General features: G+C 36.7%; 1 long non-coding RNA gene across 1 annotated transcript; it reads left to right on the plus strand.

Annotated features, from left to right (window-relative positions):
- Positions 1 to 20,718: 20,718 nt before the first annotated feature.
- LOC125689361 (uncharacterized) lies at positions 20,719 to 28,959 on the plus strand. The gene is made up of 3 exons (XR_007375218.1): positions 20,719 to 20,824; positions 22,940 to 23,019; positions 28,641 to 28,959. It is a non-coding gene; the product is annotated as an uncharacterized LOC125689361 (long non-coding RNA).
- The last annotated feature ends 43,130 nt before the right edge of the window (positions 28,960 to 72,089 follow it).

Genomic DNA, 72,089 nt, shown 5'->3' on the forward strand with positions numbered 1-72,089 from the left:
AGACCCCTCACCAGTTTCGTTGCCCTTCTCTGGACACGTTCCAGGGCCTCAATGTCTTTCTTGTTATGAGGGGCCCAAAACTGAACACAGTACTCAAGGTGTGGCCTCGATGTCATGCTAAAGCCTTTGGAAAGCAGTCTTTGGGCAGTTGGATGGAGCTCCATGACTCTGCAGCTCTTCCAGAGCCTGAGGTCCAATGCTGTGTAACAGGCAATCATATAGCTTTAACTATCTGAAAATCCTTAGATCCAGATGTCAATATTGCTAAAAAAAAAAAAAAAAAAAAAAAAAAAAAAAAAGGCATTAATTCTGACTTAGTAGCAGAATGAAAATACCTGATGTTTGCTTGAATGATCACAAATGTCAGAGAGTCAAATCAAATACTTAATTCTAATTTGTCTTATTTGTTGTTGTTATTTGTTCGTTTTAAATTTATTTGATCAAGTACTGAAACCAGATCTCAGTAATACATATTGTGTACTTCTATGCTTGTCAATTAAGAACAGTTAAGGAAAATTCTTGGGCCCAGGAACTTAACTAATCAGATTAATTGAAATGTTATAAATGTTGCTGACTTTTTTTTTTCCTAGAACTCTGAAACAAGTAGCAGACACGGTTTGAGACTAAGCAGCAAACAATTCAATAGGAAAGTTGAATGCTTGTCTGTTTTGAAGCCTGTGAAAGTTTAATAGCAATGATATAGGAACTTGGCAGATAATGTCCCCAGTGAAATCAATGCTGTACAGCAATTATGTAGTACAGAAATTGCAAACACTATTTAAAAGTACAGTTAATTTCTTCCATGTTACTGATTTGTATTTATTTTTTTGAGCAGTTTTAGAGTCACTGACTTTTAAAATTGATCTTACAGCATGACAAGAAGAGTGACTATAATGAAAACTTCATTTGTTTGCTTGTCTCTGCTTACAATCGCTTTTCATACTTTCTTCACAACCTCTTCTATTTGACTTCAAAGCAGCTGACCAAAACTAACCATAAAAGCCAAAATAGAGACACATCACTTCCCCAGATAATAACATAACAACATTTATAAAATTGATTTACATGCATTTTGTTATGTTAGAAAATATTTACTTTTATTAATCCCTATTTCTGTCAGGTTTGGGTTTTCATGTAATAGCATTCTGATTAAATATTATAGTTTTCTCCAATGCTACCTGCTTCTCCTGGTAGCATCTTTGGGCCAAAGATTTTCTGTGGAATCTTTCAGAAGCCTAAATAAGTTACATTTAATAATTCTTTATCTGTTATTGTCTCTATATCTTTTAAACCATTTAATCCCAAATGAACCTCATTCTTAGCTCAAAATCACCTAGAGAAATTCCATGACGCAGACAAATTGACCGCTTTAGCTATGAGACTTAAGAAACACACACACAAAAAAATCTGCCTAGGTTTGTGCCTTACAATCAATGAAATATCAGATGATAAAATTTGACATAATATAATCATTATTCATGGTCAATATCAATAAATCACATAGAAAAATGTAACTTCTAGATCTTGACCTAAATAGAAAGAACTAAAATTGGAAAGAATACTTTTTGTTTTGCTTGGTTATGTGTCCTTTAAGCAATTAGTTCTTAGACACAAATTTTAAATGCCATAACTAGAGGATAAGAAAAACTGATTTTAATATTGTAGCTACTATGTGGTACAATAAGCAGTGTTCAAAACACAATCTGATATTCTTCTGAAATAGCGTATAACATTGTTAGTTACAAAACAAAAAATATGGAAATGAAATATGGAAATATGGAAAATATGGAAATTTGTAATTGAATTTTTGCTTCTTATATTCCAGTAATCTTATATTCAAGCAGTTACTAGTTATGGAAATTATTATTATCATGCATCAGGATACAATAATGTATTTTTATCTCTAATTTAAACCTAGTTTGATGGGGTGGGAGAAAGGAGAAAACAGACTTCTTGATTTTTAATCAGAAATAAAGAAGTCATTCTGAACAATAAGAAGATCACTAGTTTTCTGTTACCATTATTCTCAGCACGAACTGTCTGGTTAACAAAATTAAAGTAATAAGAACAACTGCCCAGCTGAAGTGGCTCTTGTATAGGAATTGTTGAATCACAGCTGAACCTCTGATTGATCACCTGAGGCAAGCAACAAGTAAGCTGCAGGAGGACTGATGAAGGCAATTCACCTGTATGACTGGAAGGGCTGGAGCCTGGTTACACCTCTTCCCATTTAAGGGCTGACTGCCACTGGGGAGGGATCTTCTTCTGGAGATTGCTCCTCTTAGGGGTTTTCCTGTGAGCCTAGGATATGGGTGATCGTATAATAATATTATTATTTCATTTTTTTCAATTATCTCTTTCCAACATGATAATCTTTCTAGCTATGTGATCTGTGGATACCGACCTAACCACGCTACTTTTTTTTAAGTCATATTTCACAATCTGTTGAAAGTATCCTGTAACTAGTTTACTGGTTTCAGTAGAAAAGGAAAAAATGTCAATGAATAATATTATAACATCACTTGAAGGATCTGCAAATACTGTTGCAATAGTGTTTAGTTGCTCACTGAAGTGGAATTGCCAGGTCACTGCCTGAATCAGTTGCTGAGAAGGTATGACTTCTTCCATGCTCTACCCCTCCTCACTCATGCAAGGGTTAGCAACTAAAGGAGCAGCCTATCCCTTGAGCTGTCACTGGTCATTGGAAGGGGTGAGAAATTTTTCCTTCTGCTTTTTCCTCCTATTTCTCTTTCAGGTTTGTATCCTCCTTGAAGACACTGGCATCACCTTCTTTTGCTATACATCCACGTTTATCAATATTAAATGTTAGAAAACCAAAATTGATGGTATGAGAAGAGGGATCTTCAGTGCTTTGTTCGTTTGTTTTGCTTTCCATTGTATTTAACAAAAAGATAATTAGGTTCTTGTTAAGGCAATAAACATGTAAGAGAGGAAATAGGTTTTCTTCAGAATGAGGGGAATTGTGTAGATAGGTTAGTTTTTAAATTTGTTCATTTATATGATTGAACTACCTCTGCATATGCTAAAGTTGGATATGAATTCTCAAAAGATTTTAGTTGTCAATTTGAAGTCATTTGAGAGTAAATCTATAAAGTATTTCTCCATGCTAATTTATTTTATGCATCTTGTAAAAGAACTGAGTTAATTTATTACCATTATGTACAAATTCCAAGTTCCTTGTGATTTGTGACATCTGAAGATCTAACTTCTACAGGATGACTTTATTAAAGCAAACTACTTCTAATTACGTTTATGGATCTGAAGATGTGAGATGCAAAATTACTCTTCCTCTCTTACTTATTTAATTTTGTATGGCAACTGCTGAGTCACGGCCTGAACCTCTGATTGATCACCTGAGGTGAGCCATGAGTCAGCCAGAGGAGCACAGGTGAAGGCAATTCACCTGTGCTGCTGGAAGGGGTGGAGCCAGGCTCCACCCCTCCTGGACCTATTTAAGAGCTGGCTACCAGAGGGGAAGGATCTCTTCTGGAGATCCTCCTCTTTGATATCTTCTAGTGAGCTCAACCCAAGGGTAAGCTCTTCTACTTATTCTCTTTTGTGATCCCTGTTTGCTTTGCCATACTCTTTTGATTATATTGCAATTATAACATCTTGGTTATACATTTGGCGAGCCAGGCAGGCTGAATATACTAAAATTAACATGTCTTTCCTGTGGAATTTCTATAAATGGGTCAAGGGGGAGAACAATACTCCCCTAGAGAAAATGATTCCAGGGCAGATCCCAGGGTTTGAGGGATCGCCTTATTACGAGTTAGCTGCCATCATTGAAAAATGGGGTCCCTTACGTGTTATGGGCAATCTCTCCCCATATCGCATGGCAGACTATTTTCAAGGACTTGGTAAGGACATTCTCATTACCAAAGAAAGACAATTGGCTGCCTCCATGGTGGCATGGCCACTATTAACCGCTTTAAATCATGCGGACTCAAGAAATAATACTTTAGAAACCGAAAATCAGCTTTTGAAAGATCGCATTGAAAAGTTAGAGCACGAACTTGGCGTTTTAACGGGGAAGAAGCCAATTCTACATCTTCCTGTAAGCCAAATTCGTAATATTTCAATAAATGATGACCAGGCTCCTGAATCAACAGACTTCGTTGATCAGGACAACAAGAAATCCAAATCAGACCTTGAATGTCCAATTCAAACTGATCCATTGGAGGTCCGTCCTGTGATAACCCAAAAAACAAAAAAAGTACAGGACAGACCGGCAGGGGTGCCGCCTGATCAATGGCCCCCTGCCCAGACTCATTTACATGTGACAGCTCGGCCATACACAGCAACAGAATTAATGGACTTAGTACAACGATTTCGGCAGAAGCCCAGAGAAAGTGTGCCGGCTTGGTTATTGAGACTGTGGGATTCTGGGGCAGAAAGTGTCGTGGTGAATGGCCCAGAAATATCTAAGTTGGCCACCATGACTGTCCATCCTGCTCTTAGGCAAAGGTTATACGTGGGCAATCAATATCGTGATGAAAACCATTCCATACTGGAATGGTTAATGGCGGCCTGCCGTATGGTATGGCCGAATAAATCAGACATACCGTTACATACAGGTATGTGGTCCTCCATGGAGGACCTTCAGAACTATATCCGTGAACTGGGTGTAAGAGAGGCCATTTATGAAGATACATTTGATGGCCCTGATATGGTTAAATTTTCGGCAGGGATGAGAGATTTAATTCTACAACAAGCTCCCTCCCATCTGTACGGCACCCTAGTTTCGATATTAAATCCCCTTGTAGCATCAGAAGCCGTAGTCCAGCAGGCTGCCCAATTAGTTGCCGATTTGGGAGAAACAGAACGCCTGCGGACTAGGCGCAATATTCGGTTTTTGGAGGAAGCAGAGGTCCTGCCGGTAAATAAAACCAGAATGCCGGCTACTCGAGCTCCTCGATCGGGACCCATAAGGGTATCCCGAAAACAAATGTTTAATGATTTAATTCGGGCTGGGGTCCAATTTGCTAAGATCGACCGCCAGCCCAACCACGTCCTTCTCCAGCTCTGGAGACAACTAAAGGACAATCAAAAATTCCAGAGCTACCCTAAGAAATCAAGGGTAAGAGCTATAGAGAGGGTTCCAACAACAACATGGAACCTAGAAGATTTTATTATTCCTAACAGGAAAAAGAAGCCACCTCAGGTGTCTCGGGCCACAATGCCTGAGCCATCAGAAACAAAAGAACTGGCCCTAGCACAATTCATGCAGTGACGAGGGGTGTTAGTCCCCGTAGGGCCTCCAGACGGGACCGGAGGCCATATGTAGAATTAACAATTTATTGGTCCCGAAAAAATATTCAGAGAGTTATGGCATTAGTGGATACTGGAGCAGAAACATCAATTATCTATGGAGATCCAGGAAAATTTCATGGTGACAGAGTGATGATTGGTGGTTTTGGGGGACAGACTATTCCTGTCACCCAAACATGGTTAAAATTGGGGGTTGGGCGTCTCCCACCCCGGGAGTACAAGGTGTCTATTGCCCCAGTCCAAGAATACATCCTGGGCATAGACATTCTATGGGGTCTGGCTCTCCAAACAACTGTGGGAGAGTTCAGACTTCGACAAAGATGTATCAGTATCCGGGCGGTGCAGGCAATATTAAGAGGCCATGCGAAACATGAGCCTGTTTGCCTGCCGAAACCGCGCCGGATTACTAATGTTAGACAGTATAGACTCCCGGGTGGGCAAGATGAAATATCGAGAACAGTGCAGGAATTAGAAAAAGTGGGCATTATAAGACCTGCACACAGCCCGTATAACTCCCCCATATGGCCGGTGCGAAAGTCGGATGGCACATGGAGGATGACAGTAGATTACAGAGAATTAAATAAGGTCACGCCGCCTATTCATGCGGCCGTACCCAATATTGCTTCCCTAATGGACACATTGAGTAGGGAGATAAAAACCTATCATTGTGTCCTAGATCTAGCAAATGCATTCTTCAGTATCCCAATTGCTGAGGAATCGCAAGATCAGTTTGCGTTTACGTGGGGAGGCAGGCAGTGGACCTTTCAGGTCCTGCCACAGGGGTACGTGCATTCACCAACGTATTGTCATAATCTAGTGGCGCGTGACCTGGCTGACTGGAGAAAACCTGATGATGTTAACCTATATCATTATATTGATGATCTCCTGTTGACATCCGACTCACTGGAGGTAGTAGGACAGGCAGCTGATTCATTAACTGCCTATTTGCAACAAAGGGGATGGGCTATAAATCCCCAAAAGGTGCAAGGTCCAGGCCTGTCCGTAAAATTCCTGGGGGTGGTTTGGTCAGGAAAGACCAAAGTGCTACCCAGTGCTGTTATAGATAAGGTTCAGGCATTTCCAGTCCCTACAACATCAAAGCAGCTGCAAGAGTTTCTAGGTATATTGGGTTATTGGCGTTCCTTTATACCTCACCTAGCGCAGCTGCTAAGGCCACTATACAGACTCACAAAAAAGGGGCAGCTATGGGACTGGGGGAAAACCGAACAGGATGCTTTCCAACAAGCAAAACTGGCAGTTAAACAAGCTCAGGCATTGGGTATATTCGATCCTACCCTCCCAGCCGAGTTGGACGTTCATGTTACTCAAGACGGCTTCGGTTGGGGCCTGTGGCAGCGCCAGAGTTCTGTTCGGACCCCCATTGGTTTCTGGTCTCAGGTTTGGCACGGAGCAGAAGAAAGATACAGTATGATTGAAAAACAGTTATTGGCTGCCTATTCGGCATTACAGGCAGTAGAGCCAATAACTCAGACAGCTGCAGTTATAGTCAAGACCACTCTGCCAATTCAGGGGTGGGTGAAGGATCTGACCCACCTTCCTAAGACAGGGGTGGCCCAAGCACAAACAGTGGCACGATGGGTTGCCTATCTCAGCCAAAGGAGCAGTCTGTCTTCATCCCCCTTGAAAGAAGAACTTCAGAAGATCCTAGGCCCAGTTACATATCACAGTGATGCACCAAAAGAAATACTGGTCGCTCCACCAGAGAAGAGTCCCGTTCACGAGGGAAAATATCCTATCCCTGAAGATGCCTGGTACACAGATGGGTCCAGCAAGGGCAACCCGAGCAAGTGGAGAGCAATAGCATACCATCCTTCCACCGAGACAATCTGGTTCGATGAGGGGGATGGTCAGAGCAGCCAATGGGCAGAACTGCGAGCTGTGTGGATGGTTATAACCAAGGAACCCGGTGATGGTATCCTGAACATCTGCACAGATAGTTGGGCTGTGTACCGGGGGCTCACTCTCTGGATTGCACAGTGGGCCACCCAGGAATGGACTATCCACGCCCGACCGATCTGGGGCAAAGACATGTGGTTAGATATATGGAATACGGTCAAACACAGGACTGTACGTGTCTACCATGTTTCTGGTCATCAGCCCCTACAGTCACCAGGAAACGATGAAGCCGACACATTGGCCCGAGTTCGATGGATTGAGAATTCACCATCTGAGAACATCGCCTGCTGGCTACATCAGAAGCTACGGCATGCTGGACAAAAGACAATGTGGGCAGCTGCTAAAGCATGGGGACTGCCCATACAACTATCTGATATCGTCCAGGCATGCCAGGATTGCGACGCTTGCTCCAAGATGAGACCGAGATCGTTGCCCGAAACAACAGCCCATCTTGCTAGGGGACACAATCCTCTCCAGCGATGGCAGGTCGATTACATCGGGCCCCTTCCTCGTTCCGAAGGGGCAAGATATGCCCTGACCTGTGTCGACACTGCAAGTGGGCTACTGCAGGCCTATCCAGTACCGAAAGCAAACCAGGCATATACCATCAAGGCACTCACTAAACTGATGTCTGCCTACGGGACACCTCAAGTCATCGAGAGCGACCAAGGGACTCATTTTACTGGTGCAACGATACAGCGCTGGGCAGAAGAAAATAACATCGAATGGCGATTCCACCTGCCATATAATCCAACAGGGGCAGGCCTCATTGAACGTTATAATGGTATTCTTAAGGCTGCCCTGAAGACAGACTCCCAGTCCTTGCAGGGGTGGACAAAAAGACTGTATGAAACCCTGCGGGACCTGAATGAAAGACCTCGAGATGGCAGACCCAGTGCCCTGAGAATGTTGCAGACGACATGGGCCACCCCGCTTAGGATCCAAATTACGGGCACTGATCATCAGGTAAGACCCCAAATTGGTAATGAAAATAATCTTCTGCTCCCTGCCCCTGAAAACTTAGAGCCAGGTACCCATAAAATAAAATGGCCCTGGAAGGTGCAGGTAGGACCCAAGTGGTGTGGCCTACTTGCACCTTGGGGGAGACTATTGGAGGTGGGAGGCTCAGTAGTCCCTCCAGTAATAGGTACATGGCCTACTGATATTATGGTCAACACTCCGATCTTTATTGCTAAAGGGACCCCCATCATGTCCCTATGGCAGATCAGGACACCTCCTTTGGTGCCTGATATCGTTATGCAGCCGCAGATATCCGGCAAAAAGGTGTGGTACAGGCGGCCAGGACGTGCCCCAGTACAAGCGGAAGTGTTGACCCAAGACAGAAATACGGCCTGTATCTTGCCCTGGAGAGCAGACCTTCCCCTCCTGGTACCTGTAAAACATCTGTATTACTCCCCGTGAGTCTGTGAGCCTTCAGGATCACCGGAAGGAACAAAATGCCATCAAGCGTTCCAGTGTTGCTGTTAGATCACGTACAACACCCGGTGATGGTCTGCATGGGACTGATGGAACATAGAATGGACTTGCACCTCAGGACCTCATGCCTCCAGGCACATCATCGAGCACTGGCCCATAGAAGAGTATGGACATCCATTAATCATCACTTGTCTTGAACTGTACCAACATACGTCGCGATAAAATTGTATAAGCGTCGCGATATACCGGATCTCTGTATTAGGGAAAGCTTACCCTTTTGTTAACCTGATCATTGGTTCACGCCGTGAAGGGGTGGAGTGTATGGCAACTGCTGAGTCACGGCCTGAACCTCTGATTGATCACCTGAGGTGAGCCGTGAGTCAGCCAGAGGAGCACAGGTGAAGGCAATTCACCTGTGCTACCGGAAGGGGTGGAGCCAGGCTCCACCCCTCCTGGACCTATTTAAGAGCTGGCTACCAGAGGGGAAGGATCTCTTCTGGAGATCCTCCTCTTTGATATCTTCTAGTGAGCTCAACCCAAGGGTAAGCTCTTCTACTTATTCTCTTTTGTGATCCCTGTTTGCTTTGCCATACTCTTTTGATTATATTGCAATTATAACATCTTGGTTATACAAATTTATATTTGTTTTTCTTCTGTAGGAGCATAGAAACACTTGAAAAAATAAAATCATATGCATTTATTATTGCAGAAATTTAGGCCTAAGTAGGGACAAAGACAGTAGAATGCGTTATAACGTTATTTCTCTGTATCTACTTCCAAGTTTCTACTTTAAATATTGCTGCAGAAGACAAAGCAAATATACACCTGTTTTGCATTTCAAGAGAGTATTTAACCTGCTTTGCTTGAAGAGAATGCAAATTACTGTGATATCTAGATGCTGTACAATAGTTTAGAATATTGAAAATCTGTGTTTTAATGATTAGTCTACAGTTGGGCAGCTTCAAACTTGATCACTGCAGCCTGAAGGAGGACAGTAAAGCACCCTACCCAATCCTGCTTTGACAGTATGTAGTTTTGTTTTCCATAGTAAATATGGAGTATTCCTACAGAATTTGTCTTCAATGGGAACTTGATGTCTTTAAAGTTGTTTGCATGAATGAAGAACTACTTGGGAGATGGGGGAAATGTCAAGTATAGATGAGAGGAAAAGCCAAAAGGATGGCTGTCTGTCTTTCCACTTCACGTAATCTTTTGGTGGGAGCCACTACCTCGGTAGCTGGGTGTTCTCAATGATAAGATCCAGCCCTCTTTGATTAAGAATCCTGATTAGCAGTTTTCATTATTGAAGTGTAGGGAACCTGCTTTGGCAGGGGGGTTGGATTCGATGATCTCTGGAGGCCCCTTCCAACCCCTACAACTCTGTGATTCTGTGAAGTCACCATCATGGATCTACTGCTTGGGAGCAGACACTTGGTGAGTATCAGGTGCCAGTTAAAAACTGCATTTTTTTTTTTTTTGTCTTCATCAGTCTTAATCCAGAGATCTGGATATTAGACTCATCCAGCAATTTGGGTTCTCCTTTCTTGTCCATTCTTTTAGAATGCATATTGTTCTCTTTGCTTCTCTCATAAACACAAAGAAATAAAAACCTTCCAGGATTTTTGCTACGGGATTTACCGCTTCAGAAGAGTTTCTGGGTGCAACTGCCCTTCCTTCTTTATCCTTTGCCTGTTGCACAGCTGCTCCAAATCACTTTTTCCTCCCTGTGATTCTTTAAAACTTTCTATTGGAAAGGCTAACAGTTCCAGTGACAGAAGATTACTACCAACTACTCAATGAATTATCCAGTATAATAAACATGAATAATAATAAACATTCAGGTGAGAAGAGGAGACAGAGTATAGACCTTCTTAACTCTTTACAGGCATTTAACCTTTCAGTAGAGGTATCTTTTGCCTATGGAGATAAATCTGAAATCTTAAATTAAGAAGAAATACTGGTAATTTCCTTGACCCCAGGTGGCCAAGAAGGCCAATGGCATTCTGGCCTCCATTAGAAATTGTGTGGCCAGCAGGAGCAGGACGGTAGTCATCCATCTGTACTCAGCACTGGTGAGGCCGCACCTTGAGCACTGTGATCAGTTTTGGGCCCCTCAATACCGAAAAGACATGGAGGCCCTGGAACGTGTGCAAAGAAGAGTAACAAAACTGGTGAGGGGTCTGGACCACAAGTCTTATCAGGAGCTGCTGAGAGAGCTGGAATTGTTTAGTCTGGAGAAGAAGAGGCTCACAGCAGGCCTTTTTGCACTCTGCAACTTCTTGAAGGGAGGTTGTGATGAGGAGGGGTTTGGCCTCCTCTCCCAAGCAACAAACAGGACTTGAAGAAATGGCGGCAAGTTGTACCAGAGGACGTTTAGGTTAGATGTAAGGAAGACATTTTTCTCTCAGAGAATGGCTAGGCACTGGAATGACTGCCCAGGGAGGTGATAGAGTCGCTGTTCCTGGCAGTGTTCAAGAGGCATCTGGATGAGGAGCCACGAGATGTGGTTTAGAGGCTTAGAGTAGCAGTGGTAATGGGAGGGCAGTTGAACTAAATGATCTTGCAGGTCGTTTCCAGCCTTGCGATTCTATGGTTTTATGAATGACTGATATTACTATTAAAAGTAAGTTGTTAGCTGTTTCTTATCCATAAGTCCTGTAAGCGAGCTACCTCCTAAATCAATATGAATCAAATGATTTTAGTATACACTGATTATTGTAAAAACAGTGTTTTAAGTCTTTTCATTTTACTTTTGCCTTACCTTTGCAAACAGTATATTATAATTCTTTTGTTAATTTACATATTCAATTGTTATTCTTTTCTTGATGAAAGGTAACAGCTATTTACTGTGTAACATCTATTTAGCAAGAGACCTAATTCGGAAGATGAGAATCTTGGTCAAATCTTTGTGTAAACTACTCTTTAACATAGCTCAGTTCAGGTGCTCTACAAATAAAAATGATTCTCTAACCATTATAGGTAAGACATAGCTCCTGTCTTGCTTGCTGGCTGGAGGTGACAGGGCAGGGCCTGCCAACATAGATCCATCCCCAGCACTGTTGGTTTTCTTTCCCAAAGTTACTTTGCATTTGTTTCTTATGGTACAGTTTTGAATACTAATAGCAGTGGAATAGATCCTACCTACCACTGCTGTGACTTGCTGTCCTCCAAGCAGCTGCCTCCATTATATCCTCAGATAAAGCCAAAGTAAATTTTGTGAAGAAAACTTTACATATTCTAAGTAAGAAATATATTCACAGTCTATATGTAAACTTATTTTCTAAAGAAAACATCCGTAGATTGCACTGTATATTTGTCTAACTTTGAAATTATTTTATGAGACACCATGTGCATTTTTCAATTAGCAGCTTTGTTTCAATGAGGTCAAAGCTGACATCTCCATTCTTTTTCCTCTTTCATTGTTTTCACCTTACGTCACAATAACATAGACTTCAGCAGCAATTTTAGACGTCTAGAAAGGCAGTCACATGAAGAAAATTCTGTTTCTCATGGCAGCGATTATTTGCAAAATCTCAAGTGTTGTTTAAATGAACTACTATATTCTTTTAATCATGCTGAAGGAGATTATAATAAACTTTCTCAGATCTAATGTTTACTTCGTGTAAAAATCTTAAGATCTACATAGAAAATAGTGCGTTGAAATAATGACAATATTAGTCCATATTTACAGCAATTAAAGCATTGCATATGTTTAGTGTTACTCAGATTAAAAATATAAATGCATAAATTGGTTTATGATGTTCAAATTACAACTTTAAGTATCATGAAATATATATTTAATTAACATTTCTAATGCTCCTAAAAATTTTGTTATTTTAGTGTTTGGGACCATCCTTCACTCCGTAAGTGAAAGTAATAAATCTTGCACTGAATTTTAAATCCTTAGTACTAATGTCTGCTAAGTCTTCATTATTTGAGAAATTATCTGGCAGTTTCAAAGCATATTAAGAAGAAAGAAACAAATGAGTCTTATTCTCAACTCCTCAACATCTGTTCAGACTAACATTTTAGTACTGGATTATTTGTACAGGACCTCAAATCCTTCCTCTCTTAGTGTGTTCCATCAAAAATTATCCAATGTTGTACTCTGATATGAAAAGGGCTCTCAGTGAATGCAGTCAATGTTAAATACTTATACATTAACTGTTATTATACAAAGTCATAAGAGACAAGGGCAAGTAGAAGAAGCATCTTCACTGACTCTAAAACATAAGGCATCAGCTGTTGAGGATATTTAAATTATAGGTTTGGCGTGAAAGTCAAGTAACAGATTCTAAGTATACAACCACCTCATACTAAAATTAGTTTTGGAAAAACTAAAAAGGGAATAAGTGAAGAGTGAAATCATAGTGAATTCTGTAGATGAAATCTGTAATTGAATATTCTTGAACACAGGCAAATTGGGGGGTGAGGGGTGGGGAATGACAACAGTGTTTGAGCTTACAAACACCATTTTGTGAAGCTTAAATATCTTCTGGTGAAACAAAACCCACTAAATTAATAAACTATTTATAAATGATTATTTTATGAAGATCAGATTGTGTGAATGCAGCAGGTGTTTTCCTTATGTATTGAGAGCTTTATTTTAATTTTTTTCCAGTCTCTCTATAGTGAAGGGCTGATATTCCATGGTTGTTTTTTTTTGGGGGGGGGATTTTTTTTTTTCATTATAACCATTCAACATCTGACGGAGAAGCCTTCTGCATTAAGTGAATAAACAATCTCCAGCAAACAGTGCTGACTCGGAAAGGTCTGATGTACATGACTGATGGTGAAAAGCAAATTTCAAGTTAAGTCCTTTGTAGATACAGAAAAAATACTCAGCTTTTGTGGTTTGTGAGACTGCAGGAGGTACCGTGAGTATCGTTTGTGCTGGTACTAACATTCTCATTTACCCTGATGACTTCGATGGTTTCTGAGTAGCCAGCTGCCTTCTGTTACATACGAGTAATTAAACTTAAAGGTACTATTTAAAACCAGTATTTTAAAGAGTCTTTCAGGAAAATATCTTTTGCTTCTTGCTATAATTTCCAGAATTCTAACCAAATTTCATGTAGCAGATAAAGATAAAAATATATAATTATTCAAGATGTTTCTGCAACAATATTCTAAGGTAAATATATTTTTTTATTTTTTAATATGAGATTTCATATGAAAAATTTTTAAAATGAATGAACAATTAAAAAAAAAAAAGTAGTACTCTTGGAAAATACTGTACTTTCTTACTTTGTGTGAAGTATAATATTTGTCAAAAGAAATAACTTCCTGCAAAATAACCATCAAATAAGTAAATGTATTTTGGAAAAATCATGCGTTAACATAATGGCTAAGGTGGCAGGTCAAAGGAGTTGAATCTAGCTCTCTGCTCAGGTATAGTGAGATATAAGATACTGAATTCAGTTTTGGGATTCTCATTATCAGAAAAGCATGGAGATACCAGAGTAAATCCACTGAAGGGCCACAAAAATTATTAAGAGCTAGTTGCATCTGTCCTACTAGAAGAGCCTGAGAGAGCTGAGATTGTTCAGCGTGGAGTACAAGAAGCTCAGAGGGGTCTTACATCAGTGTATATAAATACCTGATTGGAAACTTCAACCTCAGAGACTGTGGGGATTCTGTGTTCTGATCACTGTTTCACACATCAGTGTTGGAACATTCTGCTAATGTAAGTAATTAAATTTTAAAAACTCGTAAGATGGAATACAAAGCTCTTCTGATAAAGTATTCAATTTTAAAAATTCCTCTTCCTTCTTTTTGTATATAGCCATACATATAGTCTTCCATAACCAAAAACAATACCAAATGTATTTGTTTCTTTCCCTCAAAGCATACTACAACTTACAGAAGTACTCTTTGTTTAACATCAGTATTTACTGGCCAGCTGGATTTCTTTTTTTCCAAGATTCCAGGAAGAGTTTGACAAGCTCATACTCTGGAGTACTGATCTGATGAGGAACCTTATTTCTGTGCCGAGAGAAGTTCAAATTATTTTCACTTATCTGGTCCTGCTATCTTTATTCTATTTTTCCTGGGTGATATCAGGAGTACTTTAAAATAGGTTTTTAAATTCTTATCTTGGATCAATAACCATACTCATTTTCCTGAGAAGGCGTAAAGGTTATTAAAATCATTAATTACTTCATTATTAACTAGTGTTGCAGTATTTCTCTCTGATCTACGTGTCATCTTAACCACTCTCCTAGAAATGAAAGCATAACACAGAATCACATAGATTGGAAAAGATCAACCTAATAAAAACCAGGTCCTATCACTGAACTGTGTCCTCCAGTGCCACAATCACACATCATTTAAATACCCCTAGGGATGAGGATTCCACCTCTTCCCCGGGCAGCCCATTCCAATGCTTAACCAGAATCTCCATGAAGAACCTGTCTTGGCTTGACACTGTTGCCTCATGTTCTGTCACATTGTCAGAAAAGAGGCTGATCCCCTCCTCACTGCAATCCCCTTTCAGGTAGTTGTGGAGAAAAATGAGGTCTCCTCTCAGACTCTAGTTTTTGATACAAAACTCCCACTTGTGTCCAGGATTTATAAGATTTGCCACAATATATAGTTACGGCATCACTGTAAGGTAACAATAACTCTCTTCATCTACAGGCCCCACTCATGTAATTCTACATAGAAGATGTAGAAGAGATCTCCCACAAATGTAGCATTAGTTCTTATCTAGGACTGAATAATTGAGAGAGAGAGGAGCAAAATATCTCTAGACAGTAATTTCTTCCACCTGAGAATTATTACTTTGGGATAGGATAGAACACTCTTTGGTGGATTTCTGTCTTTCCACCAGCAATTGAGACTATATTTACTGATTATATCAGGTTACAAAGATATCTAATTTTATTAGATAAACTCTGTGAAGTGACATGCGCTCAATCTTACACTGAAGTGTCAATAAACTGCCAAGGATGTTGAGTATTTGGTACACAGAAGCCATAGGGCTTACTGTACTTTTATAGTTAGCTTTTAATCTGTCCTGAATCTGTTTAACAGGGCTTCTGAATTAGCAGTTAATTCACTTTGGTAACAGTCCAGTGCAGTTGTAGTTTGAATATATTATGCAGAATTTACAGGTAATTCTTATTTTCCAAAAAAAATCATGGCCCTGTAGGATCATCTTTTCTCCCCACCTGTTACTTGTTTCTAGGTCAGGATCATTTGCACAGAGTTCTTCAGTGACTTTTCATAGTCTTCATTTTTACATTACAATGCAGTGTACTCTTGAATGTGTTCAGAGGTAGAAATCTGTATTTCAAACCTCACTTCAAAATTTGGATTCAATGTCTTCTGTCATACTGACATATTACATAAAATTATTTATTTTATGTTGACCACGTTATTATACTATGAAATGTCACTGGAACCTGCATTTATTAGAGTACACTGAACTGTTCAAGCACTAAGTAAATCGGTGAATTGGTGAATGACTCCTGAGATAACCCTTATTTTCTTCCTAACAACATTAAAACTGCTGAACAGGAATTCAGTTTGTAATCTTTTCTTATTCATTTACTACTAGTCAGCAAAGATGCATTATACAATTTCCACTAATTCTATGACTGTAATATTTTAAAGAGAAGATTAAAGAACAAATCCATTATATCTTCATGGTAAATAGATCGGCCTCAGAATGAGTTCATATGGCACTAGGGAAGCTTTTTGCACTATGAATGTTTTCAGCAGTTCTCAGAGAGCATTCAATTGATCTTACAAATCTCACAGTGTATTGGACTGGGAGCTATTATTTGGAGAAAGAATCACAAATAAAGACAGTACTGAAGCAATTGACATTTCCTCTCAAGATTAGAAGTTATCATTGGTACTTCCCAATGTGGGAACTCTTTCTCTTAAAATGCTCAGTCTCTTGATTCGTTTGTTAAATATAAATTGAGCATAGGGACTAGGTAATTTGGACATATATCTGTGATATCTGTGTCTTCTGAAAGGTGATTTTTTGGTTCAGACTCAAGACAAAATCTACTTTCCCACTACTATCCCTGTGAAGAAGTCACATATGGCTGGACACGATCTATAAGCAAGGTGATCTTTCACACATTCACTTGCCATTAGGAATAACTCTTTCTTCATCACTATATCATAGTGGGCTATGCTAACTAGACATGGCTGGTCACATACTTGTAAATATCTTGCAACCATACAAGCCCTCTTTTTTTTTTTTTTTTTTTTTTTTTTTTTTTTTGGTAACAGTACTTAAAGCTTTCTTAAGCATCTACACAGGATAACAGGAAAAAAAAAAAAAAAAAAAAAAGATTACATAAAAGATTACATGGTAGCAATGATTTTTAACTAGACAAAGAATATACTGAAAACCCCAGAGATGATGAAAGACGTGGGGAGAGCTGCATACTAGATTTTGTCCTTACTGTCAATACCACTGTATTAATAGAAGCTATAATTCAATGAGGAAAAAATAAGAGGCTTGCACCTGACAGTGACTTCCTGGCAGGTTTGAAAGTATATACTTGAATTGTCTTTTGTTTCTCATAAAAATACTGCAGACTAACATCACAGTGTTCCTATTGATTTTTTTTTTCTTTTTTTTTTTTTTTCTGTTTGACAGAACTGCTGAGTTTCAGTGGCTTTTAGCATATATCTTCAATTAATCATCCAGGTAGATGGTGTCCAGCTGAACATAACCTTACACTGCTCCATTTGTTCACTGTTTCCTACCATAGGACAACATTTATCTGATTAGCAGTAAGAACTGATATAGACCTTAGTGACAATAAAGACTGCCCTAAAGAAGATTAACTTTGTTAGCATTTCTGTCACCAGCTGGGTATAAACATGCTAATCTATCTCAACAATGTAAATTAAATTGACAAGTAAGGAACCAGTTTGAAATTACATGAAAAAAATGCAGACATACACACATAAGGAGGAAGGCCACAGAATGGCCTATGGTGGAAGCAGAAATCGTGTCCTCTTCAGTGTAAATAGTCAATCATTCAGTAGTTACAAAGCTTCAAACCTTACCTGTGTGCTTTGTCAACTTGGTGATGGCAAGAATTTGGGTCAAAAGCATAGCATTTTAAAATGTCAATGTATCCAAAAAGAACAAACTAAGTTTCTCAACGGGTGTCTTGACCTTCTGAACCCTGAGATACTATTTTAAATTCCTTTTCAAATACCATAAGCCTTTCAGGTTTTTTTTTTTTTTTTTTTTTTTTTTTTTTTTTTAAACCAACTCTTGCAAAGCATATGAGGATATATAAATTATTTGTTGGTTGACATGCTTATTTACATAGCTAAATTAGCTAACAGCTGAGATTAATGTAGTGTTAAACTAATCATTAGAAGGCATGTGCTTGATGAGTCTTTCAGGTGAAGGAGAAGACAGCCCCCAACAAGGCTTTTGTTTTTGTTCTCTGTGATTTTTTTCTCAGCATTATATATTGTTTCACGCTGTGTATTTTCTCTTTATTCCCTGAGCTAGTATCTGGTTTTCTCTCAACAATTTCCTTCATATCTTTGTTTTTCTTATCATGCCCATCTTTCAGGTTAGGAACACTCCCACACAGCACAGCAGAAATTTTTACAGTAAAACCAAGCCAAGGTCATGTATTTGTGTTTTACAGAGCTAGGCGTTGGTCTGCAGTTAGTTGAACTCTTGAATTGTGGGATACAGCAGGCAGACGTTTCTAACTGTGGGCCTTTTGAAACTGATTGTAGAGAGATACCTTCTAGTTTCTATGCCAGTAATTCATTGAATCTTTTCAGAGCTTTTGCTTTCCACAGAAGCACTGAATGTTTCAAGAGTAAGGTAACATAAATTTACTTGTGTAATCTCCCTTCTATCAAAAGAGATCCATTCTGACACTGCAATTTTCAAAGCAGGTAAGGTTGAAATTAGAGGTCTAATTAGTTTTTCTGCACATGGCTCCTTCAGCCTGCTTTTGAAAAGGGTTTTTTAGCTGAAAATCAAAGTAAATAAAAACATTACAATATCCCAAGAGTGCAGAAAGTTTTTGAAATATTTTTGGATAGATTTTCATTTTTCAGATGACCTGTTAATTAATTCTCCCTGTCTCCAAAACTAATAAGTTTTTTTGTTTGTTTGGTTGGTTAGTTTTGGTGCTCTCATTTCTTACTGCAAGGCTCTGTTCCAGAAACTGACTGCTCTAAGAACTAGAGCATTTCTTCTAATTTCTGCTAAATTTATTTCCAACTGTTCACCAGCACTTGTTCTTGTGACAACACTGGTTTGTCACTTAAATGGCCCTTTTCTTTTCTGGTGTTTACCCTGCTGATGTAGACTAACATTTATTCCTCCTCAACCTTTGTTTCTCTAGACTAAGCAAACAGTTTTTCTAATCTCCTCTTATGTAGGCACCCAAGTTTCCACATCATCTCACTAATGCTTCCTCGCTTAAGTCTTTAGCTTCTTGATCAAAAAAATATTCAATCTAGAGGCAACTTTCCCAGAACAGAGATGTAATTCAGCTCAACCTTTTTTCAGAAGTAGTACACTAAGAAGATAAACAATAGTTTCAAATAGAAAGTCACTGTCAGCAGTCTATGGGCTGGTTCCGCCCGGTTCTGTAACAAGAGGGGCAGAGGGATTTTGCAAAATTTGCACCTCCGGAAAAGGGAAACAGGGGACCCCAAAATAATTAAAAACAAAGGCAATTTATCTGAGGAGAAACAAGCTAATGTACTGAATATGATATACAAGATAGCACACTATATTACAATATAATTAGAATTGAAGCTATTAAATCAAATATAATGAGAGAGAGTGTCCAAAAGCTAGATAGGCCTCACCACAACACTGAGGTGAGATGTGCAGTCCAGTTGAGCAGCAGGGAGGAGAGCAGATGAAGAAGAGCACATCAGGTGACCTTGCCAGGTGTTATATCTCCTCTTTGACTACAAAGCCCCCTGGGGAATGTAGTTCTTCTTCTCTTCTGGACAGGTACCGGGAACTGAAGCATTAACAGTTAAACTCCCAGTGCACTACATGATCACAGAATCACAGAACTGTAGGGGTTGGAAGGGACCTCTAGAGATCATTGAGACCAAACCCCCTGCCAAAGCAGGTTCCCTACAGCAGGTCGCACAGGTAGGCGTCCAGGCGAGACTTGAACATCTCCAGAGAAGGAGACTCCACAACCCCCCTGGGCAGCCTGTTCCAGTGCTCCATCACCCTCACCATAAAGACGTTCTTGCGCACATTTGTGCAGAACTTCCTGTTCTGCAGCTTATGTCCATTTCCCCTTGTCCTGTCTCCATGTACCACTGAAAAGAGACTGGCCTCACCACTATGGCGCCCAAACTTTAGATATTTATAAACCTGGATCAGATCCCCTCTCAGTTGTCTTTTCACAAGGCTAAATAGACCCATTTTACTTAGCCTTTCTTCATAGGGAAGATGCTCCAGGTCCTTCACCATCTTTGTGGCCCTCCACTGGACTCTTTCCAAGAGATCCTTGTCTTTTTTGTACTGGGGAGCCCAGAACTGGACGCAGTACTCCAGATGAGGCCTCACCAGGGCAGAGTAGAGGGGGAGAATCACCTCCCTCAACCTGCTGACCATGCTCTTTTTAATGCACCCCAGAATGCCATTGGCCTTTTTGGCCACAAGGGCACACTGCTGGCTCATGGCCAACCTGTCATCCACCAGGACACCCAGTACCGAAAACCAAAAATCATAAAACCATGACAGTCATATTTCAAGTGAGAGTTAAAATAAAGAAACATGGTGGTGGTACAATGTGGGGTCTAATATTAAAACTGAACCATGTTCATCAGTGTTTGTGTTTGTTTGTTTTTTTAATGCAGAGGAAATAGAGTGGGGACAAAAGATAATTTCTAATGACAGTGCCTAAGGTGTATTTGGAATGCCAGCTTCTGCCATTTAAATTGCTGGTCAGTTTGGTGGCTACTGCTAGAAAGGGTTAACACTTCTCAGCAGTTAAAAGGACTCTCTTAGCCAACATGTGGTAGAAATGTAGTTAATTTGGTGGTTATATAACCTGTGGAGGTGTTTATGGGTAGTAGTGAAAGCATGGGAAAGTAAAATGCATAGAAGATAATTGGTATTTCCAGGCCTTGTGCTGACAAATCCTATTTGTTTTTTTGAAAGAAACAATACAGAATGTTTTATATCAAGCTGGTAAGTGTTTGTGAAAGCATATTCTGTATAGTCAAAACTAATTTCTGTTGATGGAAATGCATTTTGCTAACAAGAATCCACTCCACTTTTAAGAGTATAACTTCTGAGTGTCAGTAAAAAAAAAAAAAAGGAAAAAAAGAAAAATGAATTTGGTTTTAATATTCTATTTCTGTCTAAACATTGTTCTGTGTTCAGGGGACAGAACAACCTTTATGACCTAGGAATGCCTTGCTACAAGTGTGGGAAATTACTTTGAGTTTTCTCAATGAGAGAAGTGAGCTGACTCCCAGGATTTAAGACAGAACAAAGACTCTGATTGTACTGATAGAAAGAGGTGCATGTAGCCAGAGGTTTTCACTGGGAATAATATCTTACTTTGTTTTGTGGGACTTCCCTCATATTCTCTCAGCACTGTCATATAATCACCAGACAGCTGAACGGGATAAGCATGCCATTTTGCTCTTGGATTTGACCAATTACTTGCTTTCCAAAGAAGAGTGCAGATAGACAGCTGATACATAAGTGGAGTCTCAGCCACACAATAAACAGAACGTATTCTCAGTTTGGGGAACAGAGGCACTTGTTAAATGAAGAAAGCTAGTGGTGAATGGTGAGGCTCAGAAGAAAAAATTCTAAATGAACCGCCATGTTTGCCTCTTCAGAGTTTTCTGCAGCCTCCATTGTATCCTGCTCTTTCTGTAGCCAAGTGACCTCTAAACCTTGCAAACAGAACACAGGGCTTTTTTCTTTTTCTCTGTTGACTATTATGCTTTCATCTTGAAAGGTCATTGGGTATCAGCTGAAGAAATATACCACTTAACTTTGAGTGTTCTTCCCGTTTGAAGTGATTTGTCTGTTTGTACTATAAATGGTGATCTGTCCACAAACAAACTGAAAATTAGTTAATCATTTTTTACAGTCAACGTACTGTAGGTTTTGTGCCTTAAGAAGAACAGTTAGTCCTAAAGCAGATTGAAATACTTTGTCAGCCATTATAAAGAGCTCAGTGACCTGCTGTGGTGATAAGCCAGTCACTGACTGTTCCTGCAGAACTGGGGAGAATAAGCTCTCTGGGAAAATCTGATATTTAAAGGCCAGAAATACTTGCTAAAATCATGTGTGTATGTTTAAATTTGGTTTTTGGTTTTGCTCCTTTTTTTTTTTTTTTTTTCTTTTATTTACCTGAAAGATCATGTGCAGATTGTATGCATGTAATATTTCAAGTGTCATACCTGTAAATCTAGGCAAGCTTGAAAAAAGTACTACTTTTATCACTCATACAGGATGAGACATTACTGGGGAATCTAAAATATTACTTGTCATGTTTAAGTCCTGATGTGGAATCTTTTTCAAGTATTTTTTTTACCAATATATGAAAGCTGTTTTAACTTATTTATGAGCAGAGAATAAAGGCAAAATGAAGCTGTACAAAAAAAAAAAAAAACAAACAAAAAAAACAAAAAAACAAAAAAACAACAAAGTGAAAAAGCCCAAAGAGTTTCTCGTCAGCCTGGTTTTGTTACATCTAAGAATTCTTAAACAAAGGCCTGGATTTCATTAAATTTGCAGGGAGTAGTGCTGGTGAGGTCCTGACAACCATTTGTAAGACAATCATATTCCCCATCTTTAATGAACTGTTTATTTAAGTGAATTCAAATAGCAGAAAAATGAGGAAGCAGAATGAAAAAGTCAGAAAGCAAGAAAAGCTAGAGGGCTGGTCAAGTCTTTGCAAAATTTTAAAGACTGAAGGCTTACATATCACTTCAGTAAGTGGCTTATGACTGCTGTTGTTGTGCATGTGTCTAAAAAAGGAAGTAAAAGGCAAAAGAAACAACTTACTCTCCTCTGGGGTGAGTCAGAATAGTCATCTTAATTCTTTTCTTGTGTTATTTACATGAAAATTTTCAGGGTTGTTGGTATTTTTTCATTTGATATGGAAGAAGTGAAAACCCACAGTGAAATTACAATAGACACTTTGAAGCTATGAAATGCCAGAAGAGAACTGTGAAAAGGAAGCAACTGTGAAAAAGATGTCAATATGCTGATTCTGGAGACATAGTTTTTAAGTAAACAATTTCTAGCCCATTCATTGGACTTTTTTTTTTTTTTTTCCAGACTGCTGACATCATCATGGACATTAGTTATCAGAGTTTCCTGTGATCAGGGATAATAAGTGCTTGTCTAATGAAACAAAGGTACCCCTGAAGTTTAGAAGTGGTAATTGACGTTTAGGGGAGAGGTGATTTGATGGATATGAGTCATGCTTGAGTTTTTCTCTCCATGGTCTCTGTGTTTTATGGCTAAGTACAGTTTTTCAGTCCCCTGAGATGTCAGGCTTGGCACCTGTCAGAGCTCTAGGATCATCATGTTTTATGAAGAATTGAAACACATACATACTTGTGTTCAAGTTTACTGTGAAGCAATTAATCCTTGCTTTGATGACAAGCATTTAAGTGATTTTGAAGACATATTGATGTCTCAGCTTGCTATTCCACACATTACAGAAAGCTAAAATATGCCACTTACTGGAAAATTGGTCCGTTTTTCAGTTATGTTCCAGAGATTGTGCAAGGGAAAAAAAAAAAGCAATGGCATGGCTACTGCTCCTTACTTAATATTCCGCTTTTTAAGGCACAGAAATTAACCATATCTAAGTGTAAATATAGTGTCATTGACTATTTCATACAAGTAAAAATCATGTAAAACTGAGAAAGGTGATCTGTGTACCTGCTTTTAGGTTACATTTCTCAAAGAGCGAGTGAATGAAGGATTTTGGATCAATTGAAGTATCACTTGTCTCAAGGCTGCTGAGCAAAATGATAAATTTCCACACAGACAGTGTTATCCACTAGCATTTTAGACAAATTTGCAGTTTGCTGTGGAAGCCTGTTATAGCCAGGAAAGTTAATGCCATCTGCACAAAGGAAGAAAATTTCCTTATTCTAAACTTTTTTAAAATGAATAAGGATAGTGAAAATGGAGTTGAACTGCTGTAATTAAGTATTTTGTTGAAGCTTTACTTTAGATTTCTTCTCCTGCTTTTCAAATAGCTGTGTTTTAACTTTTTTTTCTGGTTTTCTTTCCTTGAAATAATACAATACTTGTTTAGTAGCAACTAAGGCCAGCCTTCTATCTTATTACGAAGTACAAACGTACGATAAGTGGCAAGTATGACCCAAGAGAACCACCTGCCAAGGTACATAGGGAAAAACAAAATTAAGAAACTGTAACTTGTCCACTTCAACCAGGAAAGTACTGAGATATGAATAATAACATACACTGATTAGCATAGCCAAGACCATGATATGAATCATAGAATCCTTAGAGTTGGAAGAGACATTTAAAGGTCATTTAATCTTACTCCCCTGTAATGAACAGGGACATCTACTCCTACATCACACTGCCCAGAGCCTTATCCAGCCTCACTTTGAAAATCTCCAGGAATGCCAGGGCATCTCTGGCTACCTGTTCCAATACCTCACCATCTTTACTGAAAAAGATTTTTTCCTTTAATGCAAAATAAATCTACCCTCTTTAAATTTTAAGCCAATACCCCTTGTAGCTCCCCTTTAAATACAGAAAGGCTGCTATCAGGTCACCTCAGAGACTTCTCCAGGCTGAACAGCCCCAGCTCTTTCAGCCTGTCCTGGTAGGAGAGATGTTTCATCCCTTGGATCATTTTTGTGATCCTCCTCTGGACATCTTCCAACAGGTCCATGTCTCTTCTCTACTGAGGACTTCACATCTGGACACAGTACTCCAGGTGAGGTCTCATGAGCAGAGGGGCAGGATCGCCTCCCTCAGCCTGCTGGACACAGTTCTTTTGATACAGCCCAGGATATGGCTGGCTTTCTTGGTTGTAGTATTGCTGGCTCATATCCACCTTACCATCCACCAGTTCCCTTGGGTCTTTTTCGGCTGGGATGCACTCAAACCTTTACATCCCACAGTTTTCACTGATAGTGGAGGTTGCCTCTACCCAGGTGTAAGATCTTGCACATGGATTTATTGTGCCTCCTCAAGTTCTCCTGGGCCCACTGCTTAAGCCTGTCTAGGTCCCTCTGGATGGCATCCCATCTCTCAGGCATATTGACTGCACCCCACAGCTTAGTGTCATCAGCGAACTTGCTGAGGGTGCACTTAACACCATTATTGATGTCATTAATGAAGATATCATAGATTATTGGTTCTGTGGGACACCACTCACCACTGGTCTCCATCCTATATCCTTTCTGCCTTTCTTAAAATTGGATGTGATGGTGCTTTTTTCTAGTCACCATGGACTTCATCTGATTTCCATGACGTTTCAAATATCATTGAGAATGACTTGACAGCTACAGGAGCTGATTCCTCAGAACTCTGGGATGTATCTTATCAGCACCCATAGTCTTATAAATGTTCAGGTGATCATGAACCTGACTTTGGCTTACAGTAGGAGGGACAATGTTACCCCAATCCAATCCTACCAAACCAAAAATTTGAGGGCTGTGTGATGAGCAGTTATCAGAGAAGACTGAGGCAAAAAGAGTTATCAAGTACATCTGCCTACTCCTTGTCTGTTGTTACCAGCTTGCCTATGCCCCTTTCTAGAGGGGATTATGGCCTGCTGGACTTTCCTTTTCTTGTTGAGACACTTGTAGAATGACATGAATGAATATGATTTGAAAGAAGACATTGAAAAGATACATATGACATCATTTTCCAAGGACTGTTCATTACTATGACTTATCAGGGATCACAGAAATAAGGAATGATAATTACCTTCCAAATATCACAATAACATTGAGAATGCCAATGGGTTTATAGCAGTATATACACTCTTATATTAGGAAAGTGTTATTTTGTTGAAATTGAGTCTGTAAATGTGAAAAGGTAATTTCTGATACATGTAAATTTCACAGTGAAATCTTTTTTTTTTTTCCTAAGAATTACTGAGGTAACCATCTGTAATCTTACAAAAACATAAGATCTCATTTGTGGTTGTATTGTTTGAATGATTTAATGATTTTGTGCTTTAGAATCAAATTAATTTACGACAAAACTTTTTAAAGATTGAAATACAGATAAACAAAACATTTATAGGCTTTGGAATAAAACTACATTTCAGTAATAATGTTAATAACATTCAGCTTTAGGTTTTCAAGACTGCGAGTTTTCAGACTCCATTTGGACAGGAAAAAGCACAGGTTGATTTCCTTTCCACTGTAAATTCAACATTAAAAAAAATCTCAAATCTGGCACTGTTACAGGTTAATAAATTAACAAAAAATCTATTTGTCTGAATAAAATTTACAGTATCTGAGCTAACCTTTTTGTCTTTAAAAATAAATTTTGTTTTTATTTTAGAAAAAATAAGAAATGTTTTCATTAATAGCAATACAGCATGGGTTATGAGTTCTGGCAGGCATCAAAATGGAGAAACTAAAATATGATGACAGGTTTTTTCCTCAGAGTATTTTTAGTGCACATGGAAGCAGGAAGAATTACCCTGAAAGAGGTTCTTTTCCTAAAATTTTTGATTTGGATGGCAGACTTAATCATTTGTCATACTACGGACCTTTGGTGTTATTTCTGAATAAAAAATAAGAGAAAAATATCGAACTAAACTCAAAGAGCCACAGTTAATGTTGCCAATCCTGATTTTATTTTAAAAATTTGCACTGCATATTAGGGAGGAAAAAGATGTAGCAAATGCACTCTTGACTTAAGAGGAAATGTGGATTTGACTTCAGTGGAAATGTATAGTTAGAAAATCATCACTTGCTGTTAAAGAGTTCTTTTAGATATGTAGGGATTTAAAGATTTCAGTAGTCATCTACTGGAAACTAAATATGTACATGTACAAATGCAAAAGAGAGATTGGCACAACGATTCTCTTGGCATCCTTAGACAACCAGTGTGTCTCTTGATTACTGTGCAAGACAGACTGAGAAGTGAAGAGCTGTAGATCTTTTGTAACCACAGATAGAGCATATATATATTTTTGTGTGTGTGTGTGTGGAAAAATCTGATTTTGAGGAAAAAGCATTTTCCATCAGAGAGCAATTTTGATGACAACTTCCTAACACAGTTCTAATTCCAAGTTATAGTAAGTGATAACTTTCTAACAACGACTGAAGACTTCTGGTTTTGAATAATTTCTAAACATTGATACTGGGAAGTTCTGAGGTTCCTCCACTGCACTGTTTACTACAGTGATTTTAACATCACACCCTGTACAATAAGCAAAATGCATGACTCTCTTGAGAACCTCTGTAAGATATATTTTCCAGACAAAATACCACGACAGGTGCAATCAGGAAATGGGATACTTCTGAATGAGTTTGGAAGAGATAACAAGTGCAAATGACAGAACGCTAGAGAAGATGTACAAAGTCATTACTCCACAAGAACATAGGGAATGCAGATTGTTAATGGATATGTTTAAATTAAATAATAGAGGCTTTTGGAGAACTGGGGTTTTTGATCAATATTCCTACAGGATCTTTGAAAGAAATCTATTTATATTTAGATACTGAAGACTTGTGAACAGGCTTCTTTACCATAAAAGGTAATGGGCACTGTCTAGAAATTTTCCTGCCTGCTCTTCAGTGCATTTTTTCAGTGGAAACGTTAGGGTCAAAAACAAAATGTGTGGGAATGTAACTGTAATTTATGTTTAAAAAAAAAAAAAAAAAAAAAGTGTGTATATATATATATATAAGAGTGATGCTCTTTGTCTAAATACACTAAATACAATACCTTTTGTGATGAAGATATTCAGGAACAATAAAATTAGAGGAAAATGAGGAAAATGGAAAAAAATGACAGACCAGTATAGTAGAAGACAGATTTACCTCTCCTACAAAGAAAGGCTGAGACAGTCGGGCTTCTGTAGGAGAGAAGACTCTGTGAAGACCTTGCTGTAGCCTTCCAATACTTGAAAGGAGTTTATGTACAGGAGGGAAAATGACTTTTTACACAGGTAAATAGCAATAGGATAAGCCGGAATAGATTTAAACTAAAACAAGAGAGATTTAGACGCTAGGAGGAAATCTCTTATTTCAAGTGTGGTGAGGCATGACTGCACAGTGTAGCTTGGGCTGCCTCATTCCTGGAGATCATAGAATCATAGAATCACTAAGGTTGGAAAAGACCTAAAAGATCACCCAGTCCAACCGTTCACCTATTCCCAATAGCTCCTACTAAACCATGTCCCTCAACACAACATCCAGTCTTTCCTTGAACACCCCCAGGATGTTCAAGATCAAGCTGGATGGGGCCCTGGGAAGCTTGACCTTGTTCCTGATTAAATGGTTGGCAATCCTGTACATGGCATGGAGGCTAAACTAGATCTTCTTTACCCAAATAGATTATCTTTAAGATCCTTTCCAACCTAAGTCACTCTGTGATTTTACAATTCTGCGATTCACTGTAGCTAAAGTGTAGACAAAGCCAATACCAGTGAACTCATAATGGCTTCCACATACTAAGGAAAACATAATATTTCTTGCTTTCAATCCAAGCAAAGCACACTGAAGTAGTATGACTGGCAAAATATCTAAGCATTTCATAACTTTGTAGAATAACTAATAAAATTCTGTAATAGCTAAGCTTAAATATTTGAATAACAGATCCAAAGGGGGAAACAGATCTTGGATATAGTTGAAAAAACAGGGTAGAGGACAACTTGCAAGAAGTAGAATTCACCAAAGAACTAAGAAAGTAAAACAGTGTCTGTTAAAATGAGAATTCTGCAAAATAAGATAAATGTCCCTAAGTCTTGATCCTAAAAATAAGGTGTTAAAAGCAAGTTAAACCACTTCTTATCTTTCAGGGAAGTGAACAGAGAAGTGTAAATGAGTAGCAATGAGGAAAGGAAGAAAGAAGACATTTCACCCTGAATCCATCTCTTCTAAGGAATGGCCTTTGCTTACCTTGACCTTATTGATGAGCTACAGCTCTCAGTGCCTACTGAAGGTCCATTCCTCATGGTGATTGTTTAGTGATGGCTGCTTTAGGTTGAGCTTGTTCAGCACTAGTTACTTTCTATATTTAGTGTTAATCAATTGATTTATGGCAATTAAGAAGCAGTTTTTTATGTATATTTTGTATATTTTTAACAAGTAACTATCGAGTAAATAGTTGTTTTTAAATATGAGGCTAGTCTGATTTGTCAGTCTTTTAAATACCTCTACTTTATTTCCACAGTAAACTAGTTTCCTAGCTAGTAAACAGTTATCTTTATATTCATTTGCAACACAGAAAGAGGGCTTTTCGCTTCCAACATTTATGTTGGATTCTGTATTCAAAATTTTTACAGTTGTTACTAGTTTAATAAAGTATATTTCCAAATAAAATTGGGAAAAAAAATCAGGGCAAACGGAATTGTCAAAGTTCAAATATGCAAAAAATCTTCAGTCTCATTTTTTTTATATCTTTCCTCAGTGTTTTCTCTTCCTGTTAATTTTTATTTATGATGTTTACTTTCGAATCTGTGATGATGAAAGATAGTTGTAGGAGTGTTATAAAATACTTATTTTCTCGAGAAATATGAAAAACACTTAGCAAACTTACTCAGAATTTTTTTTATGATCCTGATCCTCTTTACAGGTACTCAGTTAACTCAGCTAATTAGGAAGCTAGATCAGCGAGCCACATAATCTGTAATACTGACTCAAAAAGCTTACGAATCCATTTTAATTTCAAGTAGCAAAAGATTACTATCTTAGAGAAGTGATTAACCAAAGTTAGTGTGTCAGATTCATATTTCAGGATGCATTTTGGGCTTTAATCCAATTTCTCAATAAAAATGATAAGTACATGTACAGAACTTGTAACATGAAATAACACAGGCAGAATATTCCTGAAATATTTGGTGTGTTACATATTTATAAACAGATTATGTTAAGTAAAAAGAAAATCTAGACATTGGTCTTCAAGACATCTGCTAAAAGTGGAATGTATTAAACAGACTGGAAAGTAGAAAAATGCACAACAGTATTCTCAATTCTCACTCTTTTTCTTCTCTTAGTTCTCAGATGCCAGGAAATCAATGAAGCCACAGTTGAACAAAGCTGCTTGCATTGTAAGATTCCAACATGAAAATAGAGGCCAGCTATGTTACTACTTGTTTTTTATATCTATTTTATGGTATCAAAAGGCTCAGATAAAGATTAACATTTATTGTGCCAAGTTGAATACAGAAATGAAAAGTTACATTTTTTCTCCTACCAAGCTAGTTAAAAAACTGGTAGCATACACAAAATAAATAAATTATAAAAAGTAGAATAAGACATCAATGAATAAAAATTCTTTTTTTGTTGTTGTTGTTGTCTACATTTAGAATGGCAGTTGAGACAGGAAGCAAGGGAAAAGGAAAATAGGATATTCCCTCAGGATGAAATTTGGAGAGCTAGATAAGGGTAATTATCAACACCAGACTCTGACAAGTGTGAAACAGCATTGGTAACTGTAGGAATGAAAAATAGCAGTGACTGAAGAAGGGACAAGAATAAAGAAATTAGAAAACTAACTGTTCAGTGAATTTTATTTTCCTTGTCAAATGTGTAGCTTTAGGATTTATGTAGTGCATGCTTATTCTGAAGACAGGATTATTAATTTTCTCTCATTTTTTTTTCTCTGATGCCCAAACAACAATATCAGAGCACTCAAAAAAAAAAAAAAAAATTAATTATTCTTCATAGCACTTCAGTGATGTGAAGAGATAGTGTAAATCCCTATTTTATTGGTACTAGAGAGATACAAAAAAGTCAAGCGCATTAATGGATTTTTAGAGTCCAAGTTGAGGGCATGCAATCTGGTTTTCTAGCATGCACCACAATGCACTTTAAAGGTTCACAGCATTTTTATGTCAGATCCCTGAAAGCTGAACACTTCTGTAGACCAGACCCCACAGTGTCAGGTCAGGTTCAGAATATGAAGAATGCACAATTAATGACTGCATGTGAAAGATTGCTTAATTTAATGCAGGAATTCCTTATTAAGGATAGGAATTTTGCAGCATAACGTTCAGGCCCTTTTACTATGAGGCCAACTCTTTTCTTCCCTATGCTGAATCTTTTGTCTCAGTCTCATATTCTTCAAGAAATAAAACAAAACAAACTAGAAAGAAAACAAGAAAATTCAACTTATGCAATTTGATCTGTCCTTCATGATGACAGAAGAGTCATTTACTTTTGCAAACCATAGCCTGTATTGAAACATACACAGACTTCCTCTACTACACAAAACTTGCCTGCCGTGAATCCACTTATATTCAAGAAAGTCATAAATGTGAGATAGGTATAGCTGAAAAAGTTTTAAGTGGAAACTATATAAATTGATTAATTCACTGTCAAATATTTAAGTGTTTATATTACTTTGATTAGAATAAGATATTAAAATGTAAATCGGTGAATTATAGAAGAACTAATATAGTACATCTACTAGTACTTATGGTTGTGATGGTTCATTTTAGTAATAGCGCTACTAAAGTAAATCAGATATTTTAGCAGTTCTTTCTACTTGATTGCAGTAAAACTGCTTTAGCAGGGAATCCTGCAAACTTTTTCCATGGTTCTAAATCATAATTTTTTGAGATTGTCTTCAGTTAAAAGTATTTACTTACTGGTCCAGGTTGGAAGAAAACAAGTCTGAATCTTTATTTTTATTTTTATTTTTTTTAACAGAACATAAACTCCTGTTTCCTCCCAACCCAAATCACATCTGTCAAACAGGTACCCTTTTGTCAAACTGACAGTCCTCACTGTCAGTTATCATATTTTGTACTATTTCACCTGTATCAATCTCACAGTTTATATATGTGTATCTTCTTTTTTTTGTCTAATTACTGGTATAACAGAAACATCTTACAACTCAAGAGGTGCTTTCTAGCATCTCTGCTATATTTTTTCCTTGCAAGTGTGTTTTGCCTCTTTGCTTTCAGATTAAAGCATTGAAACTCCTATTGTCCTCCAAACTATTTGTCAGGCCAACCATGCCATCGTTGTAGAGATGAATAATTCTGAAAAAAAACTGACATAATTATAAGTAATTTATTAATTCACATATCCTCCCTTTCTTCCATCAACTATTTGTGCTAGATGAAAGTATCTTGCATGTAGTTACTTTGAATGATACACAGACTCACAAAATCTGAATTTTTCTTTTCCTGTTTTAACAGGCCTTGGACATTAACTTACAACATCTTAAAGATCTTTGTTTTTTAAATTCTAGAAAGGAATTTGGAATCCCACTGCAGCTAGGGAGAGGTCTGCAAAATGTTTAAGCATGACACAAGTTTTTCAGTACTGAATAGATTTTACGATGAAATATACCTTCTCACATTCAATATACAATCTGATATATACTGAGTATGACTTATGCATTATTTAGTAATAGGTTGTTGCACTTTATTCATCTATCACAATACTAATATGAAATATTGCTCTGTGAGATTTTCTAAAAAAAAATTGTCTGAGAAGTTTTTTCTAGTAGTTTAATTACTTTGGACACTTAGAAGGTGATAACTCAAAGAGCTGTGTGTAGGATCTTTCAAGCGAGTGTGACTTTCTTGAAATAATACTTCATATTCTGTCTGAAAGAAAACCTATTAAAAGTATGGCTATGAATTATTTTCATTTTTACTGAAGTTGAGAAAAGTGTCCATAGACATGTTCTGAGTTCTTAAAAAATTCATTATTAGACAGACTCAGCCAGCCTCCTCTCATCACCAACCAGAGTGTATTCTCTGCAGTCTGCAGTGTATTAAGTGTACTTCACAGCTTATAACCTCAGCATGTTTGCAGATGACACAAAGCTGGCACGACTAGCTGATATGCCAAAGGGTCATGCTGCCATCCAGAGGAACTAGTATAGGCTAGAGAAATGGACAGAGAAGAATCTCATGAAGTTCAGCAAGAATTGCAAAGAGCTACAACTTGGGGAAAAAAAAATTCCATGCACCAATAAGTGCTGGGGCAACTGGGGATAATCAGGTGAAAAGAAGCCTGGCAGAAAAGAATGTGGTTGTCCTTAACTGACACCAAGCTTATCACAAATTAGCAATACACAGCATCCTGCAGCAAAGAAAGTTAACAGTTTTCAGGGTTCTGTTAGGTCATAAGGTCAAAGGAGGTAGTCCTTCCTCTCTGCTAAGCTCTGTTAAGATCATGCCTAGAGTGCTGGGTCCAGTGCAGGGTTCCTCAATACAAGAGAGTCATGGAATTACTGGAAAAGTTCGATATCAGGCCATGAAGATGTTTAAAGGACTGGAGCATCTCTCCTATGAGGAAAGGCAAGAGATCTGGCATGTTTAACATGTAGAATATTCAGTGTCTCTTATAAACGTCTATAAATACCTAAAGGGTGGTATAAAGAAGATGGAGCCAGCCTCTTTTCAGAAGTTCCTAGAGATAAGGCAAGAGGTAATGATCAAGAACTGAAATACTGGAGGTTCTGCTCAAATATGAGGAAGCACTTCTTTACTGTGTGGGTGAATGAAGAACAGGCTACAGATCTTCAAAAGATACCTGGACATGGTCCTGGGTGAACTATTTGAGCTTGAGCTGGGAGTTTGGGTCAGATGATCTACAAATGTCCCTTCCCAGCTTAACTAGTCTGATTCTTGGAACCACTGTTTTCAAACAAGAACATTAAGCATGAATAAAAGCAAAAGCTGAACGAAAAACTGCAGGGCAAAAAACCCATCTATGTGAGGAAATTTCTAGTGTAATCTTGAATAGACTGAACTCCTGAAACACTGAGTGCTGTTTTAACAATTATTCTTTGTGATAGCAAACTGGTGTTCATCATGAGAAAAAAAAGCAGAGTATGTCTATGACTCTAAAAAAATACTGGAGATGAGCTGCATTTGTCAGTACAGTTAAAAGAAAGATTGCAAAATAACTTAAACTATACATTGCCTGATGGAAAGAGCCTTGAGGTAGATCTAAGATCTAAGTCAGGTCCTTTTACTGACTCTGACATTTCATCCCATTTATCTTCAGTAACTTGTACTCCATTTGCTACAAAAAGAGAATGTGAAGTTCCTTGAGGTCTACTTATGGAAAATGAGATATCTTCTGAAAGTTTATTGAATCAATTCATAATTATTTTCTTATGCTTAGAGGATAAAGATAGAATGAAATCTTGTTTTTCATATTAGCTCTCAAAGGCATGACATTTGTTATGATACACTGTAGAAACTTCCCACCCCCCAAAGGTACTGGACCCATGTGTTCCTTTCAAAAGCTTTCCGCTTTCTAAAAATGCTGCATGAAATGGTGAATGATTCTAATAAAAAGCTGCATTTAAAATTATTAAAGTCAGTGGAAAAAATTAACTGAATCTTCTTTCAAAAATAACAAAGCAAAATAACAAATACAAGTATTTTGACTTTCCGTTTGCCTTCAACCACTCCAGTGAAAGATAATATTACAGCTAATAACAACTGACATGATCTCTTACAAAATAGATTCAGGCTGTTTACTCATTCTCTTTTCCTTTTTTGCCTTTGGCAAAAAGGATGAAGTAAAGATATGTAGAAAAGACAGTGTGCAAAATGTCTTAAAAATGGTTTAAATTCTCACGATTTCAACCTTTACCTATTTAACTTGCAAGCAAAAAGATTTGCTTCTGTAATTGTTATTTGTGCTTTTGCTGACTGCATTCTGAAACAAACTATGTTCTTGACTTTTCTCACATTATGATAATAGGTTGCTGCAAGAGAAATACTACCTTCAGTTACTGATGTGCAAAAATGGCAACTTGATTTGAAAACAGTGAGATCACAAAAATCAGACAGTATTTTTGCATTGCTGAATCTTTATCATTGTTCTAACATACATAAAAGAAACAATCAAATTCTAAGGATGACAGATGAAGACAAACTGTGCAAACTGTGGGAAATATCTCATTTTGTTGATTGAACCAGAAAGATCTTGGTAAAAATATAAAATGATGTAATCTAAACATAATTATCCCCAGGGGGAAAAAAAATATGAAACATCCCTCTCTCACCACTCCCTCTGAGCAGTGCAGGAAAATGAGGAATGGGAGCCTTTAAAGGTCCATAACACTATATCATCTGCAGCTCCTTCATGGTAGCTCTCTTCTTCTGTTCCATGAAGGGTCCCTCCCATGGGATTCAGTCCTTCCTGAACTGACCCCACATGGGCTTCTCACAGGCCACAGCTCCAAGCTCTGCTCCAACACGGCTTCATACCACAGCACTCATGCTTCAGGCACTGTTCTAGCGTGGGTACCCATGGGCAGCAGCACCCCAGCCCTTTCCCACTACAGGACATTCCCTCTCCATGGGCTGCATCTCCAGCCAGGGATGCTCCTGAGGGGGCTCTCTATGAGCTTTGCCTCCTCCAGGCTCCATCCATTACTAATCCATGCGCTCCTCCACAGCTGCATGCAGAGATCTGCTCCATGCAGTCATGTATCCTGTGCGCTGCAGGACAGCCTGCTCTTTTATGGGCCTCTCCTGGGTTACAAGAACCTGTTGCTCTATGCATGGAACACCTCTTCCTCTCCTTCTCTACTGATGCTGGGGGCTGCAGGTCTATTTCCTCACATTTCCTCACTCTTCCATCCCAGATACTGTTGTACAGAGTTTTTTTACTCTATCTTAAATCTGCTCTCATAGAAGTGCAAGGAGTATTGCTCAAGGCTCTGCTCTGACTTGGGACAGATTCCTTTTGGAGTTTGATGGATCTGGCTTTTATAGGTTACTGAGCATCTCTGGGGATCTGCTCACACAGGCCATCCCTACATGCTAAGAAATATGAGCCTATTTTTTATTTTTACATTACAAGGGGCTGGAATAGTCCATTAACAGTTGACTCAGAAAAACGGATAAGTGGAAGGCTACAAAAATGAAAGTATCAGACAATTTGGAAATATGTTTAAACAAGGAGAGGATTCTATTGGTATTTTTTATTTTTGTTTTTGTTTTTATTTTTATTTTTATTTTTATTTTTATTTTTATTTTTATTTTTATTTTTCTGAGTGTGAGAGTAAGAATTAAATGGTTATGTACTTGCAGGATTTATAAAATAAAGTGTTGTCTGTCATATGATTCATTCTAACTTCAGTTTTTCCCTGGAATCAGTTTACAGCAGAAGTCATCTCCTTTACAAACATTCAAACTGTTTTGTCTTTCATTTTTGAATGCTACAGGAGATTTGGCTTATCTATATAACTTCTAATTAAAAACTTATAAGTAAACTTTTAAATGGGAGCAGAAAAATTGTTATAGAACCGTGCCATTTGATAGACTGGCATAAGCAATGGCATAAAATATAATGAAATAACTCACCAAGATAGAAAGTAAGGTTATCATCATCACTCTGCTTAATGCATCTGTAACTAAGGATGACAGACAATATTTTTTATCTGTTGTAGGAAAACAAGGCATATTTCTACAGTTTTACATGATCTTTTAATATTTTGGAAATTACTTTTTGGAGATAGACTGGAAAAGTCCTCTTCTATTTTTTTTTTTTTTAATTATTATTATTTATTTTTTTCTGGTAAGTGGTTGAAATAACTCTCAAATCATATGCTATTTTTTCTTGAATAACCTGTTATAGAGGTTTGTGTATTACTCAAAGTCTTGTGAAACACAAAAGCGTGAACAAACGGAGTAATACTGGATCAACACTCATACGTATAGATTTAATTTTTGTTCTGAAATATCTTTGTAATTCAGAACAGGTCACCATATCTCCAAAAACCTGTTTCCACGTCACAGAATGAAAATCCAGTAAGCATGTGATTCGATACAGCCAGTTAGCTGAAATTCAGTGACGTGCATGGATTTAACCACGCGGAGTAGATAATCGTTCAGCCACGAGTTTCTTTGTTGCAATTTTTGCTACAATATATGTATACCACTCCCTTCTCCAGCATGGGAGGTGTTAAGCATGTGAAGATAAGCTCCTTTTGTTATTGAGCAAAGTCTCTTCCAACCTACAATCACCACATTGAGCTTTTTTCACATGACCAGGCTCCTTGGGTTTCTGTGAATATGACACACAAGCATGGCACAAAGATTTTCAGTAAAGTCATTGGACAATTAGTCATGAAACCACTTGTAAAATTAGATTATTTCTTTTTTCATTCAGTAAAAGAGTTTTTGAAAACTTGTTTTGTTGCTTCTAAGAAAGGGGAGAACCTCAGATTTCTGGAAAGCTCACATCATGTCAATTCTAGGAACTCTGAACATTAAGCTAGCACTCTGAAAAGACCTTCAAATATGGAGCAATGAATCTTTTATTTCAGTCTTTCAATCCAAGTACAAGTTTACTCTACGTTAGTTTGCTGTCACTTGAGAATGATTATGAGCTCTCATATAACACAATATATATTATGAGGCATATAAAATAAGCAATTTGATCAGATTAGATTGTTATGAAGAAAGAAATCTTATAATCTAAATTTTAAAGATATACAAAAGATGTAGTTGGGGAACTGAGTCTCAAAAAGATGAGTCTCAAAAACAAGTTGGACCAAAGGTGTATGAATATCTACAAGGGAGCCAGTATCTTCTGGCTTCTATTTCAGTTTTTCATTACCCATCTCTCTAGAATAAGAATACTATGTTAAATACTTCTACAGATGCAAGGTACTGAAAGGTTCTATAATGGTCTGCTGTTTTTCTGAACAATTAAATCCTCTTAAAGCCTGTGTTCCTGGTTTTCTCTTTGTTTTGTTTCTTATTTTTTTAATGATCCTTACTCATTTAGCAAGTAAGCCAAGTTTGGATCATTCATTAAAAAATTACCATTCCCATCAGTTTCCGGACAAAATTTTCTTATACGTTTTTCAGACAATGTACATTTTTTCCCTTCTAGGTTGCATACTTCCTGCTTTAACTTTTTTTTTTCTTTTCTGTCTTTACTTTGCCCATGTAATTAGTTTAATATTTTATAAAATTATAACCACGTTTCATTTTGAAATACTGAGTGGCATACGGTTGGTACTGAAATAGTTAAAGTCTATTTCTTCCTCTTTATGTTGGAATAAAGTTAATAAGCAAGCAGTGACATGAGCTGTAGCTGCTAAAGCTAAACTTCTGAGTAATCCTAAATGGAAAGAAGAAAATTGTTCCTGACAAGCTGAAATTACATTATAAAACCTTCCATATTCTGAAAAGGCATGAGTTGTCCTAGGCATGGGGCTTATTTCAGTTTTTAATGAAACCTGTTTATAAAGAAAATATCTTCCCCGATATCAGTTTTCCAAAAGCACACCCTTAACCCCTGCTTTTTTGTTTCTATTCATTGTTGGCATGGAGACAAAGAGATACTCCACTAGACTGATCAATGTTTGGTATTATCAACATAACATTTTCAGTCAAGTTCCCAGGAGCCTTCCTCCTGAATCTGTCATTTTTATTCAGATAACTAAATCAGGCTAAGCACTGCAATGATAACGGATGACTTGCCTCATTAGCTGTCTCCTGCTGCTTTACTCTGTCAGGAAGCACCACTGTGACTGTCTGGATTCCTGGGCAAGGGCTGGCTTGCATTATTTTATACTAGTATATGTGTGCTTTTCTTATTTCTATCCATTCTTTTATCTATACTGAAGTATTTAGAGAGAAATGCAAGCAGCATTTAATAAACATTTCATTCAAAGGAAATGAAGTTGCAGAATTCTTTATTAAGACCCAAAATTTTGTAGAATCCTACCAATATAGCTAGATTATCTTGTCACTCACTGTCTTAAACTTTTTCTTTTCTTCAAATGAGATTCTTTTTGTTTTAAGGCACTTTGCTTATCTGAGCATCCAGTGATTAAGTTAACTTGATTTCATCAACATGCAATAATTAAAAAACCTAAGAACCATTCCTAGATGAGTGGTTTGAATTGTAAATATTCTGTTTAATAATTAAGTGCTTTAAAATATTACGTTTAAATGATAGGAGAAACAGATTTTCAATTGTAGTTATTAAACTTACAACAGGTCTACTACAGGAAGCACAAGAGCAAGTAAAAATGAATCCAAGTATATACAAGGGCTGCTCTGAAGGTAATGCCCGCTATTTTATTATGTTGGCCTGTTATGTCAGAGGCAGATGTCAGTGATATGGCAGCAGAAGTTGAAACTTTCTGCCAATATCCCATTACATTTTGTTGCTGTGTGACAGATGGAAGCAGAGGGGCAGTCTGAAAAAATAGTGTCTGTCATGGATGTGCTTACAAAGTGAAGGTGTGCCATTGAATTCCTCCATGTGGAAAAAATTTCACCCACTGACATTGACTGATGCATGCTAAATGTTGATGGAGATCAAACAGTGGATGTAGCTCAGTGAGGTGGTGCGTGGTGTGTTTTAGCAGCAGTGACAACAAGTCACTTCCACTGGAGCAGTATGAGTCCAGTATGCAGGCTCTTGTTCAAAGCTGGTGAAAATGATTGGCTAATGGTGGTGACTATACTGAAAAAATAGTGTCTTGTGTCTCAGAATATGCTGTATCAAATAGTGTTATTGTGCTCTTTGTATCTGTGGTAGTTTTCATGTAAATAAATAAGAAGAACTACTTTCAAAATGACATGTATATTTAGCCAAGGTGTCAATTTACACACTGACATAGAAGTAATTTATTTTGTATGTTATTGGTTGTATTCATGAACAGATGATTAAATGCAGTAAAAAAAAAAAAAAACATTGAAAAAAGTTACACGTATTAGATGATTTGCTCACAAACCGTGGTTTTCTACAATTGTACTACCATCATCCTCAGATATTTATGCTAGATACTGACCAAAAATTTATCCAAATTAACAAAATGACAGTGTACTAAAAACAATCTCTCTCAATACTTCCCCAAAAGCAGACAACATGCTTTGAATTCTAAAGTCAGAGATTTATTGCTTACTGAAAAGAAACCTTGCCTCTGGCATTGAAATAATACCATCCTGTGAATGTCAGCCAAAACATCTTAACCACCTTGAGCTGGTAAGATACAAAGAAAGAGAAAATTGTGGAGCTTTCCATTTAACTCCAGTCCCTAACATGGATAATTTGTTTTCAAAATTTACAGAAAACAAACAAGCAAACAAACAACAACTATATATGAGCTGGGGAATTCCAGTTTCTGTTCCATGTTCAATCATGGAAGACGTATGTACTTATCACAGCACCTGGATTACATGCACCAGTTAGTTTCAGCGCACTATTTAGAGAACTCTGGTGTTGACTGCCAGAGCATTCACAAACATCTCATTTAAACAATTTAGTAAGAGTCAGAAATGGATAAGAAAGTGCTAGATATTCTGCTCTACTGCAGTATAGTTTTTGAAGTCACCTGCCAGATTGACGCATTTATTCAAAATCCAGTGGGGATCATAAATTCCTCATTCTCTAACTAACTCACTTATGAAGTTAAATAAAACTTTTCAGGGAGCATACTTACACATAACATTAAGAAAAAAGCAAAAAGGAAACTCTTGGTATATATTTTTTCTTCTGTATTATGTCACTGAAGAATTTAACTCAATTATCACCTCTGAGATTTATTTGAAATGTAGAAAATAATTACACACCATTTTTCAAGTGTAGAAAGATCTCAAACTGCAGGGCATAGAATATTTCAGGATTTTTCTCTTGTGCTCTCTTGAAGCTGTTCAACTTTGGACATGTAAATATTCAGTTGGATAAATTAAATTCTGTCAGTTTCCCCCAGGGATGAGTTCTAATCACGAGTGCTCCTTGAACCAGAGTATTTCAAACACACGGTTTCCAAGAAGTTTCACTTCTGGAAATATATTTCTTCCTTGTTTTATTGCAAGTAAGAAAAAACAATAAAATGCACACACATTTCTGAATATGGTTTACAGTATGATCTCTTTCTGAATATTCAGGAACAGTCCATCATACTTCATATTTTACCTGCAGGTAAGTGTCATAAGTGGTGACTTTTCTCTCACCAATTGTAATCTATAGTAACATATGACTATGTGTACTCCTCAGGGATGCTTGGTATATCAGAATCATTACAAACCACTCCTTTCTCTCCTCTGTCTCTTAATTACAACCCCGTTTACATCAATATCCAGAACTGCATAGTTCAAACAAGACGATCAAAAGGGAAGTATAATTCTTGTTCCAAAAGAATGTATCTCTCAACTCACATAGACGAAAATCTGAAATTGAGAAGCTGTTCCCTAAGCAGTGTCTTCTACACCAAGTAACACTTCTGCAATCTCCAAGTATACAAATTATTATTCCGACTATTTTGAAGCACATAAAGAAAATATTCAACCTCATATCATTTTTTACAGTACAACAGTCATGGTATGCTGTTGTTAAAATTAAATATCTTTTGGTCCTTAAAGGCCTTGATTTTAATTAAGACAGAAAACATGAGCAAAAAACTACTTTTTGCACTTGTTGGGGTCAAAAGAGACTTGAAACAAATTTTCTACAATAGTTTTTTGAATAGAATTGAATGATTTTATTATAAAATATGCGTGATTCATAATTTAAATTATTCAAAAATTTAAAAACTACCTCACAGAATCAATGTGATAATCTATTTATGTTTATCAATAAAAGATGTTTGATTATAAGCATTCTGGACTTCGAAGTGTCTACAAGTACTACATTCCATCAGAATTTCTGTTTGCTTCTTTTGTCTGCAATCAACTTCAGATTTGGAGCACATTTGAGAAAATACAAAATAGCCAGCAACCTGGATAAATTTGAGAAGTGGGTCCATGTGAACTTAATGCTGTTTAACAAATCCATACGTAAGGGACAGCACCTGAATCAGGGTAATTTTCAAAATGAGTGCAGGCTGGAGAAGAATTTGTTGAGAACAGCACTGCAGAGAGGGTCCTCGGAGTCCTGATGGATGAAAAGCTGGACATGAGCCAACAGCATGTGCTTACAGCCCATAATGCCAACTATACCCCAGGCTGCATCAAATATGGGTGGGCTATTCCCTTCCAGCAGGGCTAGAGAAGTGATTGCCACCCTCTGCTCTGCCCTCATGAGGCCCCATCTGGATTGTCAAGGCCTGAGGTCTCCAGCACAAGAGAGATCTGGAACTGCTGGAGGGTGTCCAGAGGAGGGACTTGAGAATGATAAGAGGTCTGAGGTCATTTCTACAAAGAGGTTGAAACTGAATGATCTTTAAGGTCCTTTCCAAGCCATTACGTGATTCTATTTCATTCTATGATTCAGTACTAGACATTGGGATGGGGGGATAGGTTTTATTTTTGATTTTATATCAATCTTTCAGATTCTCAGAAAATGTTTTTGTGTCTCCCTCAGCTTTTCTTCAGATCTCACTGCTCCCATTTTTCTATTCTCTTCATCTGGATGCAGTATACTTGTTGGGATGCAACAATTTCTACTTAAATTAAAGAATTTTTTATGTCTTGTAGGCTTTATTCTTTCTTTGTCACCGTAATAAACCATACGTACTTTTGTCAGATGAACCTGTTTATTGACTTCACTTTTGTTATCAGAGTTTAGTATGTATTTCATTTTGCCTTTAAACCACCTTTAGTACATTTTTCCATCTCAGTGTTGTCCTTTATTTTCTGCTTGTTTTTTTTTTTTTTTTGTCTGTATTTTCTTTTATTTTCATTTGTGATTTTTTTGTTTTATTTCTTTTTTTTTTTTTTTTTGCAAGACCATTTTGATTTCTGGCTTTGTTTTTCAGTTTGCTTTTTTTTTTTTTGAAGACATTAATCTTTGTTAATATAACCTGTATCTTATTTAATCCCTTTTTACAGAATTAATATTAAGAAATTTATTATTTCTTCCTGCATACAGGTTACTTATGGAATGAGCGTATAGCAAAACTTAGGCTATATCTCTACTGAATGGCATTCAACATAACTTTACATACAGTTGATGAAAATAACTTCTATCTGCATAGTTCATCAGTCACATTTGTACCCTCTATTAAAATTTGGCCATAGTAAGTACAAGATGCAGAATATTGTTTCTTCTTCCCATATCAACCATTACCTTTAACATACTTTTTTAACATGAAACTTTCATTGGGTGATGTAATGCTATTCTAAACTTCCTTAAAAAACTGAAGGTTATAAAACTGTATTTGTACTCCACTTCACCTGTACCAATAAAGAGTTTTGAGATGAGTTTGAGACTGAATGTGTCTCAAGGTAGTTCCTTCTTTTAACATTTCTTGGTACAGTAAACCTCCATTTCTACTGAAATGACTTCAGATTTATGCCATGATCTTTAATGGTCCATTTCTTTCCTTGCCTGGTATTTGAAATATGAAGTTCTCCTGCTGCTTCAAAGGAGGACTATAAAATAAGACATACAAGTCATTTGCCGTGATGTGTGGAAGAGAAGTTACAGACCTTCTACCTTTTTAGAGGAAAGGAAAGAGGAAAGGAAACAGGAAAAGAAATAAAGGGGGAAAGGGAAAAGAAGGGAAGGAGTAAGGAAAATTCCTGAGCTGTCGTACTTTTTACCAGCTATTGTCCGTTTTTTTACCAGCACAGAGGATTTCTCACACAATTTTCTAAGCAATTTCTGGAACAGATATTTCACAATTATGTTAATATTTCTACAAAGTGATTTCCTCATGCATATATACTCCCCATATTTATGCAAGATTACTACTGTATTTTAGCTAAAGAAAGATTATGATTTTCACTTTCTTTTAAGTCACTTCAGGTGTAGTTCCTCCTACAGTAAATAATATTTAGTGAATTGAATAAAATCGTATTATTCTCTGACAAGATGCTATAGTAAATTGAGTCACAGTGATTTTCCAGATTCAAAATACCTGTTATTTTATCCTTTGCAGTCTTGGAAATGCCTGTAATCTGAAAGAATTTACTCTTGAAGTAGGTGGTGTTAAAATTCTATTGTTTTCTGCCAAATATTTATCAATGCATAAAAAGAAAATATAAACTCTTTATAAAGCTGATGATGTGCAAGATTTATAAAACCTGTCTAACAAATATTTGCTATGATGCTTTTTAGTTCAATGGCTTGAACAGTGCTCACTTGAAGCGTTTCTCTTTAGATAAAACTTCAGTCTCTTTAGAGCAGTACAGGCCTGTTAACTTAAAATATATCTACTGTTTCTCAAAGTGTTTAATATATAACCATATATGATTATTTAGTACCCGTGAACAAGCTATCAATGTAACAGTCTGTTCTTTAAAGTAATTTGCTAACTGCTCACTTTACTCTTTGTCTTGTTTTCCCAAATAATTTACTTCAAAACAATGCTTTATAGTATATAACTTATGCTCTTGCAACCTGAATGCTATTTGACTCAAATATTTGTAGAGCTGAAATGTATGTTTATGCACTATAAACACAAAGAGTCTATATTCTATTCAAGTAAATATAAAAATTGTGACAAAAATGCTAAAGAGAGCTCAAAGCAAACATTTCCAGGTATTCCTGTTTTGAATTCATGTTCCCATTCTAAACTCAATTGTTTTTTTCTGCTATCTTCAATTTCTCTCTCTTTGTCTCTGTCCATGCATAAACGGTATCAGAAATCCTGTGAAGAAAGAGTTTCATGGTTTTTCTATCAAGAATGAAGATGCACAATCACTATTTAAATCACATTTCTAACCAATTCTTTCCTTTTATGGGTACTGATCTAGCTGATGTGAAAAAAAGAAAAAAAAAAAGGACATGAAAAAATAATGTCATGTAGATAATGTGTTATTGGAGTAAAATTGCTTATAAATTTGCCTAATTTGGGAGATACGCTGTTCTAGGCAAGGTCTGCTAGAGATGCTTTTACCTTCTACACAGTTTGGAAATGTCTTTGGACTAAAATTACTGAGCTGAATTGTCAAAAACATCAGCAACCATAATATAGTTTACAGAATTTGCACAGACCTTGACAAGGCTCTGTAGGTATATTTCATTTATTGCATTTATGTATTTTATACATTGCACATTAAAAGAGAATAATTTTTAGACCTCAGGTAGTATCATGATAGTGATATTTCTGGAGGTTAATAGATGTCATAACTTGAACAAGTCTTCATGGTTATAAACAGGCTAAATTCCAAGTCCAAAAGGAAAATGAGAAAGATACTGAAGTCATAAAGTGTAAAAATAAATATAGCAAATGAAGTTTCCTCTTAAACACTTCTTGTAATATACTTTCTTTCAGTCTTCAGCTTCTATTGATCCTGAAATTATAGAAATGCATAAAATAAACAAAAAAGAATAAAAAGCTTCAATGTTATTATTCAAATAAACATCAAAAGAAAATATTGGCTAATTTCTTTATTCAAAGCCATTTTGCTCAACTTTGATGCTAGCTAAAACAGCAAAATAATTGTTAGGTATTGGTAAAAAACATTATCAGTGTATGCCATCTGTCTATATATTCTTTTTCTTCTCTTCTGAGTATTGTAATAAAGCAAAACACACAAAGAATACAAATGTTTTATAACTAGGTATTAAACATTCAGTGCAGAAAATAAATGGTGAACACACAGTCACAGGTGAAAGCGCATCCCAGTGCTCTTAATTTTAACATAAATAGGATCACGTATGTATTGCACATAACCCATCTCAAACTTGTATAACTATATAAAGAAAATACTGAAGTTAATCTATTTGCCTTAGATTGTATCACATTAGAACTAGGCTGTGTTTCTTTCCTCTTATTCCTTTAACTTTCATCATTATTATTATTTTAAAAGAAATATAATATCTGATACTTACTGCATTGGATATCAAATTTATTCTTATCATTTGTGAATGCAAGGCAAAATAGAGCCTTGATCTAGGCTCTATCACTTCCCTGGGAGCCCATTTCAGTGCCTGATCGCCCATTCCATGAATAATTTTTTCAAAATCTCCAATTTAAAGCTCACCTGGTTTAACTTGGGACATTTTCCTCATAAGTCTTAATTTTTAGTCTCTTAATCAACTTTGGTGGTCTTCTCTACATACTCTCAAGCAATTCAACATCTCTCTTACAGCGAGTCTCAAAACTGATCACAGTACTTGAGGTGCAGTATCACCACTGCCATGTTCAAGAGGACAATCACTTCTCTATCTGCTGTCCACACTATTTCAGATGCAAGCCAACCTGCCATTGGCCTTCTTCATCACCTGGACACAGTGCTGGCTTATATTTAGCCAGATGTTGAGCAGCACTCTGTGGTCCTTTTCTGTGAGGCAACTTTCTAGCCCCACTTCCCCAAGCATGTATCACCCCATTAAGTTGCTATAACCCAAGTGCAGGACTTAACCAGAAGCCTTGTTGAATATCATGGGATTGAACTCACATGAAGCCCATTGTTCTAGCCTATACAGATCTCTTCTGCAAAGCCTTCCTAGACTCAAGTAGATCAGCAGTCCAGCCTTCATCTACAAAATTACTGAAGGTGCACTCTGTCCTGCATCTGTCCTGGATCCTCTTTCACAACCTTTCTGTAGACCAGGATCACAGTTAACTGGAACCTCTCTGATTAGTCAAAACTGCTCATAAATTATTGATAATATAAGAAATACAGAAATATCCTTTGAATTTACATATCACGGAACTTTTTTGTGCACGTTATGTTGAGAAAACTAAAAACACAATGTGCCCGGTTTACTTTATATTCTCTCACAACATGTGAGAGAATATAAAGTAAACATGTTGTGAGAGAATGTTTTTATATTTTTACAGAGCAATATTTTTAAAGGAGAAACACTGAAACATGAGGGAATTTACCTTCAGGTATTTGCAAGTATCAGTATTTGCTTGTAAAGCTAATCAACAAGCAGCAGACTAGCAAAGAGAAAAAACCAGTAGCATATTTCCATTTTGCTTTAAAATGTTCTCATAGTTTGTGCACCCATGAAAAGCAGATCTCCTTAGTAATAAGACTTCTAATATTGGCTGGTGTTATACTAATTTTATACTATTTCATCTGCAAAAGACACAATTTTCCAAAGATTTCAAAGTTTAAAAATTTGAAAATAGAAGCTTGTCTTTTCTAGGATTTCATATAGTATGGTTCAGTAGTTATTCTTAATTGTAGCTACATAAATACATAGCAGCTGAAATTCTTCACTTGATTATTGGTCATAATCCACTAAATTCCTAATCAAATAGGATATTTTTGCACAGCAAGATACCAATGATTCCATTTGGGGGATGTTATTGTCAGAAAGCCAATAGTATTTCTTTTAATAGCCCAAGTGGTTTATAATTTGGCACAGAAATTTTAGAATGGAGAAAAGATATTTTTGTTTTACAATTCTTTTTTGTTTCATCTGCAGTTCATTAGCTTTTTACTTTCTCATAATGAGGAATGTATTTGCCTGCAGATTTTGGTAGTTTCTATCCATTTGGATTCACACCATATGTAATTTACACTGTCTTATAGCCTCAGTTACAGGACAGAGTGTAACGTTTCAGTCATTCTCTCTTACAAGCTTCTTTGTTTGCCATTCTTATAGAAATACATTGAGTTTGTTCCTTTTGTGTGTGACCTTATGTATATGATCATTTTAGAAGTTGAAAGCAATGTGATTATACTGTTTTGTCTGTCAGAACATACATTTATTCCATATTTCAGAAGAAATTCTGTGTGCTGCGTGATATTATCTCTAGCTATAGTGACAGTAACATCAGTTCTGTAGGACAAAGACACACAATTGCTTGTCACTTGTCTTAGTTCTGGTATCCCTTGGGAGTATTTTGGATTATATTGACATTTATTTCAGGAGCACATTCTGATAATCTTTAACAGGGTCACATATAACCCAGTTACTCAACCACCTTTCTCCTGTTTCAATTGGATTCTCTTGCAGCTTAAGTTCTCTGGTTAAATGCTTTGCCCCTTTCTTTTTTTTTTTAATACTCTATCTTTGCTTTCTTGTGTCATACTGATTTTGTATATTTCTGACAAAACTGAGCTGTTTTCTATTTTCCTATATTTCTCTCTAATTGTACTTTTGTACTACACAAATTGACAATGTACAAATAATGGATGGAAAGTAGCTACATAAGCTCCTTGTGCTGAAAGATATAGTACTGCAAGGATCTTTATTATTATATAGTAATTGGATTCTATCATTCAAAATAAATGTTACACATTAATGGGATGTTATTTAACATAGTGAATAATTATAATTTTCCTTTCTTTCTGCATGAACGTTGGAGAATAGATAGTATTACTCACACATTTTAGTTTTTTTTTTCTCCATTGCTCTGTGGGGATTGTTGCATGAAAACAAATGAAAAAGCAAATGAATGAATTGTAAAACCACAAAGTAATGCTCAAAGCTTGTTCAACAAACATGAAAGTGAAAACAAGGAGAGCAGTTACTTTCAGTCAGTAAATATCAGGGCTTTAGATTCTACCTTTCTTGAAAATCTCTATCTTGCTATAAAAATATTGTTTGCCTTTGCAGTATTGATGTAAAATGTCTATGAAATATATTATTCCTATTTGGCAAAGCACATAATGATCCTTTGTAAACTTAACCAAGAATTACATGGTTTGCAGCAAAACCAGCCTCTCAGAATTAGTACATCAGGAAAAAAAAAAAAGGAAAATAATCTAAAATACTCTGTATTCTATTGTATATAACATTGATTGCAGATATTGCTTAAAAAATAATAACCTTCAATATAACCTGCAACAGAGCATATGTATATTTGCAGCAAGTCTTTAGCTAAAATAATTTTTAGATTACATGTTTGTTTACCTTATCTGATCAACTGTAAGTTGCATCCTTGATTACTGAAAGAATATTTGTAATGCATTCACCCTGAGGAAGTGCTAGTGTTTTCAAGAGCTGAAGTTACATTTTCCTTTCTCTTAGCATTTTGTTTTATAGAATAGAAACTATAGAAAGGGCATTATATCGAGCTGTCAAATAATGCCTTGAGTGAAGGGAATGCAATGATCTGACAAATATCTTTATTGTTACTTTTCTCCTTCTCTTCCTTTTGATACTTTTTACTTCGGATTTTATCAGCTTGTGAAAATAATGAAAGACTTATACCACGTAATCTTCTGATTATATAAGGCCACATAGCCCATTGAGGTATATTAAATGTATTACAGTTTACAAAGTCACTTTGAAAATCTTAATTTGTTACATAGATCACTCTGAATGTAATGCCTCCTATTTATTTCCCTGGAAACTACAACAGATAACACAATTTGATAGAGAAAATTCTCAGCTACAAAATATCACTTTTCAACATAGTCACCACCATTAGCTGATTCTCATGGATAAGCTGATTGAGATGTTCTTCATTTTGCAGTGTGACAGTTGTGTTTGGTCAATGACTCTCAGAGGCTGTGATTCTTCCCACTTGGGGGATTACACACCTTTGCTTCATAGCCACTTCCATGTCAAACACTACTTTGTCAGACTGCCCCTCTGCTACCGTCTGTCACATGGCACCAAAATGTAACAGGATATTGGCGGGAAGTTTCAACCTCTACTGCCATACTGCCACCATCTGCCTTTGATGCTGTGGGCCAACATAATAAAGTAGGAGACACTACTGTCAGAGCAACCCTATATATATAACCATAATTTTTAAAAGTCATTTGTGTTTAATAGACTAGAATCATTTTTAGTTGTAATCCAAATCAGTAGTAAAAATAGTGACTGAATTATGACAATGAAGGGAAAGGGTTTCATTCAGTAGTGGTAATATTTTAATATAGACGTTGCAAAGAATTGTCAACTTTTAACTTCTCTGCTATTAACATAAAAGAAGAAAACTCATTATAACATTTTTGAAATGAAGATTATTGAATCTAGAATCCTTTTTACATATTTATGCACAAGAAGGAAAAAAATTGAGAAGTGACAAATGCAAACATCATGTTTTTCTCTTAGTGATTCTTTTGTGAAAGTATCCACTCTATTTTTTTTTCCCAAGTACTAAACAATACCACTAGTTTAATGAAACACGTTTGTCTTAGAGTTAGCTGGTCTTGGAAGAATTTCAAGAGACAATGAGAAGCATTCTTGACAAAAAAAAAGACACTATGACCAATTCATAGATGTCTCTCTGTCTCACAATCTATGGTAAGTTTTGGTGAAATATTGTCTGAAGTAGTCATGAAATGTTGAAATAATTTAAAAGAATTCAACCTCATGTTTTAGTATAGTTCATGTTTTAAGGATTCATATAAAATAAATAAACCAACAATTAAAAAAAAAGTAAAATGAAACAAAATAAAATTTAATCTTATTTAAATTCTTAAATTATGCTAAGCAATATTTTTTTCTCCAGAAGGAGACCTGTTTATTTGCATTTTGAAAATTGTAACTTCTTCTGCATATGTAACTAGGGAAACTTTCTTGAAAGTATTTTTTATCAGTAATATCCCAAAATGAGTCATAACAATTGACAAGGTTTTGAATTTGTGCATAGGTTTAATCTAGAAAACCCTTAGATTAGGAAAGATAAAAACTTTCTTTTGTAATTACTTTGGCCAATTGAAAAGCAATTGTTTTCCCAGACTTGCCAGTTGCATCCCAAACATAGACTTTCTTTTATATAAACAATAGTTTTTTTTGTTCCTTTGGTTCAATAAATGTTCAGTGAATATTTTTTAGTGAAAAAGTATCAGTGTGTGCTGATTTTATGGCTGCTTTGGAAGTCTCCTTCTTACTCTATTTCAACTGTTGCTGAAATCTTAATCTGTTGCCCCAGTCTGTTTATAGTCTGATTTAGGAGTGAAAAATTAATTTTGCATATATTCTTCAACTGAAAATTATATCACAGATAGAGACAAGTGTTTGTTAATATTTACTTATTTCTTTTTAAATAGAACACTAAAGAGATGCTGTTGACTGAAAAATAACGCTACAGTACTGAATTATGAAGATATTGGAAATGACAATTTTCAGGTGGGAAAAAAAAAGGAAGTATATTCAAGTATACCTTGACACACAAAGTTAATTTTTAAGATATTTACAGGCTTGAATGGAAATACTTACCTCCCTGGAACAATGACAGAAGTCATATGCAGATGAGTATGGGTCTGTCCTCACAAGGAGTCATATGTAGAAGTAAAGGAGCAACAGGTACATGTTGCAACAGGACATGCTTTGTCTTCTTGATATGATTTCTTTTTTCTTTTTTCTTTTTTTTTTCTCAGTGCCATCATTTAATCAATAGAACAACTTCCTAGGGATTCGATACGATCCCCATCGCCACAGGCTTTCAAGATGAGATTGGACAGGATTCCCTTTTTTAACAAGAAATTGGATTTAATGACCTTCTGATGTTCCTTCTAATCTGGGCTATTCTATGATCATATGATTTTATGAATCCATTATTCTAAGTTATTTGTATTACTCAGTTATGGTACAAAATTTACCTGGTTAGTTGTTGGGTTTATTTTCCCAACAGACAACCTCCATGAATTTGTAGTGTTGCATGTCTGCTAAAGCATGCTCTTCAGTGTTATTTTATATATGCTGCTGCCACCATCAGAGAGCTTTGCCATTTAAATCACAAAGTCCAGTACCTGCTTTCTCAGGGAATTACAGGATTTATGATTACAGCAGATAACCTGTTAGATTATGGGTTGAAATCTGAGAAGCATATGCATTTCATTATACACAGAACAGTTGAGAAATAGTCACTATCAGTGAGAGCAAACACAATAATTCCTTGAAGCTAAGTTAAAAAGATAGCAGTGCTGTTAATAATTAATTCTATCTGTTTTGTCTGGCATCCTGCCTATGATAGCAAAAAAACCAATAGATAGCAATATTGCTATATCCCCAGCTTGTACAAATCCACCAGGGGTGCACTGTGGCTGATATACTGTTAGACTGCTGTTGCCCAACAGTACAGAATTAAATCAAGAAGTGCTGTCAGAAACACCCTCCCTCATCTCATACAAAGCAATTGAATGGAGGAGATGGGAGAGTGTTGAAAGCCCCAGACTAAAGTTGGAAAAATTACAGAAAGTCTGCGAGCAGATGTTAAATCATTCCAGAGAGCAACACAGTTATGCTTCCCCTTGAACTTTTATCCTTTTTTTTTTTTTAGTTTTGTTTGTTTGTTTTTAATTTAAATTAAATTTAGCCCAAGACACTTTCAAATGGAATGTCAGTATATAAGGCAGTTCTGCAAAGGCACTCATATATCCAAAAGCAGATGATTCTTAACTGTTTATACAGACTGGTTCCCTTCAAGTTTTTATGAAATGTCATTGCAATAGAAATACTACGTGAATGTACATGACATGGCTCCACTGTCCTTGAAATTAAGCTCTCCATGACCTTTAATGTCTTTATAGCTATGGCGTGTATTCTAGGCAAATGCTGTTACTTGGACTTTTAGAGGAACATGAGAGAAGGAATTACAGAAATAATATAAGCTGGCAAAAAGATGTGTTTTTTGTCCATAGAATATTCACCATAGACCTTGGAACATTTCTTCTTGCAGTGTGTACATCTTGCAAGTTTTCATCCATTTCAACTTTAGTTAGCATATTTAGTCTGTCATAGGACTTGTATCTCTTCAACTCAATAGATAAATTGTTCTATAAAATTTTTGTGCCTAAATTAAAAATATTGGAAACATTTTAATAGCTGATATCAGAAACTTCAACTGTTCTCCTTGTGTTTTTTAATTTCAGATTGTTTGTGAATCTCCTTCTGAACTCTAACCCAGAATAGCCTAATTCAAGGAATTAATCTAGGATTTTCATGTTAGCCAAAATCATCATTCTCGCACATTTATTGTTCCAGCCATTAGTGAATCTATATTTTATTTTTTCTTTAAATTCTACAACTACTTAGTCCGTTATCATTTTTCTTTTTAGTGCACTTTGGTAGACACAGGTGTTTAGTTCCCAAATATAATCAATTTTCCTGTGCCTGTGCTGAACTACCAGTGATTTCTACTTTCTTCCAGGGAAACAAATTTCCATATTCCTTTCCTTATACTCAACATTTCTTAGTTGACTGAAAAGTTCTTAGTCAATACTACCTGCATTTTTAAAAAGCAAAGTCTTTTAATAGTATAATGGGCTTGGTTACTCAAACTTTGAAAAAAAACAGCAATATAAGTGATAGATGACTCCATGAAATATTTTTGCCTTATGGAAACTGCTTTACTATAGTAGTTTTAAATTCAATTAGAATAATCTTGTACAAATCAGTTCCAGGTCAGAGATTTTTCACATCTCTATATTTGAAAAGGTACTTCCTAGATTGTATTTGAACTCATAAATATGTCCTAGTTTTTTGCAAGTTTGCTCTCATCATGGTTCTTGGATAAGATACAAAATTCATGAAACAAGTGTACAATACAAAAGTAGTTAAAAATAATTTAAGGAAGAAATATTGCATATTGTTCTGACACTCTGTGTGGGTGGCAAGTGCAATCAGTTCTATTCTATCCAGTGCTATTAGAGCTAAAATACCTAGTGTATAAAAAGATTGTGTTTTTTGCTTTAACTTTTATCTAATTTATGGCTATTTGGAAGTTTTTCCTACTGTTTATGCACATGACAATTGCAGATGGCTTCGTGATATTTTTTTTTAACTCAACCTTTTTCTGCAAATATTTTTCCTTAAAAAAATGCTCTTTTTTCATATTTAATATCACAGTTGAATTTTATTGCATTACTTGAACAGGAATATACACCGAAGACTCAAAGGTTGCCTGGTAAAGCACTGAGAAGGGATGAAAATTCTGTGCTTTTTTAGGTAAGCACAAGTTGATAGTGCAGCATGCTATGCTCTAGTTGCTTTCAGTATTTACTGTTAAATGAAGGAAATCAAGCCACTGATCTGTGCTTTCCTCCAAGTTGAGTGAGCATAATAATAATGTATGAAATATGTATACAGAATTCTGCCTACGACTACAAAAATTTAAATATTTAGCATAAATTTTTATTTTAAAATTTGATATTTACCTTCAATTCCAGTGAAAAATTCAGGATTCTTAGTAGCACTGATTTCTTAGACAAAGGCTTAATTTATGAACTTCTGCTTATACTAAAGAGAAAGTAATGTAAATATGGAGCTCAGGCAAGAGTCCTGTGAGATTTTGTTTCTTGAAACTAAGACATGCCTTCTGTTTTCCTTTCCTTTCCTTTCCTTTCCTTTCCTTTCCTTTCCTTTCCTTTCCTTTCCTTTCCTTTCCTTTCCTTTCCTTTCCTTTCCTTTCCTTTCCTTTCCTTTCCTTTCCTTTCCTTTCCTTTCCGCAATAAACTCAAAATTCATCATTTATTTCTCCATGATTTCCAGAAGACTACAGGGGCAGCCTTCCATATCTTTGCAGCTGCTTTATTTGATTAAATTTTTAGATTAAATATTCTGTTTATTAGCAGAGCATCATATGTGTACTTCAGTTTTAAAAACAATCAGTAGATCACTCAGAGTGGAACACTTTGACATATACAAGAGAATGATGGTGTTTCTGCATAACTGAATAAAGGTTATTCAACTGATATTAAAGAATTTGCTTTGAGTTTGGTGTATCAAGCCTTTCAATCCATCTGCAACTATCAGTGTAATAAAAATATCACTCTCATCCAAGTGTTAACATCTCTATCTTTCTCTCATCCTTCTCCCTTTTTAAAAAGAGAAAATGCTTATCTAAGCTACTCATTAGATCAAAAGCAACCTCTATTTCCACATCAGGAAGTTACAGATCCTTAAGATTCCCATTCCTTCCATTTTCTGAGTGTTCATTTATTGCTGAATTTTAATATATATCAGAATTTGTCAATGATAGCCTAATGGGCAGTCAGAGAGAGAAACCCTCTTCCACTCATTCTGTCTCCTCAGATCTCAATATCTGGATATGCCAGTCAGAAAATTTTGACAAACCAAACACCTAGAAATCTTGACACCTACTTTTTTAAATTATTCCTTCTAATGATCAGCACACCACGGCAGTATTACCGATGTCTATCTGAAACACTCAAGGAGATAGAACATCTATAAGAGAGCTTATAAACAGGAAGGAGATCAATGTTTTACATGGTCTGATAGTGACAGAGTATGTGGGAATGGTTTTAAACTAAAAGATTTAGATTAAATATTAGGAGCAAATTCTTTGCACAGAGAGTAGTGAGGCACTGGAATATGTCGTCCAGAGAAGCTGTGGATACCCCATCCCTGGAGGCATTCTAGGCCAGGTTGGATGGGACGTTGTGCCCCATCTAGTGGGTGGCAACTCTACTGATACCAGGCTGGAACTGCATGATCTTTAAGGTCCCTTCCAACCCAAGCCCTTCTGTGATTCCATGATTCTGTGATCTTTAGCAGGATTTTATCACTCTTGTTCCACATCATTTATGTTACTGCTTTTACATGAATAATCACAGAATCACAGAATCACAGAATTGTAGGGGTTGGAAGGGACCTCCAGAGATCATCGAGTCCAACCCCCAATAATCATACTATATATATATTTATTGTCTCAAATCCACAATCACTTACGTTTCTCTTACACCAATGTGAACTACTGTTAGTAGTTCAAATGACAAATATCAAAGACTGAAGCTAAACTAATGTCTACAGTTAATTTCTTGGATATAGAAATAGAGTATCCCAGGGCATTACTCTCCTAGAATTCTTAGAATCACAAGGTTGGGGATGGCCTGCGAGATCATCTAGTCCAACTACCCTCCCATTACTATTGCTACCACAAGCTACTAAACAATGTCTTGTAGCTCCTCATCCAGATGCCTCTTTAACACTGCCAGGGATGGCAACTCCACCACTTCCCTGGGCAGCCATTCCAGTGCCTGATCACTCTGTGAGAGGAAAATGTTCTTCCTTACATCTAACCTAAACCTCCTCTGGCACAACTTCCAGCCATTTCCTCGAGTCCTGTTTGTTGCCCGAGAGAAGAGGCCAAACCTCTCCTCATCATAACCTTCCTTCAAGAAGTTGCAGAGTGCAATGACGTCTCCTCTGAGCCTCCTCTTCTCCAGACTAAACAATCGCAGCTCACTCAGCCGCTTCTCGTAAGACTTGTGCTCCAGACCACTCACCAGTTTCATTGCCTTTGGTCATTGGTTTTTTTGTAGTCTGGGACCCAAAACTGATTACAGTACTCAAGGTGCAGCCTCACCAGTGCTGAGTACAGAGGGATGATCACCTCCCCGCTCCTGCTGGCCACAAAATTTCTAATGCAGGCCAGGATGCCATTGGCTCTCTTGGCCACCTGGGCACACTGTCAGCTCATGTTCAGCCAAGCATTCAAACAACACCGCAAGGTCCCCTTCCTCTTCACAGTCATTCAGCCATTCATCCCCAAGCCTATAGTGCTGCATGGGATTATTATGGCCAAAGTGCAGGACCTGGCACTTGGCCTTGCTGAACCTCATCCTATTCACCTCAGCCCAGAGGTGTTCAGATGTCTTCAGATATCTCTAAGTTCCCCAATGTGTGCAATGACAAAAATATTAATAATTAAAAAAAAAAAAAAAAAAAAAAAAAAGTGAATTATTGCTTCGCTCTTTTTTTAGTGATTGGTGAGATAATGGTCAGTTTCCCTCTGAGATGAGTCCCTGAAGTAAATCATTATTTTTATCCAAAACACTTGTGAGGTAGAAGACCATAACACTACCCAGTTTTTGAACTGAGGTGGTTTATATTCAGATAGAATGAAAGAGAGAAAACCTCAAAATAGTTGCCATCTGCCTATGGTAACTTATCAATTACTGTATTTACACACCTTCATGCATAGGCAGTGAAGATAAATTTCACCTTTGGATATACAGGTAATCAGACCTTTAGGAAGGTGTCAACATAAATGAGGGGCCAAATTTCATTCAAGCAACCTGTAATCCTCAGTAAGTATTTAATTAATAGACAACCTCTCTCTGCTTCCCTCAATACCTTCATAAAGAATTGCTGAATGTCCATGACTTCATTACCATAATTTCTCTACAAAAACTGGGCATCTTTTGTTCTTTGTGGATTTAATTTGTAGGCATGTTCAAGTTTCTAGCTTGTGAAATCCTTAGGGAATCCTTTGTTGTTTACAAGTTTTCCTTCTATATAATGTAACTGGCAGCTAATAGTTCAAGCTGCTACATTTTTCATCCAGTGATGAACTATTTCTCACTCATTTGAGTTATTATTATTACTATGAAGTGACAAACTAATTACTGAAAGGTGAACAAGTCTGACTGTCTTTTCTGAGAAAAAAAAAAAGTGAATGAATTGACAGGGTAGGCAAGAAGAAGCCAAAAATGACCTATGTAAAAAATAGTTTAGGAGAGGCTTTTGAAAATGCCAGTGAATGGAATTCACAGAGCTAGCAACTTGCCTAGGTTATGATACATGAGTTATATCTAATATTTTGGCAATGAGCGATCTTCCCCCAGTCTTCTAATCAAGGAAGTAATAAAGAGTAAACGTCTGATGCCTGCAAAGGAAAACACCATGCTGTCCACATAAGTTTTTACATCGAAGTTATCCTTGTGAATGCATCTATCATATAAACAGAGGTTTAATAAACTCTTCTTTTATAATCAGTGTGAGAACCTTTCATGGTTTGCTAATACTCAAGGGATTTGCATATGTTCAGAGCTCTGTAAAAAATTTACTTGTTAACAGGGTAGAATTTGCACAATCTTATGGCTAAATGCAAGTGCACTCATTTACTTTAAGAGGGGGAAAAAAAGAAAAATACAATAAAAGGAACATTGAATCACAATTTTAGCAAAGGTTATGCAAAGTTTGGAATAAGAAGAAAAATATCTAGTTTAATGCATATCATATCACAGAATCACACAGAATTGTAGGGGTTGGAAGGGATCTCCAGAGATCATCGAGTCCAACCAGCCTGCCAAAGCAGGTTCCCTACAGCAGGTGGCACAGGTAGGCATCCAGGCAGGTCTGGAACATCTCCAGAGAAGGAGACTCCACCACCTCCCTGGGCAGCCTGTTCCAGTGCTCCGTCACCTCCCTCGACCTGCTGGCCACGCTCTTTTTAATGCACCCCAGAATGCCATTGGCCCTCTTGGCCACAAGGGCACACTGCTGGCTCGTGGCCAACCTGTCGTCCACCAGGACACCCAGGTCCCTCTCTGCAGAGCTCCCCTCCAGCAGGTCATCCCCCAACCTGTACTGGTGCATGGAATTATTCCTCCCCAGATGCAAGATTCTACACTTCCTTTTGTTAAACCTCATCCAGTTTTTTTTTTAGTTTTTATGTCCTACATATTTTGATAAAGACCATTTTGACTATTATTCATGGAATTAATCATAAAATAATAGAATGATTTGGGTTGGAAGGGACATTTAAGATCATCTACTTCCAGCCCCCCTAATGTAGGCATTGACAACTCTCAATAGACCAGGTTGCTCAAAGCTCCATCCAACCTGGCCTTGGACAACTCCAGGGGGAGCTTATCCACAACGTTTATAGGCAACCTGTTTCAGTGTCACACCACACTTACAGCAAAGAATTTCTTCTTAATATTTTGTGTAAAGCTACCCTCCCATTGCCCCTTGTTCTGATGTCACACACCACTGTAATAAGTCCCTGTCCAGCTTTCCTGTAGGCCTCCTTCAGGTACTGGATGGTTGCTATTAAGTCTTTTTGGAGCCTCCTCTTGGCCAAAGAGCCCTAGCTCTCTCACCTGTCATTGTAGAAGAGGTTCTCCAGCCCTCTTTGTGGCCCTCTTCTGGACTCATTCCAACATCTTGATGTTCTCCTTGTGTTGGAGGCCCCAGAACTGGATGCAGTATTCCAGGTGGGGTCTCATGAGAGCAGTGTAGAGGGGCAGAATCACCTTCCTCTACTTGCTGGTCACAATTCTCTTGATGCAACACAGAATAGTGTTGGCCTTCTGGGCTGCAAGTACACATGGCCTGCTCATGTTGAATCTTTCATCAAGTGATATCCCCAAATCCTTCTCCTCAGGGCTGCTCACAAGCCATTCTCTGACAAACCTGTATATGCACTTGGGATTGCCTTTGCCTAGGTACAGGACTCTGTACTTGGCCATGCTGAGCTTCACAGTGCTGTCATGGACCCACCTCTTGGCCTGTCCAGGTCTCTGTGGATGGAATCCCTTCCCTCTGGCATATCAACTGCACTACTAAGCTTGGTGTTACCTTCAGTCTTGCTGAGGGTGCACCCAGTCCCACTGTCCGTGTCACTAACAAAGATATCCCTGGTTCCCTGAGGAGCACCAGTCATCACCAGCTTTCATTTGGACACTGAGCCATTGATCACAACACTCAGAGCATAAGCATCCAGCCAATTCCTTAACCAGGGAGTGGCCCATCCATCAAAATAATTTAGTCTGTCTTGTTAAATTCACTGGGCCAGTTTTTACCGACACATTATTGCACTTTGTTCCTTTCATACACTGTTTTATTATAGTACCTCCCATTTCAGCTGTAAGATTTAATAATGGAATTTCTGCTGTGGTACAACATGAAAATCCAGAGTTGTCAAAAAACTGTAAAGCACATGATCAAGAAAATTATCAGTTCCTCACTGTACACAGTACATTCAAGATAAGACAGGAAGAAGTTACCTTCTGTTTTCTGGTAGAATGGTCTTTTATTGTCTTTTTATGCAGAGTCATTTTATTACAGTTACTAAGAAACACTGCATGAGATTTTAAAGTAGTAAAGAAGATAAAATGAAATGTTGCTGTACAAGCCAGATGTACTCATAGAGACACCACAAGTCCTAAATATCAATCTTTTGAATTGTAAAGGCCAATTATATGTATGCATGGTTCAAAGAAGAGATCTGGACAGCACAAAAAAAGATGCTGGTAATTCAGTTGTATGTACCCAATTCATGTGAGCCAATGAAATCATTTTATGCACCTACTTTTACTTCAGATACTAAAATTCTCATCAAGGTCTGAAGAAACATTCTGGCTTCCTGCTTCAGATCTAAGGACAGTAGATAGAGAGCAATCTCTGTTAGCCTGGAAATGATGCTGAGACCAAAACAAATCAATCCAAAAACATCACCATCATTTAGCTTCTGTTTCCACTGAGTTAGAAAGGCTTGCGGTGCTTGGAATGCAAATAATTTCCTAGATTTGTTATGCTTGATTCCAGATCATAGAAATATATGATTTTCTCGGAAATTTTTCTTTTCCTTCTTGAACTGTAACATCTAAGATAGAAAATTAGCATAGGCAGTTCATGTTTCTTCCTCAAAAAGTAATTTTAAAGTGTTCTGACCACAAGATTTTTTTCCTTAAATGATTGTCCATAAGTATGTTACAACACAAGTGATGCTCAGTTCCTTATTCTTGGAGTCAGGACCCATGTGGTGTGTGTATGCAGTTTACATTCACAAGAGTTATCACTTCGATATTTAGTCTCTTTGAGCAACCATTTATCTCTGTCCTTTAAGAGACAAGGTGAAATTCTGTTTCCTCTGAGTTAGTAAAGGCTTTTCTTAGCTCTTAAACTGGGTCAAAGCTTCCCCTTTTTTTCTTGCATCTGGTTAAATATGTTCCGCATTTTGGTCAAAGAAATCAGCATGTAGATACTTCCTTCTCCCTGAATATTACTTTTAGACTAAAATCACAAATTTTTCCTTTCTTTTATATGGCATTAAATGAGAAAATACTGAAAATAAGACTCACTTTGATGTCATCTTGGAAAGGCCTGTGTTAAGTTATACCATTTCCAAAATATCTTGACTTTCTACACACTGCAAAACTAAGTAAAAACTGCACCAAAATAACTATGTAAATACTAGATAATACACTGTGCATAGCCATAGTCTTGCTATGATGAATTCTGAAGAAAAGTTCACGGTAGAATTCCAGACTTGCCTTGACTTGAGACACAATCTGAAGGTTCTGTGTGTTCTTGTTTTCTATAACTGCTTTTCTTCAAAGTTTCTGTGATCAAATTTCTGCAAATATCTGTCTATAGAATTCTCTAAGTCATTTGGATCTTACCCTTCTTGTATTTTCTTTTATGTCATGGTTTAACACAATAAGCAGTTGAACACAACACAGTTGTTCACTCACTTTGAACCCTCCAGTGAGACTGGGAAGAGAATTGGAAAAAAAATGTAGAAGTCATAGGTTGAGATAAAAATTATCTACTCAGACAGAAAAGAAAGAGGGAAAGAACATTTATGATAAATAAATAAATAAATATTCAAAGTGATGCACAAGCAATTGCTCACTATCTACCAACTAATGCCCAGCCAGTTTCCAAGCAGCAGCTGTACCCCTGTCCATCTCCTCTCAATTATAAAGTTTTTTCACAAGATGTTATATGGCATGGAATATCCATTTGGTCAGTCTTTGTTCTATCCCCTGCCAACACCTTGTGCCTTTTCAGCCCCCTCGTTGGTAGAATACAATGAGAAGCTGAAAAACTTGGCTCTGTACAGCACTACTCAACAATAGTTAGAAACATTGCTGAGTTATCAACAATACTTTTCTCCTCAAGACATAGCACAACATCGTATCAGAGTCTGAAGAAATTGAGCTCCATCCCAGCTGAAACCAGGACATTACCAGAATCAATGCCTTCTTTTTGATATTTTTGATTTAAAGAATGTATAGAAAGTTATTCCTTCCCTGACATGTTCAAGATACTATATTATTTACAGCATTCCTATTGCTTTTCTTAAGTCATAGTTTCCTACAGAGCCTATTTTATGTCCTTTTTTGGCAATATTCATGTTTCTGTATGATAAAGTTTTATTTTTCCTTCAAAAATGTAATTACTGCATCTAGCATTGCAGTATTATGATGTTAGATAAATGGAAATCCACCTATGCAATATTAGAACTTAGCACATTTGTTTGTACCAAAAAATTAGCACATTATGCCTTGCTTTGAACCCTTGAGTTATCTATGCGTACAAATCAATACTCTATTTAATTGAGCCAAGTATTTGGTGTGCAACATTAGGCTGCAAGGATATTTTTAAACACAGCTCTACTATCTGACTGAATTAATGCCTCTCATATTTTAATTAAGTCCATAATATAGCATACTAAATTTTAATTTCTCTGTTCTTATTCTGTAGTGCAAACTTAGAATGTCTATACTAAGTTTGACTATGTATGATTTCCGACTTTCATTTAAATTTAGATGAGGAATTTATATTTTTATTGGGAAAAATGTTTCATCAAAATTCTCCTATCCTCAGTGTAAATACAATCTTAATTCTAGTGCTGCTTGAAAGCAAAGCAGGGTTTGAAATAGGATTTTTTTGTTATTATTTCTTACTCACATATGATAAATTCCTCTGCAGATTCTGTGAGAGCCCAGCTTCTGTTGTGCAACTGTATGTATGTGCCACTACTCAAATTGTACAAATATATTGGACATCTGTTTCATGAACAATGCCTTGTTTTTGACAGAATGCAATGTTATAGACGTATCCCTTCAAACAGCTTCAAAGTAAAAATGAAATACAGCAAGGAATGAAAACTGTCTTTAGTTCCTTAATCTTCTGCCTCTATGCTCTTGTGGATTAATCTTGAGCTTGGATAAATATACTTGGCAAGAAAATGCTCTCGCTCACTGTTTTTTCTTCCTTTTTTTCTCATAAATTCTCCAGACTCTCCAGCCTAAAGTGCACAGCCCAAAGTGCACATATTATTTTCAATGGACAATTCTCTAGTTCCTATGCTCCCAAGTCTGATCTTCAAATTAAGTACACATTGGGAATATTAGATTTTCTGGTGGTTTCGTCAGTTGGGCACTGGCAGTGTGTACCTACATTTAATATACACCAGGTACGTAAGTCTGATTTGCATAGTTCATTCAAAGACAATTTTAATTTTAACAATTTTAGCCGTTTGCAAAGGAGGTATTGGAGAGCTGTTCACGTTGTTTTCGGGATCAGGGTTTAGCCTTGACAAATGGGGAATTATGTCTGTTCTTTATTGTATTCATTTTTGCCTAAACTGGTCTCTTACCTGTGGTATGTACTTTGGATACTTTGTGACTCATATCACATCTTTATTATTTTCCATAATTTTTTTCCATGCATGCATGGTCACTTATAAGAAACTGATGTAAAGCTACCAAAGGTAGTTCAGAGACTTCATTTGTTCACCCTGCTCTCCTTGAGAAATGAATCTGTGTCATCATATTATTCTAACAGCTAAACATAGAGTACTTGAGTATTCTTGATAGTACCCTTAGATAAAGAGGTAGTTAAAATGGATCAATCATATGCTTTCTCTGGGTTTGTAATAGATGTGCATCTTCATTTTCTTCAAGAAAAGCGGTATTTATCACTGCAAATAAATCATGAAGAATGCATTTTAATACATATGTTTTCAGACCTGCTATGAAAATTTCCTATGAAAGGGGTCATTGCTCTACATAGCTTAACTGAAATCTAAGCATGAAGATAAAACTGACTATTGCTTGGACCACAAGGAAGGTAGGATTTGATACAGCATAACAGAAGAAAACAGTGTGAAAAAGAAATTTGAAAAGGATCTCTTCCTACCTTTTTGAAACAAAATAGGGCTTCTTGTCTTCATCAAGATTCCTGAATAATGAACCAGTTACCCCATTAAGAAAGACATCACAACCTGTTTTAAGGAAGGTGGGAGAGCTTTTAAAATTTTCTTGCAGAGAAACAAGGTGGATTTTTAAAATTTATGCTTATTTTTATTTCAGCCTGTGGGCTTTTTATATTTTTTATTTTCCCCCTCTGGCCATGACTTTTATATGTAATATGTCACTTCAGTTTTCTTTCTTCAGCCATACAAATAACTCCTACACTAAAATTTATGCTAGTTTGTATCAAATTAATATATCATCCTGAAATAGTAACACTTCTTAAATTATAAAAAACTATGGAAATTAAGTGAAAAATCACAACTCTCAAGCGCATATTTAATATCCAGATTCAGTTACTGAATAATTGCAGCAAAATGCTCAGAACTTAAAACAGAAAGCTTCTCTTCATTTATATTGAAATGGAATAAGAGATATGGTTTTATCTATTTGTGGCCATTCCACAAAAAGGAAAATGAGGTTGAATTCATGGAACAAGTTATTCACTGCTAATTATACACTGCTCTAGCATCAATGGAAAAATCAACCACAAATGTACTGCAATAACTTAGCAACGTGAATGGGAAGCATAGCTGTTCCCTGATGCACATGAATACAAGATGCTAAATTGTATGAAAATAGCCCCAGGATATTGTTTCAGATTCTGTATTGAATAGCTCTGCTGCAGTGGAAAGCAACAGAAAGCAAACAACTCTGAATTTTTCTCTGGGTAAAAAATGTATTAGGTAAAATCCAATATGCCCATGGATCAGGAGTTCAGGTTAAGTTGGAAATGTTCACTTGGCCAGTTGCTTTCTTCTTAACAGTATTATTTGTTTGCCTGGCAAATAGAGAAATAAATAAATAGAAGGTCTATTCCTCACATTTCACTTGTGTTCTTGCTTTCATCCTTCATGTGGACCTAATCCCATGTTTGTAATATTATAATCCCCTGCTATGGAAATTAATGTGGTGTCACACATTCAGTACTATGTAGCCCGAGTGCCAGAAGGGACAGTGAGCCTCGAAAAGAGAAAGATATTCTAAAAAAATAAATAAGTATCCATGTAAAATAATACGCAATATATTTTTTTTCATATGTAACGTGGCCAAAATTGCATGTTTTACTGAAAGCATAATTTGCTCCACTGAGTTTGAAAAGACTCACTTTTGTTTCCCTTGGAATACTCAGGAGGGCACATATATTGATTTCAGATATGAGAACATTAAAAAGGCATAATCATGGTGTAAAACTGCTATGGAATGTTTTTTTCTAAAAGAGCCACGTGGATCTTTGAAATAAAGTTTTTGGAAGCAAATTCCTCTAGTGGTTCCATTTGTTCCTCCCACAGGGAAAGCATAAAGGATAAGGATAGAATAAAGGAAATACCTCACATCTTTTGGGGTCTGAGATGAGATTCTCAAGTAAACATCAGGAACTATTCATTGCTTCCACATCTCATGCAAATGAGAGAGGGAAGCCAGCTCTATCTAGCTGGCTCATGGGCTCTATCCAGGTCACAGAGCAGTAGTCTTACTGACTACTCAGGTTCTGTGAGACTATTAGGTGTCCCAGTAAACCTCTGAAAATGGAATTTCTACTGCACAGGTATGGATCTTGATGTCCAATACCTGCTCACGAAATCTTCTAATTTCCCTCCTTTCCCTTTTGAATAAAATATTTTTTGTTTCTTCTAGCCTCTGCATGAAATGCTGCTACTGAGATTAAAAAAAACCAAAAAACAACATTAATCCTTCTAATGTGCATTTTATTTGATAATACAGTGTCCATAATTGTTTTGCTGATACTGTAAATCTACAAACAGACTGAAAGTAACAATAAGAAACATTTTAATAGGAGTATTGAGGGGAACTGAACTGTAAAATCATTGTAAGTCCATTTAAAAACTTTCCCTTCATTCCACACGTGTCTTTCCCAAAAGCACTTCAAAATGTGTTTTTAATTGTCTTGAACATCCGATTAAATTCTGCATTGCAAACTGCAGCCCTGATGGGAAAATACCTGTCAGGGCATAGCAAGAGTAAAATGCATCTCTTCTGAGAAATCTGTGAGTCCATTTTTCAGCTCTTGTATTACCATTCTTGGGCTTATTTTTTCAATCATTAATCTCAAAATACTGCTGGTAAACAGTTTATGTGGTGGTTCATTATACTGCCCAGCAGGCAGTGAAATCAGCAAGAGCAGGTTTTGTTGGACTGCTCCATATGTTTATTTGCTAGCATGTACAGAAAACAGCCTTACACACAGATCTTCAAAATGCTGAATCAAGCAAATATGGAAAGAGCAGCAAGAAGAGGGAATGGAGGAGGGGGAGAGAAGGTTCAAATGCAGGTGGGAAATTTCTTTCTTATCAGAGATGAAGGATGTCAGGACACTGAGTATAACCACAGATGTCATATACCACACATGACCAGCCAAATCTGAGAGACTCCTAAGTTCTTTTCATCTTTTGCACGGGGGTCCACTCAAGCTCTTCCTTAATTTTATCCCCAGGTTTCCCCCACAGCTCCATGCTGACCTCCAAGCCACACAGACAGCCGAGGCAGGAGTGCAAAGGAAGATCTTAATCCTGAGTCCTTACTTACCATTCCCATTACTGAGAGTGGTCCCTTCTCTCCTCTGCCCCAAACTGCTCAGTGGGATGAGGTGAAGTTACAGGATACATTCAATTAGATTTATCTTGTCTTTACTTTCTACCCAAAAGTTACTTGCTGCTCAGACCTGGTGCCCTTCTATCTCTTGGGATGGGTGACCCCTGCAAGGAGCACAAAGGTCCTGTGCTTCAGAACCTTGGCAGAAGAAAAAGGGAAAAACACACAGCCAAGTTTGGTTCTCACATTTCAATTTGTTCAATTTAAAAGTTTTGTGACAACTCAGTTGGAGTAGAAGATGATCAGTGGCTTTCCTATGGCTCCTCATTATTTTTCTTTTACTTCATTTTCGGTGGCAGTATCACCAAAGAGGGATATAAGAAGATTTGTAATCTTATCTATACTATAACTATTTTATCTTAATCTCATTTGGGGAAAGCAGTTTTAGGGGGTTTACCATATTAACTCAGGAGCATACTATTCTTGACTTCACACAAACACAGAAGGCAGCAGTTAAGCCAAAGGGTTTGTAACCTCAGTTGCTACCAGAAAAGTTTTCAGATAACACTTCTGCCAGACAAAGTGATGAGTTAGAGGATGTTCTGCCCAGTGGGTAGACCAAAATTAGTTATACTTACTCTGCTCTCCTTTTTAACTTACCAAATATCTCAGACAGTTCCAGCAGTATGACAGACTGTAGCTTCAATTGTTCTTTCCATCTCATTCAAATAAAGAAAAAAACATTTGCGCAGTATGTTGTGGTTGGATTTGTTAATGTGTTAAAGTAGAAATATCTTGTTTCTGTAACGGACTGCGAGTAAATCCAGGATGGTCCTAAGTTACTGTGAAGTTTTGTTACTGATCTTTGAGTGACCCCAAACAGTTATCTCACCTTTCAGTAGGGTTTTATTTATTAGGAAACAGGAAGAAAGCAGGTTTTTAGAGACCTGTAAGGATCCATAGAAAAATGAATAGGCTAATAATGGAAACTGTACAATTATCATTCCCTTGAACTTACCTCTCAAAGTCCTCCATCTGGCAAGACACCTGCTTGTGATGTCAATTAAAAAGATCTCCTTACCTAAAAAGTATAGTATGTGGTTATTATTACATTAAAAAGTATTAGGAACATAACAAATGTAGGGTATTAGAAAAGAGTGAAGGCAACATGAAACCCCTTGATACTGTAAAGTCTGTATATTGACATAGAACTTATTGATATAATTCAAAGAATGTGTTGGTATAACATACACAAAGTAGATTAGCCATAACTGTGGTGAGTTTTATTTTCCCTGAAATTCTTAAATAATGAGACATTCTCTGCATCAGATGTAAGTTATGTTTTCTTAATCTGTAAAAGATATTACAGTCAATTATGCTATTTTATTTCTTAGGTAATTCAATTGATTTCGTCTGATTTTTAGAATAATACTCAGATGAAGATAAAAATGAAAAGTCTCTACTCCAACCACCAACTGGTAGCCATTATACCAGCATTTAAATATTTCACAAATTTAATAAGAAAAAAGCTCATTACCTAAATTTCTCAATACAACTTTTTCAAATGTCCTTGTTTGTGAATTAGTTGCTACTAATAAAAACTGAAAGATTTATCTATGGAATACTGAAAATAAATTCTACACTTTTGACAACTCCCCATTCATTCAAATTACAGAGGACATGCTGGTTTTCAAACAGATGGGATAATAGAAATCAAATATATTACTTCACAAAATAATTTGAGGAAAATAAATAATTCAGTGTTACCAGATTATTGCAGAATTGTTCCTATGAAACTCTTGGCAAGAACAGGCTTCAGTGAAGTCAGCTTCAGCACTTAGCTTAATTCACAGGGGTCAAGGAGACAAGTTTATCAGCTTGGCTAGCACATCTCTCTTGCACACTACAGAGAAGTCTTTGAAGAAATGTGTGCTGAGCACAAAAATTTAATACTATTAACATTCTTTCAAATAAAGCCTAGTGTCAGTGGGACTATTTGAATGCATCTGAGTAATTGTTCTTTCTAACAATGTATGAAAGTATGTAAAATCAGATTAGATTGGAAGAAAAAGACTGTAACTTTCATCCTACCTTATACTGTTGCTTTGCCAACCCAGCTGAGAATACAATAAAGGTTCCCATGAAGTTTCTTGTAAACTGAAAGAATAAGTCTTATACCCACAATTTACTCTCCAGCCAGGTTAATTCTTTGGGAAGCAATGCCGTTATATGTCAATTCTATTCTGTCTCAGCATGAGATTCAAAATGCCTTCCAATAATGTTAAAGTACACTACAGTATCTTACCAAAACTATGCATTTCAACCCTTAATTCCTCTTTTTGAAGAAATACAAAATACTACTTTAGCAATGAGCCAATCTCATCATCAGTAAGGACACTCAGAGGAGAAAATAGTTTTCAGATGCATAAGCTATGTTAAAAAAATTAAGCTGATTTCTCCAATTATTGCAGTAAAGTGATGGAGTTTTTCAGTCAGACAGAATGTCCTAAGTAATTGGTATTGAAATTTGTATTTAGGCAAGATTTATTGACCAGATATTTTTGTTGTTGCTTTGTTTTTTCTCCCAGATCCTGCTTTGTTTCAGTTGTCTTATTGGTGATTATTAGTTCATCGGAACGCAAATACTCCCATCATAAAATAAGGGAAGAGTTCTCAAAATGCCTAACTGGCATGGATCTCTAAGTCTTTTATGAATATTTGACTCTATTTCTCCATTACAAATGCATTTTCTTTAAAATTTTGCAGTGGACCAGGGATATTATTTATCTTTTTTAAATATTTATATTAAAATGTCACTCATGATATGGAATTTAATAATCTTTACCTAATAAAAGATAGTCCTTACGTTTTTAAAGAAATCAATCTTCTTAAACACAGGCATTGAAGTTAAGATCCTAAAAAGAAGCCTTCCTCACACAGCAGAAATTGACTGCTTCTGAGAATTGGTATTCTTCTGCATGCCCTAGATTTACAAGTCATATTAAAAGAATCCTGACCCTGAGTCTCTGAATATTTTAAGAACAAGCATTGCAGATTCTGGTGTCTGTTTTTATTATTTCCACCCGTGATTGTTAGCTCAGTAAAAAGGTAAGAATTTCAGAATATGATTTTAATAGTAATAATTAGGGGTGAGGCTTCAGCTAACCTGTCCAGCTGAAATCAAGGTTATGATTCCTTTCATAGCTGAGGTTAATGCTGTAAATACCAGTTGCGCTCCTTGTTGAAGTACTGCTTCAGTAATTCATTGGGGTAAAATGATCATAGTCTCTGGCAATGAAGATCCTCTGCCAAAGGCTTTGGCAAGAAACTGCATAAAGCAGTAATCAGAAGCAGTACCATGCCACAGAATAGGAAAATACTATCTTCAGTCATTTTAACTTTAGAGATACAAAGATTCCTTCCTTCCTTCCTGAGAATTCAGCTTAAAGGAAAAAAGTAATTCTGTAATTTACACCTCTGACATTAAGCTGAAAAGAAGCACTGCAGACACCTGCTTCAGAATTGTCATTGTTTCCATGGTGCCACTTTCTATCACCTATTTTTAATAGTTTACACAACAAGATCAAGGGTGTCCCAGCTGTTACTGCCACTGTTGCTAAGCAACCTTTAAATCAGAGTTCAAGAAGACAAAGAATCATGCTTGAAAAATTTCTCAAGTGTCTGCTTTCCCCCTTCTTCTTCTGTCTACGCTATTTTTCAGATGCCATGTTTTCTGTTCCTTTTTTTTTTTGCTCTTATCAAATTCTGTATGAATCAATGGAATAGCCTAATTCAAAGTCCAACTTCTAGTTACAGCAGTCACTACTGGATGCAAAAGAGGAAGCTGTGGCATTAGGATTTTTATAACATTAACATATATATATATATATTTAAATCCAAATATTTTTAGGACACTATGACCCTCCACTGCTATTGTATAATATCTGTGCCTGGCTGCTTCATGGACTGACATACCAATAAATGGAAGGAGATTCAGAGCTTATAGAGAGTTTCAGTGCCCACTGTGCTTTCTAGAATCAGAACAGTGTCACCTGCAAAAAAGCTCAGAGAGGTTGAAAACTTACAGCAAAGAGAAAGAAAAGTTTGAATGAATGAATCTGGAGAATTTTGAGTCTGGGTTTCTGTTATAAAATGTTAACAGTTTTTGAATTTTGTTGCTCAGCTGTTAGCATCCCTCCTCTAGTAGTAGTAGTAGTAACACATCTTTTTCATTAGATACATTAGCTGTGCTAACAATGGTAATAAAGCAGTGCTGTGGAATACAGGGGTAAAGGAAAACATATAGTTAAGAGATCCTGCACTTCATTTAAAATCTTTGCTTAGCTCAATAGCCTTTCCTTTTCCTCTCCTGGTTTTTGACTTTCACACTAATCTATAGTTTGCCATTCAGGTGTACAAATTCACTCACCTCATACTGAGCATTTCAAAGAGATCTTCTCACTCATTAAAAAAATCTGTCCAGTTTTCAGCTTGAAGAGAATTTCCATGCAATTTCAATACTCATAAAGAGATTTCAGATTGTTTCTGTCTCGTCAACTATCCTTAACTTGAGAAATTTCCTAGAAGGTATAAGGAATAGCTTGTTCTCTGTGTCCTTCCAGCACTTGGCCTTAGTGTTTGACCCCTTTATAGAGTCTTCTCAGGAAGCATAGCAGTTGTGATGACACATCTTTATTTATTTGCTTGTTTGTTTGTTTGCTTGCCTATTGTCAGGAGATATTCATCCTCTGGGAACAGGGATGAGATCACAAAATTCATTTAACATAGGTTACTGAACTACCAGATGATGCAGCTTTTGGTCTCTATCTGCCTTGTCTGAACATGAAGCTGGCACAGAGAAACAAATTACTTATCCTGTGAAACCATTTGACCCTTATTTTCATTTCAACTAGGCTGGTATAAATTAGAAGAAAACTCACCACAGTTACAGAATGTAAAATTATCATAAGGAAAGGAGGCAATGTTTAGAGCTTTTATTTGAAATGTAACTCCACTGCCAGTGTTTAATGTTCTTGCTAAAGGCAGTCTTATAATTCTGAGTAAATGAATACATCCTGTCTCAGATTTATTTCACTGATTAATATGAAACCTGCCAAGGAAAGATAGCCTCTTAAAACTCTAAGGTTTTATATGTACATATGTCAGTGCATCTGTTCTTGATAACATGCTGAAAATATTTTCTCTTTATCTAGATTCTAGGAATCTCTCTGAATTTTGTCACCCAAAAAATTCTCAGAAACTTGCTTCATATAAATAACTGCTGTTACAATATCGCCTTTATTTCAGTTAACTTATTTCTATGCCCAAAACTGCAAATAGGAAATTTTCTGGCAGACTAGTTTAGAAGCTGTGAAAATATTTTGCTATTTTTCCCAAATAAATATGGGATAGAACTCCTTATTCTCATTCTACATGGTATTTTTAGCAAATTTATCGTTAAATATATTTTTCAAAATAGCTACGTTTAGCAGAATCGTGTCCTTAAATGAACAAGTTGATTTAAAACCAGTGACACGAAACTGGTCCAGGGTTCTTGCATCTAATTTAGGGCTGAAGGCAGAATCCTAGCCTTCACTCCCAGCCATGCAACCCTGATGACTGAGGAAAAAACTTTAAAAGTACAATTATAATAAACTTACTGCATGAACGTCTGTCTTGCCTTCCCTGCCAGAGGTGCAGGAAGTTTTACAATGTGCAGCTGAGTGTTAAGGCTGACAAACCAGCGCTTGGGGACAAGCAGGTCCTGCCCCTGCCAGAGCAGGAAACGTCTGCAGCAGGAGAGCGGCACAGTGGGCAGGGTAGCTTTGGACTACTCCCAGAAAGCTGTTAACACGGTTGTCTCAATACTTGGCTCTACTGGAGTAATTCCTTAGGGTTCAGATTATTGATCAGGGCATCACTGGGCTAAGCACTGTACAAACAGACAACAAGTAGGGTCAGTTTTGGTCCTGGAGAGCCATGCTGGTTCCTGTAAGGTAGGCTCACTGCAGCATTTCTCTCTTTAAGGAAACAGATCTTCAGACTAATAAGGGGTCACTGGAAATATTCTTGCAAATACATGCGTCTTGCTTGGCTATTTCTAACTCTATGTAAATTCGGACCCAAATCATGTAATGAGAGATTAAATTTACGGCGCAGCTTAATATAAACAAATGAAGCAAAGGTGATTTAATTGAACAC

This window comes from Lagopus muta, chromosome 2, assembly GCF_023343835.1.
Source record: "Lagopus muta isolate bLagMut1 chromosome 2, bLagMut1 primary, whole genome shotgun sequence".
NCBI classification, from domain to species: Eukaryota; Metazoa; Chordata; class Aves; order Galliformes; family Phasianidae; genus Lagopus; species Lagopus muta.